Genomic DNA, 72089 nt, shown 5'->3' with positions numbered 1-72089 from the left:
GTCCCAGTCGTTAAAGGCGGCGACCCGGTTGAAATGGTCCAACCAGTCTTCAACGTCCTCAAAGGCGTCGCCATGGAACGGGTTAGGCGTGCGAGGCGCGTTGAGAATGCATGGTACGACAGCATTTGGGATCCCCTCGGTTTGGCTTGCGGTAGTTGTTGACATCTTCCCCACGGAGCTTGCCAGGGGGCTGTATTGCGGTGGAAGACCTTGGAGGCGACGGCTGCTTCGATAGATTTCTGCCGTCCCCGAGGTGCTCGCGTCGGTAGCTTCTGGTTGAGGACCCGTAGGCATACGATGGATGCGTACCCCGCACCTCCACCAGTTTGTCACGAGAAGAAAAGCCAGTCAGTCAGTTCAAAGCGAACGGCCGTTTACAGTTCATTCTTGCAGCAGCTGCCCCGCACACTTCTTCTTCCTCGACTTCTAGCGTAACTAGCGCGTGCCAATATTGATGCCTCAGAGACAACCAGTAGGATTGTGTGGTATTCTACACCACCATTCTGTACGTGTTCGTTTAGGGAACAGAAATCTTCCAAAAGATATTCGTTTTATCGAGCAGACTGACTAAGAGTTGTGATTCGAGCAATACATTCCACCATGGCAACGTGGCGCTGGGTATTTCCCTCCCACTCTTTCGCGCCTGCTGCATCGAATTCCACCACGACGACATACGTGGCGGCCAGCCCTCGAAGGAATGAGAACCTCGGCGTCGCGCACATGCTTCTCAATCGATGCACGCGTCACCTATGATAGAGCTATGGTGAAGCGGAAGCAACCGTGAATTTGTTTGTCGCTGCGACCAACAGTGTGAAAGCGCGAGTGCCTTCCCAGTATTTCTGTTCGGAACGGCGCAGATGCCTCCGCTTTCCCGCGCCCGTCACACGAATTGGGGAGAAGCGGCTGCCAACATAGTGCAGGATAACTCGGGAGTGTTTCGCGCGAACCGAGAGGGCTTTGTGTTCCCCACCGTCGCCCGCGTCTTTTCCGGAACTCTGCCTGTCAGGTCGTTGTGGCGTATGTGCCTTTCTCCTTGCGGAAGCAACTCGCATCAAAGACAAAGAGGAAGGACCGAACCGAAGTTTGCTTCCATACGATTCATTCCAGAGATAAATGAGCGGGAACTCGAGTTTGGGCCCTCGACGAGAGGCACGTTGTGATGAATGGCTGCACCGGAGCGAGATGACTGGCGGAGAAGAGTGCGTCGCTATGTTTAATAGTCACTCTTGTTTCTCACTGTTGTGCCGGTGTTCGTATCCCTGGAGATAAAATGCTGCAAAAGTAAGCGATACAGTGAGGCCCCGTGTACACGAGCATCAAAATGGAGTCTTTTTGCAGGCTTTATTTTTTCTTTATTTTCTATTTTTGCCGTTGTCTTTCTAATAACCCTGATTAAATGAGTGTGTAACCGCGGTACGTAATTCTTTGGTGTGAAACTAGGTCCCAGCGGCGATTGTAATTTTTATCTGAAAACTGGGGTCATCTGGGAAAGTGCAGCCGGCAGCGGCCTTTCTGTGTTTATTGATTTTTTTTCTGCGTCTCTTCTCGAGTGTATATTCCTTTAATTTTCAGCTAGCAATTTTATATTTTGACTCTAAGCGCACTATCCCGCGCTATGGTTCCCGTGAAAACCTGTAAGCAAGGCACAAAAAGAAGCGCAAACATGGTGGCAACTTCAGAACGCCGCATGTGAAGAAACGATGAAAAATAGTCAACACAACAAAAGAGAAGAAGCCTATCAGAGCAACCCACACTCTAGCAGGGGAGTGATGCGGTTTTTATATTGTTTTTACTATTTTACTAGTCGGGTTTTTACTAATATTAGTAGTACAATTCGGTTTTTACTATTTGAGGGCACACATCGCAGTATGTATTGTAGTCTGTGAGTCTGCAGTAACACTTTCATTGAAACTGCGCTGTTTTTCCGGTTCCTTCTTTAAGAAAGCGCCATCTCATGCATTCAAGAAAAAAAGCAAGTGGACAGCCAACGTACGTTGCCGCCCACTGTCGGACTGAATATCTCAAAATTGGTGTAATCCTGTGAATTTGTTCCAAGTGGATCAGTTTTGCGGACTCACTAGGTACTTTTTCTTAAATTATCAGGTTTGTCGTAAGCTACTAGTTATAAACCTAATTAGTTTAACATTATTGAGTAGGCGATTATGCCTTTCGGTTTCTCACGCAAGTAATGTCCGCCTCGACGAGTATCCCACTCAAGGGCTAGAAATGTGCTATCTGCCCCAAGCGACGTTTAAAAATTTGGCGCAGATACTGCATAGTCGGAAGGTAGCCGGTTCGACTTTGTCTCGCAATTTTTCAGTGTGCAGAGCTGTAGTTCAAATGGCGGTATGTGTAGGTGGGCTAGCAGGGCGAAGTGGGATGGGTCTCGTGCAGTATGTTGCATTCCGATTCAACTTCGTCCTCGCCATTAGCATTCCCAGAAAGTGTTGTGACGGGCTTCTGAGCCGTTGTCCCTCAAGGGTAGCAGAATATAGCGGGTCTTCCCCGCCACATGGGCTTTCCACCTAACACTACAGCCGATGGTAGATCACAATCGGTAAGTACAATTGTTCGAAGGTCTTGCTAGGGTAGGTCCACCTGCAGTTAGCAATGCCCCTCCCTAGTATATTGTAGTATATCAATGACTATAAAATGAAAGTTGCCTTGTGTATACTTGACACGAACAGACTTTCTTGTGTTGTTTAGTTTAACCACTAGTCTGCAATTTCCATTCCCAATGTAATGTTTTGCCGGCTCCACGCTGGCAATCACCTAGGAGTTTTACAGCTGCGGCAGTGAAAAGTGACACCGTGAAGGGTATCAAACATAAATCAAGGAAAGTTGTATGTGAAAACATATAGTTGAAATGTACATGTAAAAAGAACAAATTTGTGAAGTGTCTTCGACATAGTTAATGTTACTCTTTTAGATTGCCCCAGTTTATCTCATGACCCCTCTTCTAAGCATTCTCTGCGAGGGCATTTGTCACTGTGTGTCATTTGGCGGCACCATTATTGCACTCCTTGAGATGCCTGGACTAATTTCCGCTTTTGCGAATATGCACCGATTCACAATCGACGCGCGGAATGTTGTATACCACGCTAGCAAAACGTGCCCGAGGGAGAGGATGCCTCACGCTCATCAAGTCACCTTTAAGCTTGCGTTCTGTCACATGCGTGGTTTGTACACCGCGTTTCTTAAAACCACAAACCAGGTCTTCGCTCACACCTCGAATATACGAGACAGCAGCCCGCTTCTGTCTAGACGCTGAAGCGTCCATGGCTTGCCTGTAAGCCTGCTGATTACTCATCAAGAACTTCGTTATCCTCAGAAGAAAGTGCTTGGGGTATCCGTTCCTGGTTAGGTTCTCTTCAATGATCCCAAGCTCCTCTTGCAGGCTGCTTGCGTCAGAATAGGTGCGGAGGGCCCATTCAACCAACGAACAAACCACTGAGCGTTTGTAGGCTGTCGCATGAATGGAATCAAAACCGAGGTATCTACTCGAGTGCTTTGGCTTTCGGTAAACGCGGGAGCTGTGGTCTGGTGGGAGCATCTTTTACCAGTGCGTCCAGGAAGGGTAGACAACCGTCTTTCTCTTCTTCCACAGTAAACATAATGGAAGGCTCGAGGCCATTTGGTAGTCGAGGAAACGTCGCACATTCTTCATATCTGTGACGCAGAAGGAATCGTAAACGCATCTGAAGAATACTTCGGGTCTAGGCTCAAATGTCTCCAAGGCCTTGGCTTCAATTGCTTCCATTGTCAAGTTAGCAGGGGTGACTAAAATGGATGCTTGTATTGCGGTACCGAAAACTTGCCTGTAGAATGCACCACTGTACGAGAAGTACGTGTCGGACAAGCAAAACCGTAATAAGGTGCACAGCTCAGTGGAGCCTCATTATTAAATAATTTGACTGGACTGTACAAGTTTGAAATACCTTCAAAGAGGCCTTCACATACAGCAATCCGTTAAGTTTCCGTAGCCACTTCGGTGGTTCAATCATGTGCTTGAGGTCATCACACCTGTATGCAAGACATTCAGTTAAGTTTTGGCTCGCGGACCTTGCATCTAAGTGGTGTAGGGGTTGGGGGACGGACTTCGGGATGAAAACCAAACTTGGGAGGGATTTATTTTACATTATATACAGAGAGGTGAGAGTCGATTAGCAGTTGTACAGTCATTACGGGCCGGCAGCAACTCGGACGCTGCGGACCGCGGCAAGAAGTTCGAGAGAGGTCAATCAAAGGAATCAGGGAATGCTCTGGTCTCTCTGGAATCCTTCTTTTAAACCCTTCGAGGACTGGAAGTCGCGTCATGTTTGGCCAATGGGAGAGTCCGCTCAGATGACGCCATTTTCAGCCAATGGTAGGCGCCCGTGCGATGGTGTTATACCCGGCGAAGAGAGTCGGCGCTTGGTCCTCGTCTCTTGATCACTTGATCCCCCTGCGATCTTGCCTGGCAGACTGGCAATGCGCTTCTCCCAAGGAGGAGAAGGGGAGGGGGGTGCTCATGCTCCATTGTCCTAGGACCCACCTGCTCCCGGTGCTACGGCCGCGCAGCGGTAGCAAATGTCTTCTGCAAAGGCGAAGGGGAATGATTGGGCTCCATTGTCCGAGGCCCCCTTCTAATCCCGGCGGCGTACGAACTGTGTCCTGCCTCAGGAATGTGGCACCCCTGCTACTGCATTCCTCAATTAGCTGTGCTGCGATTCGAAGTGGTTTGGGGAACTCGAAGTAGCCTCAGGAAACGGCGCCATATCTAACAGTGGGCATTCCTGGCATCGATGCGTGTTTTTCAGGCACTGCTCATACACAAGAGCATTATCATGTTACCCGCTACGCGTTTTTTATAGTGTGTTCCAGAATGTCCCACAAGAACACTTGCCTCTTCAGGCGGAATTGAAGCTTCTTAAGAATTTCCCGTGGGCTAGAAACGTTTCGTAGCTGCTTCGTTGCAAGTTATGACTACAAGTAAACTTTCAGGACTGATTGGTGAAGTAATACGCTAAAATAAGATCATAGTAAAAGAAATAATCAAGAATGAATAATTAAAAAGTGCACTATAAAAATCAAAATATGCAAATTCAAAGGGGCACTCGGCTGACTTCCGTAAGAAATTGCTATACTGCGATGGAAAGATCCCTGTGACAAGCAGGTGATGCTTCCTCGAGTATAATCTTCGCTGGCCCACCACGCTCGGCGGCCAACATTGGTCACCGCACCAAATAAACACCGGCGAGCTCAGCTGGTCGTAGTCAGTCTTCATTCACCGCCGCCACGCTGTGGAGCGTCACTCTAATGCAGGGTGCCTCGAGCCCCCCTCCTTCGTTCACGAAACCGGGCGAATCGTGACAATCCCTATGGTCGAATTCTAGAGTAGAGGCCCCAAACAACCCCCGCACAACGCTAAACCTTGTTATCGCGGTCCGCGCTTCGGCATTCGAGCAAAACAGCCACTTTTCTTGTTTTTACATATTTTGCTCGAGCAGGCTTTTGACTCTGACACCTTGTCACCTTGTCGTACTAAACGAAGGTATACTTCATGATTTTCCAATACCGTGAAATAAATACATGATACATTCCAGGGTCTTACCTCCCGGAACCACGCTACGATGAAGCATTCCGTAGTGGGGGACTTCGGACTACTTTTGACAGCCTACCGTTATTTACCGTGCACACGAGCTTTCTTCCATTTCGCCTCCATCGAAATGGAGCCGCCTCCTCCGCGGCCGGAATCTGCCACGTGTAAGATAGCTACCATTTTATAAATGTTCGATATCCGCCATCATACCCTTCACTTGCGCTGGCTAAAACTTCGAGTGCTATATTAGAACTCCGCATACATAAATGCAAAAGTGGTGGAGGTGGTGGCTTCGGCTTGCAACAGCGGCGTAGTTCCGTCTCGCACTCTAATCCTCATTCCGCTTCTTTATTTGTATGGATTGTATCGCAAATTAACTTTCGACTATTATTAAGACCTGACACGCGCACACACATGCACACGCACGCACGCACGCACACGCACACACGCACACACACACACACGCATATATATATATATATATATATATATATATATATATATATATATATATATATATATATATATATATATATATATATATATATATATAATGTGCGTGCGTGTGTATGCTAAAAGCAATGCTTAAGTCAGTAGTGGAGCTTTAACTTCAGGATACTCGAGTTTGGCAAATAGGTATTTAATGGATAAGCGATGCTAATGAACACATTCTTTTCGAAAGAAAGTGCGAAACTTAAGCAGAAATACTCAAACAGAGGCATAGTCAAGGAAGAACCCCATTGGGTCCTCGCAAAATTCCAGCTGACATTGACATTTTCTCTGTTCTCCAAGGCCAAGGGTACGTCGCCTGCACTCTATATATGCCGCCCATCTAAGCCTCCTATGCTGCGAGTGCAGCAGATTAAACAGCACACACACAGAAAACACGCTCACCGCGAGAAAACTGCGCTCAAAGAAAAGTAATGATCGTGGCAGGGATGCTGCTGCCGACACTCTCTTTATGGTGCTTTCCGGCAGACGTTGAAAATTCCCTTCTTTGAGGCGGGCGCTTATTGCCTCCATTGAAGGAAATATACGACCCTTCCCTACGATGTTCCCGCATTAAATCCCTCGAGTAGAGGGGGCTCACTTAATGAGCTCGCATTTCCCTGTGCGCGTGTTGTCCCTTCAAAGAAGGAAGAACCGCAGGAAGCTTCACAGAGGTTCCTCAATTTCGATTAGCGAAGCATGTCTCCGTGTTCCTGACAATTATAACTTTGTGATGGATTAATTCCTCCGATATTAAATTATAATCGTCCAACGAAGAATCATAGTTACGTTTTGGTAGGCCGGTGATCGACTGTAAGGATCGCCAATGAGACGCGCATATGTTCTAATCTAGACTAGAATAAGACCAAGGAGAGGGGCTGGTAAGATGACGGAATGCTCAAAGCCAACCGGCAAGTTCATCTTTTTGAACTGTATTTGAAGTTAGGCGACCTTCAGTTATTTTATTAGCGCTAGCAAGATTATGGCTTTCATATCGCAATTGAATGATTTTTATATGTTAGAACAGTTAACTGCTGGGCTAGTTGGTGATCTTGCATACTGAAAATGAAAAAAAAAATGAAAAATGAAAAATGAAAAAAAAAAAGATGAAAATAATATTGCATCAGATTTTACGGTCAAATGATTGACTCCAAGCAGCCCGTGCTGCGGTCGCACACCCTCATCACCAGTGCCGCTATTACTGCCATTTATACGACAAGATGTAAACATAAACTAAACCACACATTACATCACTATAGGCTGGCGCAAGACATTTATGGGAAAACAGTGCCACTGCCGTACGACGAATCCACGATCAATATAACTCGGTTAATCTGTACTGCTGATGCATAATTACGGTTTCCTCTGATATCCTCCGGGAAACACACTTGCGGAATTGTTCAAACGTCATTATTGTGTGAGGTAGCAGTTCTGCAGAAGCCCGCAAGGTGCAAATAAGTCATTAATAAACGGAAAATCAGACATCCACCCGTTCGTAGCAATTGCTACAAAGCTACGACTTCGCCCTGCCATCTGCTAGCCGCCTGGTTAGCTCAGGTGGTAGAGCGGCTGCCCCGGAAAGGCGGTGGTCCCGGCTTCGACTCCTGGAACAAGACGAATTTTTCTTCAACTGCGAGGCTTTTCTTTCGAGGAACTCGTATGGGTTTTATTCGTAGCAATTGCTACGAACGGGTGGATGTCTGATTTTCCATTTATTAGTCATTAGGGCGTATAACTGCGAGCATTATGGCTGCTTGGAGGCTGGATATCAGCGCTTTGCACGAGAGATATATGCGGCCATTTATTGCCATCCGGCAACCATCCGTCACGAAGAAAAGCTGCTGAGATGGAATCGTCAAAGCAAGTCCATTCGGTCAGGCAGCCATGCGGAGGATTGCGCTGTGCAGATGACGTTCGAGTCCAGCCAATAGAGACACAATCGTACCGGCCCCTGGGCTTCGTGCGAAATGGGTTGATAGGCGATGACCCTTGCACAGATAAACGTCACTGCGATCTCGAGGGAAACATTTATTCTTCGTGCGTGGTGGTTGTCTCTATAATGTTCTAGACGCAATCGAGGCACTATAGTCGCTATAGGCAATGACGAAAATAAAAATTCGTCAGAGAAGCTTAAGACTGCCTACGAGCGGAAATGCGAAATCATTAGAGTCCCTCTGGTAAAGTGTCTTTTTCCGGCCGTTGCTTGTCCGTGCCAGCTCTCGCCTGCGTTCTAACTGCGCCTCTGTAAGGCCAAATCAAAACGCGTCGGGTGCTTCAACGCGCTGGCTTGCCCGCAATGAGTTCACAACTCCAATGAACGCTCAGTGACGTTCAATTCGACATTAATGCTTTTTATTTTATACACTCATTAACGACACTCAATGCGGGGCGCCACCTCCTCCCCATTGGCTGCAACGCCACTTGCCCGATGACACGTGCACAATGCGACACCTTCCGACGTGACGTGTGCGATGACGCACGCACTAGGCACATGTTTAGTCAACCAAACTAGTGGAGCTGCCATGGGGTCATTTTTTTTAAAATCTCTTGTTTAAAAGAAAAAAAAAAGCCGCCGTGTAGTACGGGAAGCGTGCTTATCTCGCACCTCGAAGGTCCAAATTTGTTTCTCACCAGGCCAAAATCGAGGAAATTTTCGTTTCAAGGCCATTGATTAAGTTTGTTTAGAGAAAGCCCCCCAAAGAAATTTGACGTCGATCCGAGCATTTTTGACGTGTTTTTGCTCTCTGCGCCGTCGCCCAGTGTTGTTACCATGGCTCGGTGGCGACCCCGGCGATGCCGGATTATCGCCCATGCGATGGGGTGTATAATGCTTTCGCATTGAAAAAATAAGAGTGAAAAAAAAAGCCGGAAGTCTAAATTTATTGCATGCAGCTGCTATAGAAGCGATGCTTTAAATGTACATCATAATTTTTACAGTGACGCTTTCTTTTTAAAAACCTCAGGATAACACGGGCGAAAAGAAAAAATTATCGATCCTCATTTAGTCAACATAGGCACGAAATAGCTCAAATAATTTACGTTGCGCATCGTTCACGTGAAACCTCCACTTGCGACAAAACATAATGCGTATTCTTAGGGGCTCATAGCTGAAGCATCCATGTGCTAAAGTCCCCGTATAATACCACATGTAGGGCTACCAGCCTGCCTTATAACAATCCTTTGCGCTCGCTGATTTGGCTTAGTGACTGCAACGACGACGGCAATCAGCGGCAGCCGTATTGCAGCTCTAGGAGGCTGCGGGAGAATGCCAACATAGCTCCTGTAGTTTGGTATAGACTAAGGCGCAGCACAGTCCAAGGACATCCTTTCCCCAACTACGGTGCGGCTTTCGTACGAATAGGACGACAGAAGAAAGAAGACTGAAAACTGAAAGACCATTGAAAAGGCAAGGCCACGAGCTACCGCTACAGTCACCAAGAGCGAGCCTACAGGCAAGGAGCACAAAAATGAAGTAACTTGAATTAAAGAAAGCAAAAAAAGAAGGTTGCACGGAGTGGTTGAAATGTCGCAAAGGATAAGAAAGAAGGCAGCTAAACGTGGAATTCCCGTGGAAGAACGCAGAATATAAAGAATAAACACGCTTCGGTTCCATCATCTCGTGCAGGATAGACCCCCTTCTCATGCCGATCCTTCGCAGGCCCCTGGAGACTGGCGTTAGAGAAAATTGGAAACGGAAGAATGCGCTAGACCTCCAACAAAGCTCTGCTCCCGCGCCACCCGTCTACGCTCCGAGGCTTATCCGTAACGGGTGGCGGACCAGATGACGCGCTGTGGCCGCTGAGGGATGAAACGGGGTAGACGGGTTCCTCTAATAGCATTACATTACGGGCCGGGCGATTGATCCGGAGCAGGCACTTCGAAGTTGACATGGCTGTATTAGGTGTTCTTTTGGATGCCAGTACATCACGCGTATAAGGTAAGCACCATGCATCTTGCCTTAGAGAGTTAGGCTCACAGATTTCCCGTCGAAAAGCAATGTTGTTGGCGTGCGCGTGTTATGCATGACGTCATGCCACATCAATAACATCAGCAGAACCCTCTTATTTTGTTGTCGTACGCCTGAAAATCAGGCCGACGGATAGCTCGCAGAAGGCAGGTCTAGATCTATCCAACTATCATCCAGGAAGCAAGTAATGATAATGATAATGGTGCGCGTAGCTTAAACAAGAAGAAAGGACTGCAAGGTGGCAGAAATTGAAGTGTAGTGTCAGCCTGGAGGTGACAGAAATGGTGGCAGAAATTGAAAAGAAGTGTAGTGTCAGCCTGGAGTCAATGTTTAGTCGTGCAACACGTGGAGGTTATGCCTTACGCAGTTACCAGTTTCACCACCCGAGTACCTGTATTTGGTGATAGGCGTGTATCGAATAATTTTCAGGGCGTACGGCTCCGAGAATGCCAACAGGCAGTTATCAAAGAAGGCAGGGCCCCACCCGTTGAACCTAACGCCTTCTGCGTGGGCTCACCGTGTAAGCAGGTGCATTGTATCAGAACTTGCTAAGCGTCCGATTCATATTGAGAACGACGCTAGAATGCCTCGCCAAAGGAGAACGCACTGCATCACTCGAATGGAGGCGGCGCAGCAGAAACCGGTTCCTGGTATGTACAGCCGTTCACTGAAGTACAGCGGACTATTCAGATCGAGTTCACTAATGCTTGCGAGCGCTCAACTTAGAGGTAGTGCTTGCCGTACCCCCCCCCCCCCCCCCCGTTTTCACAAGAGGGTCTAGATTACAAGCTGTTACAATAGCGATTATATTATTGTTAGTGTGATCATCTATACACGGGGTTTCTTCATTTCTTTTTTTTTTGCTGCACCAATTTTTTTAAATATTGTCTACGGCAGATAGCACAACTATAACCCTTGATTTGAATTACTGAATGAGATGGCGTTTACTTGTACGACAACTCAAAATTTTATTTGAATAATTAACAGAATTGCGCTAATTACCGTTTTAATTAATTATCTTACGCCACATATTTCAATCTACGAATTATAGCCGCTGAGTTCGCACGGCGTATCGACTTGGAACGAGCTCTCTGGACAGTACCTATCCCCAGATATTAATTTTCAATGTGTTCGCCGAAATGCATTGGTGTTTCGGTAACTTTTCCGCTTCAATGCATGAAACAGCGGTTTCTTAAGAAAGTAACTGGAACGCAAATTGTTCTGTCTGCCATAGGCAATTTGTGGCCGTCGCCACACGCGATGGTGTCCTACACCACGCCTGCAGCGTCACTACCCCCACTGCTGAGATGGCTGAAGAAGTGGCCATCCCCCTGGCCACTCTAGATCCCACCTGTCACACCATCGTGTGTGACTCTCGCTCAGCCGTCACTAACTTCAGCAAAGGCCGTATTTCTCCCCAAGCTCTTCGCATCCTCTGCCAGGCACCACACTCTAAAGACAGCATAATCTCCGTAACATGGATCCCAAACCATGCGGGCCCTATCCACCCACACCTCCCCAATCTCAACGATGTCACCCACTCCATTGCGCGAGGCCTAGCCAACCGCACCAGAGTCGCTGGAGATGAGTTGGACACCAGGGACAGTCTGACAACTTATAACGATCTCGTTAAGGCCTTTTACCTGAGTCGCCGAATCTTCCCCCCGCCTCACCCAAAGTTCAGCCGGGCGCAGGCTACCACCCTGCGTCTACTACAAACAAACACCTACCCTTCACCCGCCCGCCTCCACATTATATTTCCGGACGTCTACACTACCCCCCACTGCCGGTGCTGTGGAATTCACCCGGCTACGCTTCCGCATATGCTATGGGAGTGCCCAGCACAGTACACGCAGACTAACACCGCGACTCTATCGTCGAGGTTGCATGAGACTCTGCGGAGCTCCGCCCTCGACGACCAAACCTGGGCGACCCAGCACGCCCGCGAGGCGGCGGCGAGGCAAGCCCTCGACGTGCCTTCGTGGCAGGCGTAGGCCCGGCCATCATAAAGTCCTAGTTCTACAATAAATGTTTATTCCTCCTCCTCCTCAAGAAAAACAGCCTGTATAACCAATAATATCGGAATAATAATAACAATAATAATAACAATGAGCCTTAATTAGTAATATTTTCTATTACTAATATTATTGTTAGTAGTAGCAGTGGTGGCAGCAGTAGTGGTAACAATTTCAATTCAGGTGGCGACAAATCGTCACCAAGCCAGTGTGATCGACTTGCACGTTTTCATTTCATGATGCAGCACCTTGCATTTCTCTATTTTATCTGGTAAGGTTACCTGTGACTGAGACGATCTACTCATCTTGGAAGTATCTCGGCTGCTATGTAGTTCACATACTCATTGAATTTGACTTCAGCGCTTGCAAAAGCTGGACGTTCTTTATGGTTCTTACTGGGTGAATATATTGGCTTGCCATTATAATGCCCGGAGTCTGCTCCGAAATTTTTGCTTCAGCGGACACATGCCCCGTTTGGCAGCGAACAATTGCTCCTCTATCTTTAATTTTTTCTGAAGCAGCCAGCTTTGGCCTCACAAAAGCGACTTATCGCCCTTTGCGTTATAGTACGACCTTTCAATCCTCATTTCTCGCTTGCCGTATTTGTAAAACTACATGGGTATATTTGTTTGCACTCTTTGCATACAATTCACCGGTAACTGTGAGCTGTTTTTTACCCTTTCATTCAACCTGTACTTGAGCTCTTCCTCCATTTCTTGTCCACACTTTTGAGGTACGTATGTTTGTGAATTTTTTGTCACCCCTTTCGCTTCATCTGAGTTGTATAGCCTTTCTTCAAAGCTAATTTTATTCTGCGTTTCTCTGACTTCCAAGTCCAACGCATGTTACCTTGCATTGCCTAATTCGTGGCTTTGCTGCGGGAGCGCAATGCCCATCCGTACCTTGAATTCATTTCCAACCTGGCAATGATCTGTCGTTTTCATCTGTGAACGGTGTTATTGAGGATGACCTCAGAAACTCTGACGCTTACCGACTCTCAGGCATAGGGTGGCGTAAGCATAGGGAGGCGTAACTAAAGTACCTTTGCACACGTTAGTGCTGGCATTATTGCTTCTTCTTCTATGAAGTTGTATTCATTGTAGCCCCATAATGCTCCGTTTATTAGGTCCACGTCCGGTCCCACTCCATCTTAAGCTTTTCTTGAAGGGTGTTGGAGTAAGTCTTTACTTCGTTTATCTAAACGGCCAGCTATTTATATTGTTTATCGAGTTGAGCACAGCGCCACCCCTTGAGAGAGAGTCACCGAACTTTAGTGAATCCCTTCTGTGATCCTTGCGACGAGGAGCTACTCGATAAACACATCTTCCCTGCAGCACATCCGAGCAGATGCCAAGAGCCCCTGGACTGAGTATTCTATTTGGCTAACAGCTAGGATGTGTCAAAAGACTCCGTGACTGTTCCAGTCAATGGGCAGCACTGCCATAAACTTTTGAGTAAGCAGTCATGATGCAGTGCTGGTAGGTTCTCTAATTTTGATTGAAACAACATAGCGTTTCGAGTGCAAGGGCATACTAGAATACAAGGGTAAGGGAACAAAAAAGAGGCTTCGCAATAAAGATAGTATAGTTTGTTCAGCGATGTTCGTTGATACCGATGCAGTGTATTTTTCATAGGAAGGTAGGGAAAGAGTTAGGACAGGGGATGCTTAAAATCTTGAAACTCCACAGTGGGCTATCCGAGACGCCACCGTGGGGTCTCCGAGTTGATTTCAACCACCTGAGATTCTTTTCATGAATGGTAGACGAGCTCTTTTGCTGCTTTAAATTCTGATCAGAACAAGATCAACGTAGCCAGATATCCTGTGCTCATCACGAAAACGCCATAACCACAGCGCCACAACGCGGAACTGCTGCAGTGGTGACAGGTGATGTCATATCAAGGAGAAACTTAGAGATGAGTTCAATTTCCCGATCAGTGTTCACGAATGTGTGCAGAGGTATATTGACCTTAAACGAATGTTGTATTTGACCATCATAATGTGATTGAAGAGGGGAGTTGGGAACTTACGGAAAGTTTCAGTAGGGCATCAGTGACGAACGTTTACATCGTATATGTCCCTCACTATAATTGGGAGGATCCTAAAAAATGCTTTAGTTAGCAGGGTGTGAACGGGTGTCTAAAGGCCAAGCAAAAGTAGATTTGCAATGGTGCACAGCAACGGAGCTCCGCAGCGCAGTCTTCGAGGAAGTGCATTATCAGGAGTGATCGACAATCTCTCGCATTAGCGAGGATACAACGCTAGAGCGCTGGCGACCCCTACGGTTGGTGCTATGTAGTAGGTTCGGGCTCCAGTTCTCCTGAATGTTCCTGTGACATTTTTCGTTATAACAAAAGACCAGCTATGGTTGCCTGATCAGTAATTCTTCGTTATCGCCAGCTACGTGGTTCCACATATTTCAAAAAATGGTGACGTATGTCAACTCCTCAAAGATGCATGAAGTCATGGGTTAGGCGTTTGTGTGACGCCGCTATCCACTGCGTTTCGGTAATTCAGTCCCTGTGACAGCACACGCTTCGAAAAGCTATCTAAGCATGGAAAGCTGCCGTAAGGCTGGGGGAAGCCATGTTCTTGGTGGCAACTACCGGTCAGAATAATTGACATAACACTTCAAATTATAAATACTAGAGAATACAGTAGCGAGAGGCTAGGGTAATTACGGCAGAACACTTCTCTGTCATTTATTGTAAGAGAAAGGAAGGAATACACATTTCTTTCTCTATTTTCCGGGGTTACGTATAGTGTACTAAAATTGAACCAAAATATACATTTTTTGGGGTGAGCTGAAACAACATTTTTCTCACTCAGGGGAGAAACCTAAAATAAAAAGTAACTCTCTTCATTTCATGTGGGCCACCTTTGCTGAACCTTTTAAGCGATGCATTGCCTGGAGTTCCACCTGAACTATGCCGCCTCCTTTGTAAACGCACATGAGTGTCCCATAATTTTAGAAATAGCAACACCGCTGTATGCCTTTAAGTATGCAGCATTGGCTGGCAGGTGCACGAGTGAGATATCAATGAACACTTGAAATTGGCGATCGTCGAATAGTTAGTTATCCGGGATTAAGAGATTCCTAGCTGGGTGGTCCGTATTGGCCACACGAGCACGTAAACGCTTAGTAGAAATGGCGTATTGTTCTGAGGTGTGCTTCCGCAACGTGATATTTATAGAAAAGCTTTCTTTGCCTGCTACATTGTGTTATTGAACATGTTGATAGTGTAAGGACGGTGGCCTCATGGCTGCGCCGCTGTGCCACCATCACCACTAGCTGGGCCTGATTCATGCGACCATGCCACGCGCAGCTTGTCTGGGGCCGGAGCGCGACGAGCAGCCACCAGGAAATAGTCCAGTCCGTCTGAGGCTTCGCGCAGGAAAGGTTGTTCCTTGAATGGCTCTTGACCCTGTGTCATCTCTGAGAGCCTAAGCTGGCCACTGGCTCTTAAGCCATGGTCTTGAGTCCACATTTGTCGCCCGTAACGTGGGGCCAGCTAGTGGTTCTCAGAAGCTGGACGTCAGGCCTTCTCGTTCGATAGCTGGGGTTTTTGGCATTATGACGTTAACGGCTGTCGTGCCTTTCGTAGTCGGGTTACTGCTGCTTGTGCGGCGCTACGTGTGTACCCATATGTTTTACGTATTATTTTTGTGGTTTGCTTTCTGTTTTTCCCTTACAGAGGCGCCCTTCGGCACGCAAGGCAGTTTCGGAAGCCCATCAACTACAATCTGGAGTCTCCAATGTGGCAGAGGCTGGAGCCGGTGAGCAAAAAGTTCCGATGGCCCCGTCGCCTTTGGGACACATCGCCGTGTTGTGCCAGGCTTTAACGGCTCGGCTCGGGGACTTCGCCTCCCCCTGCGTGCAGGGGCCACGAGGGCGTGCAGCCAGTGGCAATGAAGAAGCTGACGTTGGACGCTCCAACGTTTAGCGACTGCGATGCTGGGAAATCAGCCACTGATTTTGTAGTTGATTTGGCCCGTTGCAAGATGGTTCCAGGTGTCTCAAAATTTGACCTACTCGAACGAGATCTGCCCGTTGTACTTCGAGGTACCGCGGCGTAGTGGCTGGGCCTGCAGTCTCCATTCCTATCCTAAGACCAATTCGCCGGGACATTCTGAGCAGAGTTCCTGCCAGTAGTCTACACCTACCACCTCCGGCGCGAGCTGGCCACCCGAATGCACCACCCAGATGAGAGACTACGAGAATATGCTCGGAACATGCAGGAACTCTTTCGACGCGCTGATACCAGTGACACCCGGTCCACTAAGGATTCACATGCTTTGCGAAGGTGTCACTTTCGCTTGCTGCCATATCAGTTTGGCCATTTATTTTGCTTTGTTGAGGAACTAATTGCACGCTTTGCCAAGCAAATCCTGGAGACTCTCTTGGAACTAACACTACGCTCCGCCACCCTATGCCGGCGTTGCCGTCGAACCAGCCTGTGCCTGGAGGGAGACAAATACTGGGACAGTACCATCGTACTGTCTGCGGCCACAAATTTCCGTGGAGGAACCGGAGGGAGAACGTGGTTCTCTTTGGCTCATTAGCGGAAACTCTCCGCGGTTGCAGGGGCCTTGCACGACTAGGGATGCCCACGATGACTTCCCGCCAACACCAACCCGGTCCGCTCCCTCAAACCAGCAACGAAATCCTCTGAACATTGGAGGTCCCTCTGGTGCCACTTATGGGCCTCAGGCACAAAAAATGTACAGAGAAGATGCATACCAAGCTGGCTTATCCTACAGCTGTGATTAGCATGGACGCTACCAGCATGAGTATCCGATGACGCCTTCGACTCGCCGTGTTTCCACCCAGGGAAACGGCTACGGCCCGGAGCGGTAATTAACTCCCCAACACCACCCAAAGCCGAAATTGCCGAGGGTAAGCAAATTGACCTTACTCTTTGCAGCAAAGAACACTTGAGCTCTGCTAGTTCTTGTCCTGTAATATGTATAAAGTTACATGTTTTAAGCATGTAGATATCCGCGCTTCTGGATACTGGTGGCAGCATTTCTCTCATGGAAGATGACATTTTTCATTTGTGCAAGACACGTAAAATGCAATTTGCACAATGTAATGCGCGATTGATAGCCGCTAACGAAGCAACAATAGCAGAACGAGCTGCGGTGGGTCTCCGGCTCTCTCTCATGAGCAAGACATGTCTACAGCGCTTTATTTATTGCCCGGGGTTCGCAGTATCTATGGCATGGCCGGGACTTTATCACCCTGGAAAACATGCAGTTGGCCTTGGAAAATGGCGGCTGCCGAGTTACTTGCACTGGTGATTTGCGTCAGTTACTCCGGCTTCTCTTTCTGTACCTAGCACTCATGACTCAGGGGCGTTCCTCTTTAACTCTGCTTTGCCACCTGACATAGTGAAAACTTTCGAGAAATGTCTTTTTGAGTATGCACAGAAACGAGAGCCCATGCTTGCGCTTCAACCGTTCGCAGCCATGTTGACGGAAAAGCCCGGCTGCACTCTTGTACTGCTTCACCACACAGATACAGGAAACACACAACCTAATGCTGCGACCCAAGGCCAGTGAGCCTGGATGTTGCCCTGTCGGAGATGATTGACACCAGTGGGGTGAGACCATCCCAGACCCCTTGGGCTACTCCTGTCGTTCTAGTACCCAAAAAATGTCGCACACCTAGCTTATGCGTAGATTATCGGCGCTCAAACGATGCCACCATTTGGGATGCCTATCCCTTTCCCTCAATTGACTGAATGCTATCAAGCTTGGGTAGTGCAAGGGTGTTTACTACACTCCATTGCTCTCGGGGATTTCTGCAATTTGAAGTGGAACTCGCTGTCATCCCCGAAGCAGCATTTGCTTTCTATAAAGGGCTCTTCGTACTTATCCGCATGCTATTTGACTTGACGAACTCGCCTAGTTCTTTCCGATGCCTAATGGATATTTTTATCGATGAAGTGGGGTACAAATTCGCAATGGCATATATGAATAATTTGATCTCTTCGCGTGATCTTTAGGAACACCTAGAAGACCTTGCCATCGTTCTTCAGAAAACGCAGAGAGCAGGGCTTACCGTGAACCGCCACAAAATTCCAAATAGCGTGCTGAAGAGAAGACTTGCTGGATTTTATTGTGGACGACGGTCAGCTTCCTCCTAAAGACGTGGAGATTCACGCCATTGCAGAATACCCTTGCCCACACGACGTCAGGAGCTTGCAGCGTTTTCTGGAAATGATTGCACGCTACCGTTCTTTGATACAACGCTGCGCAGAGCTTACAGTTCAGCCTAATCACCGATTGCACAAAAACGTAAAATGGAGTTGAGATGAATCTCAACACAACGCATTTAGAACATTGACCAGCGCAATTGCCGAGGCCACAGCTCTAAAGCGCATAGGCTTACACAAGCCGTTTGTGCTACAAACAAACGCTAGCAACTACGGTCTAGGAGCTGTTTTACTACAGGAATCCAAAGGTGTGTTGCGGCCAGTTGCGTTCGCAAGTCACTCTAACACCCACAGATAGATATTACGCTAACTGAGCGCGAATGTCTTGCCATTTTATTAGCGCTTGGAAAACTTGACATCTACTTGTACTTTTACACTGTCCAAACAGACCATATGGCGCCTGCTTGGCTGCAGCGTTTGCAGAATCCAACCGGCCGCCTTGTCCGATGGATATTAACATTGCAAGAATAAAATTCGCACTGGTGCACATAACAAAGTTGCTGATGCACTCTCACGTGCGCCTTTACCCGAGCTTTCTTCCTCCGAGGAGCCACCTCCTCTCGTTGCTTCTGTCGTCACATACCCACGAGGAAGTATCTTGGTCAGCAGGAAGCGCCTCCTCGAGGTGCTTCGTGCTGCCGCAAAGCCGGCCTGTGCCGCCCTGTCCTCGCACAGCTAGGTAGCTCTAGTGCGCAAGCGTCTACCATCATGGAGTTCCATTCTTCTGTGCTCGCTGACGATGGCCTTCTGCTTTGCTACATTGCATAAGCTGATGACGATGACGGTAGCACCCCCTTTCGTGTACTGATCCCGAAAAGTCTCAAAACAGCATTCATTAGTCATTCCCACGACTCTGCTTTGGCTGGCCATAGCTCCGCCAGCAAGGCTTATGATAAGTTATGTGAGACTGCAACATGGCCAGGCATGCGGCAGGTCGTTTTACGATATGCATGAAACAGTTCGATCTGGAAACCCACGGGGTGGTTTTCCTCGTTTCCGAGCTACATCAAGCCCAGTCTGCGACCAGACTTGATGTAGCCAGTTCTTAGTGAAAGCCACTGACAAATCGCCACGTGTGACGTAATGGGCCCTTTCCTCCATACACCGCGGGACAACCACTACTTATTGGTGGTTGCCAACCAATTTATCAAGTGGGTTGACCTATACCCATTGCGTGCACTTGACGGAACATTTGCACCGCCTCCTCGATGTCTTCTCGCGTATTGGTTTCCCACCACAACTGGTAACCGAGAACACTACTTCACGAATCGCACATTCCCGAAAACATGTCCTGCCTTCGGCATCACACCCAACAAGACACCTCCATACCATACACAGGCTAACAAACCAAACGAGTCAACAGAAACCCGAGGTCGATGCTTAAGGCACATACCACCGATATTATATATATTGTAAGCATTTACGGGGACTTCATCTTCATCTGTACAAAGTCATCATCAATCATCGGCTCGTGTTCGTTTTGCGTCGGCGCCATTTTTCCTTCTTGGAATAAAGCGTCGTCTCAACCGTGGTATTTCAAGTGGTGGAGGTGCGGGGTCGCTGGCACTGGAACCGAGATGGTGGATGCTACGGTCTGGTCTTGCGACATGGCGGCCTCTTGGCGTAAGCAGCGTCCCGAACGTAGCTCCAGGAGAGATCTTGAAGTGCATTGAGGGCGAAGGGATCTTAACGCGCCTCGACCACTTGAAATACCACGGTTGAGACGACGCTCCAAGTGCTCCAAGTCCTCCTGAACGTCCTTCGAACATGTTATTGGTGTCTGTGGAGGGTGTGCCTTTGTTAGCTCTGATTGACACGGGAGCTACTATATCTGTTATGCGTGCGGACCTGTGCTCTCGTCTGCGGAAAGTGAAGACGCCTAATATTGGATCATCCCTGATTGGGGCTAATGGAGCAATCATTCGACCATCAGCCGAATGTACAGCACGCGTCTTCATTGATGGTATCTGTCATCACATTAAGTTCGCGATTTTATTCCCGTGCGCTCATGAACTAATTTTAGGTTGGGACTTTCTCTCGTCAGCGTCCGCTTTAATCTCTTGCCGTCAACGTGTAGTATATATGAGCGAGACAGTTCATTGCAGCGGGAGTACCGATGAGCCACGACTGCGTTTTATCACTGCTGCCGATTCTGTACTGCCTCCCGGCCACGAGCAAGTCATAAGTCTCTCTTCTACGGACATCACCAATGGCGACGTGTTCATCACTCCTTACGGTCGCTGTCTTGCCTGTGGGATTGTCTTCGCTTCCTGCCTGGTGCGGTTCAAAGAAAACTCTGCGTTAATCATCGCTTTAAATGCGACCACTGAGATAATCCTCCTACCTCAAGGCTCCGCAGTGACCTGTTATGTGGATACCCAACCAGTCTCCCTGCTTCCTCTTGCTGCCTCGCAAGCTCTTCCTCAACCAGAAAAATCTGCTTCATCTGCCCTTACTTCCGTGATAAGCCCTGACCTTACTGCTGCTCAACATGAAGCGTTGCTAAAATTGCTTACGAAGCACCAGGCCTCCTTCGATATGGATACTTCGTTACTCGGGCAGACTTCCGTTGCCTTCCATCGTATCGACACCGATGGCCAGACTATTGTACGCCGTCGTCTCTACCGAGTCTCTTTGGCCGAACGCAAAATCATCGAGGAGAACGTCGCCGATATGCTGAAAAGAAACGTCATACGTCCCTCCGCCAGTGCTTGGTCATCACCCGTCGTTTTGGTGCAAAAGAAGGATGCATCGGTACGATTTTGTGTTGACTACCGTGCGCTAAACAAGATCACCCGTAAGGATGTATATCCGATGCCCCGTATCGATGACGCCCTTGACTCGTTGCAAGGCGCGCAATATTTCTCCAGCCTTGATCTTCGCTCCGGATATTGGCAAATCCCAATGCATGAAGCGGCCAAAGACCGCCTTTTCTACTCCGGATGGTCTTTATGAGTTTAATGTAATGCTTTTCGGTCTCTGCAATGCTCCCGCAACATTTGAAAGAATGATAGACACGGTTCTTCGCGGCCTCAAGTGGAAAACTTGTCTTTGTTACCTCGACGACATCGTCGTGTTTTCCTCGACTTTCACTGACCATCTGCAACGCTTGGATGAGGTGCTCACATGCCTTTCTAATGCCGGACTTCAACTAAACACGAGGAAGTGCCGTTTCGCTAGCACAATGATTAAAGTCCTGGGTCATGTCGTTAGCAAAGACGGCATCCAGCCCGATCCGGATAAAATGTCCGCGGTGCTCAACTTTCCCTGTCCAATTCGTGCAAAAGAACTGCGCAGCTTCGTTGGACTCGCCTCATACTTTCGACGTTTTATCCGGAACTTTGCCAGCATTGCCTCGCCCCTCCACAAGCTCCTTACTAGTTCCAGTTCCTTCGATTGGAATGATCAGTGTGAAGCCGCGTTCCAAGAACTCAAGCGCGCACTAACATCCCCACCTGTTCTTTGTCATTTTGATGACAAGGCGCCCACATTAGTGCATACTGACGCCAGCGGTCACGGAATTGGTGCCGTACTGCTGCATCGCGACCACCAATTTTGCGAAAAGGTTGTTGCATATGCAAGCCGCACTCTCACTTCCGCGGAAAAGAAGTACTCGATAACCGAACAAGAGTGTTTGGCTGTTGTCTGGTCCATTCAGAAATTTCGTCCATACCTCCACGGTCGACATTTTACGGTTGTGACCGACCACCATGCCCTATGCTGGTTGTCGACGATCAAAAACTTGTCCGGGCGCCTTGGCCGCTGGATACTCCGATTACAAGCATATGATTTCAATGTCATATATAAGTCCGGACGGAAGCACCAAGATGCCGATGCTCTTTCCCGATGCCCATTACCACCATCATCGGAGCACATCACATCACCTTGTCAAATTGGCCGCACGGAGGACGCTTCGTCTCTTACACCAATTTCTTCCTTGGCTTCATCAAACCGCCTTTCAGTGCTTTCCACTCACCAGCGCGCCGATTCCTAATGCCAAAGTATAATCAATCGCCTTAGCGGTATTTCATCTCCACCCAATGCCAGGCTACGGAAGCAACTCAAACTGTTCAAGTTTGAAGACGACGTGCTCTACCGGTACATTTTTCACCCGGAAGGCCATCGATGGTTTCCAATTCTACCGCGCTCTCTTCGCGCTGCAGTTCTGCAGGCCTCGCACGATGACCCTACGTCAGGCCACTTGGGTTACAACAAAACACACGAGCGCATACGCAGCCGATTCTATTGGCCAGGCCTTTCCACGAGCATAGCTAGATATGTTGCCTCGTGCACGCTTTGCCAACACCGTAAGCGACCAACTACTGCTCCGGTCGGGACCCTACAACCACTTCCTTGTCCAGCACAACCCTTCTCTGTCGTCCGCATTGACCTTTTCGGGCCACTCCCACCTACTCCAGATGGCAACCGATGGATCGTCACTGCTGTTGACCATTTGACCCGGTACGCTGAAACAGCCTCAATACGCTCAGGAGCTGCCTCAGAAGTAGCGGCCTTCTTCTTGCAGTCTGTCTACTTGCGTCATGGGGCGCCTCACGTTCTTTTGAGCGACCGAGGCAAGACATTTCTTTCAAGCACTCTTAATCAAGTTCTGCAAGCGTCCAACACCGTGCACAAGACAACGTCTAGCTACAACCCTCAAACCAACGGCCTAACAGAGCGATTTCATCGCACGCTGTGTGACATGCTATCCATGTATATTCAACCTGATCATCGTAACTGGGATGCGATTCTCCCATTTGTAACATTTGCGTACAACACGTCTGTTCAACGGACCACCGGATACTCTCCGTTTTTCTTAGTATACGGCCGCCACCCGACCTCATCACTCGACGTTTCTTTCTTCTCTGGCCCCGTCAACGCTTCACCATTCATTTGCGACCAGTTTGTGTCTCGTCTTGCCCAATGTCGTCGTCGCGCCCATATGAACACTGCAGCCAGCCAAGACGATCGCAAACATCGGTACGATGCCTCTCATCGCGTCGTTTCCTACCGCCCTGGTGACGATGTGCTCCTATGGACCCCTGCGCGAACACCCGGTCTATGTGAGAAGCTTGAGTCTCGATATCTTAGCCCCTACAAAGTCATCGAGCAGACCTCGCCAGTGAACTATCGCGTTACACCTGTTGAGACCCCAACCGACCGACGCTGCCGCGGAACAGAGATCGTGCACGTTTGTCGCCTGAAGCCCTTTCATCTCCGTACCACTGTCTAATGTGCGGCCAGGCTGGCCGCTTCCGTCCGCGGGGGAAATTAGTGTAAGCATTTATGCGGACTTCATCTTCATCTGTACAAAGTCATCATCAATCATCGGCTCGTGTTCGTTTTGCGTCGGCGCCATTTTTCCTTCTTGGAATAAAGCGTCGTCTCAACCGTGGTGTTTCAATACATATATGTTTATATGTTTTTGTGTGTGTGTGTTTGTGTTTGTGTGTGTGTATGAGAACTCAGCAAAAGTTATGGCTTGAAACAGTGCAATATATAAATATGTATATTGAGACGTGTACTTGTCTTTATCGGGCGACACGTTTCACCGCCTAGTAAATGTTATCGCACAGCTCAGGACGCGCTTGCATGTGGGGGAAGCTTCTGGAGTGTTATCGATGGTTCCACCACTCTCTGTGACCGAAACTTGTGTAGATTGCATGTGTGCGCGCCGCGAATAATGTAGAACCTTGTGGAAGGCGCGTGGGTCCTAGCGATTAGTCTGGAACATTCGAAGATTGATGTATAAAAGCCGATGTGCTTGACCCGTTGATCAGATTTTGGACGATCACCGACTGTGTTTGCCGCTCTCGTTGTGCTTTAAGTGTAGCCTGTTTTGTGGGCACAGGTTCGCCCAATAAAAGCTAGTTTTGCCTTTCAGAGTATTGCTACTGTGTTTTTTGACGTCACGACCACGTGACAATATCACACTGTTTCTAGCCAGTTACATAACAACTGCCGAGTTCTCACGGCGCTATTTAGACAACATGTCCTCTGGTGAGCTACGTAATTCTTCGACAATGAAGCTCAGTGATCTGAAAATAGCGAGAAGTAACGTGCGATGAAATCGGCTTCCTGATTTCTAAACGATGTAGTGTAGTATGGGCAACCCGCTTCACGTATAGCGTGTGCGACCAAACGTATACGCCAGACTTCTCGCAGCCTACATATTTTGATGAATGTCTAGCTGCTGCATGCGTGAGGCCTGATGACAAAATGCAGTGTATTCTGAAGAAGCAAAGGCAAAAGGCGCATCCATTCGTTCCAATGCTACTGCGATGGGCGACTAGGCTGCTTCCGATTCCCCAGAGAGTACGGTTGGGTTCCCGTCAGAAAACTAAGGGGTAGACGCCAACAAGCCGGGAGCCTGGAGAGCTCGGGGTGGATCTGATGTGAATGGAGAACGAGGAGCTCGGCATGTGAAGGGGCTGAAAATACTTCGCTCTGTATGTATACTTAGTCCGGTTGCGCAAGTTGCTTTTTCAGTTGATCCTTTCAATCCGCTACTCGTTATCTTGAGACTATATGACTGTTCAGTTGATTGGAAAAACAGCCTAGTCGAGTTTTCAAATATCTTCCGCAGTAGTTCACTCTATATCCGGGGAAATCTTACTACGAAAATTATTCAGCGTATACGTCGGCTAGCCGAATAGAGCAGAGTTATAAAAATCAGAATACCCTAATATATACTACCACATAGCGTTTCTCACGCATTCACATAAACACACACAAACACATACACATGCACACACGCTCACGCACACACATGAAGTTGTTCATCACAAATATACCGGTGACGTAATGACCGACGAGATACTGTCCAATCCTTCAGCAGGAGCCACGCCAAACTCCGGTGGGTAAGTGGGGAAAGCATTAAAAAAAACGGAACGATTGTAAAGGCGCTTAACTCCTTTTAAACAGCAACCTCTCTGCTCCGAATTTCATATTACTGGGCACAACCTTCGGGCAAATATTGGGTAGAATCTTTTTGTCATTTTGTTTCAAAAGGTTGTGTTTGCGAACTATACCATAAATTTGGCAGATCCCTCATTAGAATAACGACTGGTGATTGATCCTGTTAGGCGGAGTAATCAGTGCCCCGCCTTAATTTAGTTAGCATGACCAGCTGTATCATTCAGCAAGAGACTTTTAACATTTTATAGCAAGAAACGTATAGCGCGTATAAGCTGAGTCCATTCTTTAAACATAGTTCATACGCTATACGCTGGCAAGGTATAGCGAGCTTACTGACACATTTCCAGCACCTCCACACGTCGTTTTCTTCGTCTCTCCTCTCTTTCTCTGTACCTAGCAGCCCGGGGTGAATAGCTCTCGTTCCCCTCTCGGTCAAGACGCGTTCCATTTGCCCGCTGGGCACAGATTTCTGCATTTTATTAGATTGACTTCGGTGGCCCTATGCACGAGCAACGTGGAGGCAATGTCCCCACACCACCCTCTCTCTTCAACGCTGTCTTCATCCCCTGCCTGCTGACCAAGTCAGCAACCCCTCCGTTTGCGTCAAGCTTCCAGAAGGGGTGTCACTGCAACCTTTAATCAGGATTTGGAGTGATCTCGGCTCAGACCGCCATTGTTTGTTCGGGAGGCAGACCGGACCGAGACGCGTTATCTGGAAATCCTCTTAGCGGGAACGCTGGTCGGGATGGATATGGGACAGGAGAGAATGCACGGGGCAGGGAGCGTGGGCGAATGGGACGCCGTGACAAAAGGTGTGTGTGTCGGACCTCGGGAGATGGCGACGCGACGAAGCCAGGTCTTGCGCGCAGACACCTTGCGCACTTGCGCGGGAAGCCTAAGGAAGCAAATTCGCTGGAAGAGAGACAAGAATCGCATATGTTACTTTCAATCAATTTGGTTGTCTTCTTTTATTGCCTCAAGCAGCAGCTCGCGAGGAAAAGGTCTCGGCTGCAGCTAATGTGCAGGGATTGTAACGGTTGCTGGGAAAGCTGCCTTTTCTGTTATACTGAGTACAGTTTCGCTACGCCAAGAACGTAGCAATGACTTCTTGTTCAATTATAGGCAGCGCATTCTGCATTTAGCATTGAGAAGACAAACTATAGCAATTTCAAGGACGCTTTATCGCAGTAGCGAATGTGTACCTACACTGGAAAGTAGGAATTACTTTTTCGTCATGCACTAATTCAACGTTAACGAGCTTCTTTGCTTTAGCAAAAATGACTTTTCCGAGCAGATTTTTCATTTAAGCAATCCAATCTTTACGACATTTCTTTTAAAAATTTGGGATTAGCAATGAAGGATCATAAAATTTACTACTTCATAACTCAATAAATGCGTTGTCACAATCTCTAAATTGCAACCATCGGGACATCTAAAGCTGAAAAAATATACACGTACATTGCTTTCATATATACTACCAAACTGCGAACATAAATTCGCAAAAAAATACGCTAAGCGCTGTAGCCCTTTTATATAGGCGGTAAATTGAGGCACAGTATTTTTCGGCTTTAGGAGATTTAATGCATAAAGTTAACATAATTGTAATGTCTCTTCTCGGCAGATGGTCATGCAATTGAAAACATCGTCTTCTTGCATGCTTTAATTTACCCGTTTTCGCCGAGTATAAAAATAATCAGAGGCTTTAAATTAAAGTTGAGTTGAGTGGTTGTAGGTTACTGGTGGGATTAGCCTTGCAGTTGCTGCCGGCAATTGCTCCACTGTAGATACACTTAAAATAAATGAATTGCATAAATCAGACACAGACCTCACAATTACAAATAGTAACTCCTACGGTTACTATGTGGAGACCTAATCCGTGTTCTGCAGGGAACTTAAAAGGCGACAAACATCCTTCCTACGCAGATGGTTCCCGCGCGGGAAAACAATGTCCTTAAGAGAACTGTGAGGAACTCCTATCTTCTTGAGGGACCCGAATAACACACTTCTTTCCGCGCTATACAGAGTACAGCACCTAAGGTAATGTTCTATGTCACCGCACACACCACACGTTGAACATAATGGAGACAACGCCAGGCCAGTCTTATACATCCACGCAGGGGTACTAGCAGAGCCCGTGCGAATGCGGAGCAGTAAAGTGGCTTGGTTTATTTTGAGGCCCTTGGTCACACATGGTTCGTGAGGTGACCTCCACAAAGAACTGAAGTGGCACAACACCGCTTCTCTGAAGACTCTCTTGTCCGCTTGAAGCACTTTTCTCAATATATTCCCAGACAGCGGTCTATCGGTGAGGCTGTCCGCCATCTCGTTGACTTTGATACCTATGTGTGATGGCACCCATTGGAATCGTATGGAGGAGCCTTTGATATGGAGATTGTGCACCGAGCGTAGGGAGCTAAGACATAAGGCATCAGTAGGGAACCCGTGCTTTAACCTTTGAAGGGCAGAGTTTGAATCTGTAAGAATGACAACAGGTTAAGGCGTACAAAACCGTAGCTTCTTTAGAGCTGCCTCGAAGGCAACGCTTTCAGCCGTTGTGGAGGACACGGCTGCAGTGAAGCGAACAGACCAATCATACTTCAGAGAGGGAATGTGAAAAGCAGCTGCACTAGATCCTCTGACCTTATCCACAGAGCCATCAGCAAAAATTTGAAGATTACGTGCATATTCAGTCTCAAGATTTTTCAGTACGAGCGAACGCGTTGCCGCCAAAGGAGAACTCCGCTCAGCCCGAACGTGAGGAATTGTCAACGAACAATCGAGGCTCGCGAATCACCAAAGTGGTTTCAACCTCTGAGTTCGACCTTTAGGGTCAAGACCAAGGTAACCAAGAGTAATAAGGGCCAAGTAGGTTTGGGACTCAGATCTCTTTCGAAGGCACTGTAGAAGGGCTCACATGGCTACTGTATGTTTGAGGTGGCCTATATACATCTATAAGCTTTGTAAAGCGACTAGCCTAAGAAGTACTCATAATGTACTGCATTGGTAGGAGCAATTTGCAGAACGCCAAGAGCCCTTCTTAGGCTCTTTCTGTGCAAAACCTCAAGTCGTTCCAGCTGTGATGGCGAGGGGGAAATTAAAAGGGGCTGGTACATTATTCGACTCGTCACCAGTGCATCGCGCAGCCTGATCGTTGAAGAAGGGCGATTTCCCCATTGCTCACTTGCAACTCTACGGATCACATTAAGACGCGAAGATAGTGATGTAACAATCGAGTCCACAGCTCGTCGCCACTGTAGGCGGTAGTCAATAATGATGCCCAAAAAGCGATTGTGCTCCAATTGGCGAAGGCAAGATTGATCGACGTCTATCTTCAGCTGCGCATACCGTCTTCCTCTACCTGGAAACATGATAAAGCCAGATTTTTCCACCGAGAGAGTCAACCCAAGACCTTGAAAGTAATATTGAACTGCAAGTATTGCCTGTCGATCTATTAGAGCTAAACGCTTCTGTTGATATCCGGTTAACCCGAGACAAATGTCGTCCGCATATGTCGACATAGGAACATGCCTGCAATGTTTTTGCACTTCAGCGGGAAGACCAGCCATTACAACATTCTCTCATTTATCAGTGATCGTAAAATTCAAGTACGGCTAGGAAGTACCCTAAGTACTGAAAGGGCGGCATCGCAAGGTGCACCTCAGGGAAGTGTTCTTTCCCCCAACGTTCTTTTCTAAATTAAAGGCATCTGCAATATCTTTGTAGAGAATTCAACGCTTTGATGGCGAAGCATTCCTTGACTAATTACCCGGGTTTGGCGTGCAAGCCTGGCTGTTGGGTGGGCCGCTATATCCCTGGATGTATTTACCCTACATTATACGTACTTTGTTATAAACTGCACACGAAGTAGCCTCACACATATGTCAGAAGCAACTAGTCAGGAAGTGTAAGGTGCCTTTTTTGTTGCCCTACAAACTCAGCTATTTTTATATGCGATTACTAATTTTGTTTACTTATGTTAAAGATGTGGTAGCCCTATGGAAAGCGATATTGCAGGCTTATGGACTGGCATTAAGAATGATAGAATAAAAATATAACCCAGAACATTCACATATCAGCAAAGAGCTACTAGCATTGAAAATATTTATGCAAATTGAGGGCTCATCGCTGACGAAAAAAAAAACATATGTAAATGACCTGAGCATTGATCCCGGCTACAAAATTGTAACATAACGGTACACTGTTGCAAAAGGAACAAACCGTAACTGTAAATGTCTGTACTAGGGTACCATGACACAAGAGCAAGGTATAAGAGCTACGTGAATAGAAAACATTTTTTCTTAAGGTTAGGCACTTGATAATTGGAAGAACAGGTGTTTATTGTGTGCCAATACTTTGATTCCTTATCGTCATGTGCCGAGAGTTCTCATCACGTAAAGCTTAAAGAAGACAGAGCAGAAGGCACTGAAAAATTACGATCATAGCTACGAAAGGTGAAACGAACGGCAGTTCATCTGTAACACAAGTTGGAGCATCACCCAGTTTCTCGGTGCATCAAACAGTCCCAGCATAGTTAAGTAGGAGAGGAGATTTAAGTCAAGCACTTTGGACATCGTAAACTTTGTTACTTTAATGACATTAACCAAACGGTGGTACTTGTGCCCAAGTCCCTGAAGCAGCCTGAAGAGTTGCGTATGCTAAAGGAGGCCTCAAAATATCGCCGCATCTCTTCTGTGTCGATGACAAAGACAACTATAGGAGCTTTAGCTGGCTTCGTCTCGTGCAAAAGCCTAGCGGAGATAAGAAGACGAAGTCATCCCTAGGCTCTAGTACTAAAACAAGCTGTTTTTGTTAAATACGTGTAACAACGTGTAACAACGATCCTATCAAGACCCACACGTGTAAAGCCGGCGACCCCAGCACCGTCATCACTGCATCGCATGCAGCGCCGCCTACAGAGGGATCCTGCCTTATAAGCGACTGCCCTGGAACGGCGATCATCACTTAGGCAGCAGTGGTTGCGGCTTGCGAACCACTTCTAACCATTCTCTGCATATTTGTGCAGGTTAGTGTTTCTGAAATTTTCCTCGTAGCCCATAAGTTTCCGCCGCCACCACTGCTGCTGCTCTTTGCTTTTTGTGTTTATCTGCGTAATTCTACGAGATGCCCACTAATTCCGAGTTAGCGAAAGAACTTGAGATTCTCCGTTCTGAAGTCGCAGAAATGCGTCAAAGTCTCAGTGTGTTTAATGAATTGTACGAATCTGTGAAGGCAAGAAATGACAACCTTCTCCAAGAAAACAAATCCTTGAGAGACGATAACAAGTCTTTGATTGATAGTAACAAAAGCCTTTCACAACGAGTAGCTGACCTTGAGCAGTATTCCAGGCAAAATAACGTAGAAATTAAAGGTATTCCAAAGACTGAAGGAGAAAGCTGCCTAACAATTATCCAGGCTTTGGGTGACAAGATTGGGTGCCCTGTCACTGCTGGTGACATTGACATTGTTCACCGCGTGCCTGCCAAACAAGGAACCAACATTATCGCGCGGTTCTGCTCACGAACAAAGAAGGCTGACTTTGCTTCCAAAGCGCGTAAAGCAAGACTCACAACAGCTACAGTAGGGCTATCACATAAACCACCCACTTCCATTTTTGTTAATGATCACCTCACACCCGATAATAAGCGGCTTTTTGCGCAGGCGCTAGAGCTCAAGAAGTCTAAAGGATGGAAATTTCTATGGACCGATAACTGTGCCATTAAGGCAAGAAAGTCGGAGGACAGCCGTGTTCATCGCATATGTAGTGTAAATAATCTGTCAATCTTCAAATAAGTTCTTCCTTGCTTACACTAACGTCTAATTCATCATGGCTGACTCAGTTTTTACTCTTGACGAAGCGAAAGCTCTAATTGAGGAAAAACAACCCACTTTATCCTTAATACATTGGAACATCCGCAGTATTCGTAGGCATCACGATGATCTCATCGCTCTTCTTTGCAGTCTTGATCATGCATTCTCTTTCGTATGCTTATCTGAAACGTGGTTATCATCTCATGACGGGAATCTATACGGTCTTTCAGGCTACACTCCTGAATATTGTCATCGTGAAGGTTATCGTAGTGGCGGTTCGGCCATTTTAGTAAAATCTTCATTGTCATATAAACGTCGCCATGATCTTTTTTTTTCGTCATTGCCTCTGTGAATCAGTATGGCTAGAAGTAGAGAGTAATAACCTGCAGCTGCCTACCAAACGTAACATCATAATTGCATGCATTTATCGCTCACTTTCTTCCTCTTACATCGAATTTTGTAAAGAATTTGAGCAGTTACTAAACACAGTCACTGATGAAAACAAGGATATTGTGATATGTGGCGACATTAACATCAACATTATCAGCCCTGACAGTCATTGTTGCTCTGAGTACTTACGTACTTATCTTAGCTGCGGTCTCTCCTCACAAATTACAGCTCCAACGAGGTGTGAAATAGGCGGACCTAATACTTTAATTGACCATGTACTGTCTAGCATACCTACTGATCTTAGCACAGCTGGAATAGTGGAATATGCCGTAACAGACCATTACCCTATATTTTTTTGCATAGGTTCCGTAACGCCTTCTCAACCAGCAAAATATGTCAGGACTTTATTTGATTCTAATAAATTCACTGGTATGATTCGTGCAATTGACTGGGCTGACGTGCTTGAAGAGCAATGTGGCGAAAGGGCTTTTGAATCTTTTTTCGCAAAAATATCTGAATGCTCTAACTTATGCACAAGTAACACTACGGTGACGCGTTGGTTTAGCTCACCAAGAAAGCCTTGGATTAGTGATTCTTTATTGCGGTCCATTAAAAAAAGAGATAATCTTCGTAAGAAACTTAAAGTCCAGCCATTCAATAATGCGTTGCGATTGCGCTTCCACACATATTCAAATGTTCTAACAGCCACTTTAAAAAATGTCAAGCGTAATTACTAAGAAAATAAAATTAGAAAAAATGGAAGTGATACCAGACGAAACTGGCAGGTTATTAAAGAATTCTTAAACATCAGTACAACTAAAAATCGCATATCGTGTATGAACCACAATTCTGCTAATATTACTGACCCTCAAGACATAGCTAATGTTTTCAGTGACCATTTTAGTATTGCAGACGGTAGTCAGCCTGATTCAACGTTGCTTAGTTTTCCGCGCTGTTCTCATTCATTTTACCTGTTCCCCACAACATCTCTGGAAGTATGTAACACTATTAATTCTCTTAAAACAACCGGTCCGGGCCTCGACTTGATACGTCCCTCTAGCATTAAGCTTGTGTCTAACGAAATCTCGCCTGCGTTAGCACATATAGTAAATAGACTATTTATAGATGGCATCTTTCCTAACCGCCTCAAGACAGGTAAAATAATCCCAGTATTTAAAAAAGGTGACCATAAATGCACAAGTAATTATCGTCCTATCTGCATTTTGTCTTTCTTTAGTAAGGTCATCGAAAAACTTATACATAATCGCTTAACTAAATACTTATCCAAATTTAATCTTTTAACTCCTGATCAATTTGGTTTTCGTGGCAATTTTTCAACTGAATTAGCGCTTATTACATTTACTGAGAGGGTCAAATTAGCCATCGATCAAGGCCTCTTAGTTGGTGCTCTCTTTATTGATTTCACGAAGGCGTTTGATACAATTAACCATCGTATTCTTTTAAGTAAACTTGAATCATATGGCATTTCTGGACTGCCTTTACAAATAATTCGCAACTACCTAATTAACCGACAATATATAGTCGAATTTAATGGTGTCTTGTCCTCTTCAAAAACTGTAAATACAGGTGTCCCCCAGGGATCAATACTTGGGCCACTTTTATTTCTCATATTCATTAATGACTTGCCAGACATATTAACACATGCGCACTGCCTTCTTTACGCTGATGACACCACCATTTTCGCATCTGATAAAAATTTATTTGCATTGCAGGATAAACTTAACGCTGACCTAACGAATGTTCATTCATGGTGTGTAACAAACAAGCTAACCATTAACCCATCTAAGACAACATTTATGGTATTCCATTCTTCAAAATCTTTGCACATTGATTCTATTGTAGTGTCTCTAAATAGTAATGTATTTGCAAGATCCACGTCTACTAAATTTCTTGGTGTAGTACTAGATGAAAACCTAAAGTTCCAGTGTCATATTCAATCACTTATTCAAAAAATCTCATTTGGTATTCACATAATAATAAAAACTCGCTCTTTTTTCCAGCAAACCATTCTCATGTCTTTATATTACGCGTATATACACAGTCATCTCTCATACTGCCTGTCATCTTGGGGTAATACATATACCACACATCTTCATCAGTTAGAAGTTTTGCAAAAGCAGGCATTACGATTAATTGCATTCCAATCGCATACATCTCCCTCTGCTCCAATATTCCGTTCCCTAAATGTTTTACCTTTACGCATGTTATTCAATCATAAGCTGTCGCTACTTATGTTTCGTCTTATAAATACCCAGTTTAATATTCCAGGTTTTAGTCGCTCTAGCCTCATCAATTATAACAACACAAGATTTTCAGCTCAACTCAATCTTCTTCCAAAAGCAAAAACTAACTATGGGAAATTTACCGTCGCGTTTTCAGGCGTTTCTGTTTGGAATTCTATACCATCTGACATGAAAACATCTACATTATTATCATTCAAACGTAGAACGAAGGAGCATTTCATGAACACTTTATCTGACGCGTAGCATAATTTAACAAACATAGAATTAATTAGTATGTTGTTCACTTTACCATTACGCAATGTACTTTTCAATTACCGAGTTACTAAATTTTTGCCTTAATTGATACTTCCCCTCGTTGTTAGTTTTACGTGCCATTTATCCTCGTTTTAATTGTTGCATGTTATTTTTAAGATTTCTTCAATTATTTTTTCTTTTTAACTCTGTGAATATACCTGTGATATTGTTAACAGATTTTTTTTCTATCTTATCGTTTATTTCCGATGTAGAAACTAATAATAATAATATTTGGGGTTTTACGTGCCAAAACCACTTTCTGATTATGAGGCACGCCGTAGTGGAGGACTCCGGAAATTTTGACCACCTGGGGTTCTTTAACGTGCACCTAAATCTAAGCACACGGGTGTTTTCGCATTTCGCCCCCATCGAAATGCGGCCGCCGTGGCCGGGATTCGATCCCGCGACCTCGTGCTCAGCAGCCCAACACCATAGCCACTGAGCAACCACGGCGGGTTCGATGTAGAAACTGTATAATATATGACATGACTCACTGTTTGCCACGATCCTACTATCCCCTTTTCATGTTTTGTTAGGAGGTCCCCCCGACAGTTGTTACTTCGGGACCTCCGAATGTGTACTTATACCCATCTTGTATTTCTTTTGTCAAAAATAAATATTGATTGATTGATTGAAAAAAAAAACAAAAAAAAGTCATCCCTAGGCTCGAGTACTAAAACAAGCTGTTGTTGTTAAATACGTGTCCTCGTGTCCTATATTCATTGCATCGAGACAATATGTACTCACTGCGACCTCTGGAACCGTGTTCCTAACACTGGACCAAAATTGCTATCGCACCTCTCTAAACGGGACACTGTAAAAAAAAGTTTACACTCTAAAGGGTGTTTTCTTGTCGCACTAGTAACACCCTTAACGTTAGGGGCTTATAAAAAGTTACAGAGGACGACAACGGAGCTCTAAGTAGAAGTTCCACGACAAAAGACGTATTTAAACACTATGTAATCACCCTGGCAACCTTGGACGCACAGAAATATCTGACTGGAGTCTTTCGTATCTCTCCCTGTGAAATTCCCTTGTCGGATATTTCCGGTCTGCCAAGGCCGTCGGAATGATTACACAGTTTTCAACTACGTCTTTCGTAATCACACCTCTACTTGGAGCTCTGTTGTCATCCACTCTAACTTTTTGTAAGGCCCTAACGGTAACGGTGTTACCAGTGCGACGCCCTTAAGGGTGTAAACGTTTTTACAGTGATATCTGTTAGAACAGTTAAAGCGGAGAAATGCAGCACATAGATTAAAAGCAACGTGAGTTTCTCACGCTGCTTACAAGAGTTTGCAAATAGTCCTGCTTTGGTATATATCATTGTAACGTGGTATATCCATGAATTTTTGCCGCTTTATCTGTTTCAGTAGGTGACGTTAACAGTACTATAATTTTTCTTTCTATGGTGGAGTTAAAAAGTTATAAACTTGGTGCTTCAGTTCTTATATTTTTTAACTTCTGCCATTTTTCAAAGCAATATTGAAAGGAACTATTGACGCAAATAAAATATTTGTTCCGTAGAGCCGGTAGGTTATAACACTGAAAAATAACAAACCTAATTAGGATGGGTCTAGTTGATGCCAAGTGAAACTGCTTTTCACTTCCCATATGATTTGACAGGAGCTCTCGATGCACAGCTTTCTTTTTTTCTTCAAGGAGAAAAATAATTTTACCTGTATTAGAACGTTACGCTCCTAAATCCACTAATGAGAAATGGGCAGTGGGAGATATGGCTTGCCGAGAAGGGCCGGGAGAGCATATTGGCTCCTCTGGACCAAGGCCAGTGAGCCGCTATGCCAGTGGGGCCCTGGAATAGCGGCACCAACCATCGTGCCTTCTTTTATTTCTTTCCAATATAGCTTTTACTCATTCCTGTAAGGCAAAATATAAATAAAGGGTATTGTGGGGAAAATGCGCCTGCTAGACGAGAAAAGAAGCAAGAAGAAATAGAAGGGTGGTGAAGCCTCTTTCAAGTTTCCACACCAGGACGCCATGACGTTATGGGTTCTGACGGCGGCTGCTCGGGCCGAGCTATTTTTTTACAGTGTTTTGGCTAGGTGTTATGGATCTAGTCTCCATGGATATAGACCAACTGTTTTTCATACGCGGGCCGATCCTAAAGATATTGCAATACCAGGCTGACCCCCGGTGGAGGCAAATCAGGAGTTAAGCACTCGCCATGGATACGTGGGCCGGTCCCCAAGATAGTGCAAAACTGGCCCGACCCGCGCCGGGGGTTCACTTCGTCAGTAAGGGCCCACATTCACAGATTCGCTCGTCATCCTTCTTCACAGAGTGGAAGGGCACTGACTTTTTTATCGCTTATCAAAAACCACATTCCGAATTGACCAAACGAAACATAGAACTTTGCAAGTTTCAAGAATTGCTACTAGGCCAGAACTTCCCCATTAGAGAATAATATCGTGAAATCTGCGAGCCTGACACTGGTACACTTGAACTGGTGGTTCAGCGTGGCATTCTCTCATGATAAAAACGTGTCGCCGCCAATTTATCAAAAATAGAGTTTCGAACGTGTACCTTATCAGTCCAACTAATCTAACTTGATTATTTGGCTTATTTATTTGTTTAATATTTTTAATAATTTATGAACACTAATATCTGGCTAATACTTTCGTAAGATAATACTTTATCTAATTTATGCTACATGAAAGTTAGGACTGAGGAAGCGCATCTCTGACACGTGCGCCGAGTTCATTTGTTGACTACCTTGCGTTCTCACGTCTCCTTCCTTGTATTAACGTACGCACGTTGAACGTTGCATGTACGTACAACGTAACTGTTGAAATATGAGTTGCGTCTTTGACACGAGAGTTATAAAGCCACCTTCTTATATACAACGCCACCAGAAGCCTTAATCAGCGCCTGGCATTAATCAGGCAAGAAGGCCGTCACATGCCCCAAGGATCGCTGGAACTCGCAATAAAGCGGTGTGCTCAACGCCTTGTCCTCGTTGTTTTTGTCCCACCGATAACAGGTATACGTACGCGCGCAATTACTTGCACAACTTCACATCTCTGAGGCAATTGTTCTTTCTTCGAGTTTGTTGCTTGTGTCTTTTTTATATAGAGCAACAGCGAATCTTTCGCACTGTGATGAAACGAAAGACGGTGTCGGTGGAGTACTCCATTATGTAGCCTGTGGGGCAATGTGTGCCAACTGTTCCCTCCAGTTTTTAATGACGACAGTTGGGCAGGCAGGACCACACAAACTCACCGCTGTGGCCTCATTCCACCACCGGGGGCAATCTACGTGGTCGCTGCATTTTCATGGACGGTATACGTAAATGCGGGCGGGTGAGAACTTCGGTCCGTATTGCCACACGTGTGGCGAGATTGTGCCACTTTCTCGAGTGTTATCTTTTGTTTGTGTTCAACGCTTTTTTTCTTCCTCATTGCTTGCGTGGCTGCGCATGAGGTGGGCACAAGCCGATGACTGAACGCTTGCGTGGTCACACCGCTTCAGTGGAACTAAATATTCGCGGATATAAAGGCCACCCTTTGTGATTGTTGATTGGCACGTAACGCGGTGCGGTCGGCCGTATTCAAGAACAAGGTTGACACGGAAGCTCGAATGCGGCTCTTTCAGCAGATACGGAAGGAAGAGAGCGTGTGAAAGCTGGTTTTTTATCCGCAAGGCAGATAATGAGCCGTATATTGCGAATGCATCCTCCATATCGCCCTCGTATACTTGAATAGTGGAGATATTATACAGTAGAAATCTCGTTAGCTGGAACATTAACGGAGTGGAAAAGTATCTTCTGAATAACAAAAATACAGGTGTGCAGATGCGACGCATTATATGACATACAAAATGTAAACACTCATAATAAGGTCAGCATAAAGAATCGAGTGTTGCAACTAGTTCCTCCCGTGGTATGTGTTCAGTTGACGGCGGCAGGGTAGACTGCACTTCGCTACTTTCAAGTTCGGAAAGGCCCCGGCGACGTTTCAAAACAAGAACGTAGCTCGTATCTGCTACATTCGGTGACAGAACAACACTCGGTCGTGCAGAGATAGTGCGAAAAAATCGAATGGTGCACTGTAAGGCATCCGATATTTTGGTAGTCGTTGTCGTGGTCTATTGCAAGAGTGGCGGGGCCCCAAAGTGTCGATACTTGTACACGCTGCCCAATAAGTATCTACAGAACTTTTGCTCTGCTCTTGCCTTTGCCGCCGCTTATTAAGTATGGCTTGCTGAATGGATGAAAAGTGTCACAGAATATATACTTCAGAACCGGCCCCTTTCTACAGAAACGCGTTAGAACTTCGTTTCCTTGTTCTGTTCAATAAGAGTGCCAAGAATTTTGGCCCCGATTAACAAAAGTCTTTTTTTTTACATTACCAAAATAGAAAACCAAGCAATTTAGTGGTTGGTGTTCTCTTAAGGCGAGATCCGTTTACCGATATTTTTCTGCACTTTGCTTTAAGTTCCTTATGTGTGGCACTCGCGCTGTTTTTTTTTCTTATTCGCACCTGTAAGTCTTTTTTTGCCGAAGCTATCCCGAAACAAATTATATGACAACAAGACGACTCTAACATTACGCAGATTTTCACGTACTTTTCGTAATTACGTAGTTCACAGTGAAATTGAAATATATTCAAATACCCGTCTGCCATGCGGCGGTACTTGCACACGTCACTAAAGAATAATACATCCCTCCACAGTCAAAATATGTATTTGTTGTCTTTGTCCTTGAATAATAATAATAATAATAATAATAATAATAATAATAATAATAATAATAATAATAATAATAATAATAATAATAATATGCAAATGTGTTTAATAACGTGCCCAGGAACAACCTCGAAGGTCTCGGAGCTGGCGCACTCGGCAGAAAATTCCACAGGAAGAACAATGCTAGCACGCACGCACGCACGCACGCACGCACACACACACACACACACACACACACACACACACACACAAGCGTGCACGCGCGCACAAGCAGACACACACACACGCACGCACACACACGCACACGCACAAGCATACACGCACACACACACGCACACACACGCACGCAAGCACGCTGGAATACAGATTTTAACGGAGCATAAAATGTGTGCATGAAGAGAATGCAAAGCAAAAGTGGAGAAATAGAAGAAAGGATTACAGAATGAAGGAACCTACAACAGATATGAGAGTTATTGTTCAGTTATTGAAATACCTCTGAAAATCCTTTAAGGAAAATATTAAAATTAGGCATGAACATATCCAAGCACTCTGAGAAGGCTTTATATGTCGCCAATACTCTAAATACTAAATAGAGCGTCACAAAAATTTGAAGGCTGAAAGGCGCGCTGAATTTCCGCGTGCCTTTCTGCGGAATGTAAAAGCGCACATTAGGAAGCAAGTGCGTGCAGCAGATTTTTTCAGGTAATAATTTGTGAAGAAAAAGAACATGCGATTGGCTGCGTTTACAGGTGACGGTAGGCAACCTGAGTGTCTGTGTTAGCTCTATGGAAATAGAACGCTTTTGACGGAATCGATGTTTAAATATATATGTAATTTTGTTTTGCACATCTTCGAGAAGTTCACAATTTGAGCTACAAGTGCTGTGCCCAACCATGAAGGCGTGCTCAAGAACTGGAAGGCATTCGTTCTTACATAAAGCTACAAATGGCCCGGGTTGTTTGAACTCTTTCATCCCTCGACATACTGCGCCGAGCGTTTGAAGTGCACGCTGCTTCGTCTGTTCAGCGTGGGGCGAGAAACTGAGAGAGCTACCGAAGTAAACTCCAAGGTCCTTCGTTCCCTGAGCTCTTGCCAGGAGAACATCTTCATCCTTCTGGGGAAATAAAGACCGGTTATTCTTCCGCGTAAAGCGAACAACTTTCGTTTTTGATGCATTTATGAGCAGCTTCTTTTCAACGCACTTTGACGCAGGATTCGCGATGTCCTACTGAAGAGCGGCGCCATCACTAACGTTTTTCCCCGATTTGAAAAGTTTCGCATCGTCAGCATATAACAACATCGAGGAGTTTTGAATGACTGTTGAAACATCATTAATAAACAGCGAGAAAAGAAGAGGGCCCAATACAGACCATTGAGGAACTGCACTTGTAAACGCATAAAATTTGGATGACTAAGCATATACGCTGACGTAGCAGCACCGGTCGCGTGCGCAGCTTCTTATGAGCGCTGTGAAAGAGTGATGCAGATCACGTAGTGTCAGCTTTTGAAGTGCTATTTTGTGGCATACGACATCAAACAACTTACTTTGGTCAAAATAAATGACATCCAGCTGACCTTTCTTATACACACTGCTTGGAAGGCATGTATCATGAGGCTAACGAGGTTGGTAGTTGTGTAACGTCCCGATATGAATCCATGCTGCTGAGGAATGATATTATTTTGAATAGAGTATGAAATTATTGAGTGCAAAGCTGTCTGAAATAATTTAGATGCTGCCCATAGGAGACAAATGCGCCTGTAGTCACTCGCAGAAGTTCTTACCCGTGACTTAAAGACGGGAACGACCCGCGGTATTTTACAAGCATTTGGGAATTTGTTTGTCTTTAAAGCAGAATTAGATAGACAGGTAAGCACTGGAACAAGCAAGTACCCGTACGTCTTAATCAAAGCAGGTAGAATGTCATCAGGACTACATAAAAAAGGCGGTTTTAGGCGTCTGATGTCCTTAAAGGCAAGTTCCGAGACCGATAAACTGGAATCCTGGGAAGGGTGATTGGAAAGCTGACTAACACCATCACTGTAGCCTTCACCGTGCACAGACCCGAAATGTGTATAATAATAATAACAATAATAATATTATATATATATATATATATATATATATATATATATATATATATATATAGACCCGAAATGTGTATAATAATAATAACAATAATAATATTATATATATATAAATATATATATATATATATATATATATATAAAATGGAAGGGCTGGTGAATTTTTTTGAAATAGCAATTAAGAAACCATAACGAATATGAAGGGAAAGTGGCGGAAAGAGCAACTGGCCATAGTTGGTATATGATCCCTTCTTTATCGTTTTGCGCTTGAGATGGTCTCACCAATCGAGTAACCACGGCGCCATTTTCCCATCCACTTTCTTGGTTATTTATGTGTCCTAGTAGACACAGGGTTTGAGGGTTCCTGGGTTCTACTAGGAGTCATAAATACGCAAGAAAGTGGGTGGCAAAACGGCGCCTCGGTAGCTCAATTGGTAGAGCATCGCACGCGATATGCGAAGGTTGTGGGTTCGGTTCCCACCTGCAGCAAGTTGTTTTTTCATCCACTTTAATTTCCATTAATTTATCGTTTCTATATTTCATTTATTAAGCACGAATAATTTCCGCTATGTTGTCCTTGGTGTCAGTGTTTGTTGGCTTCTTACGATATGACTAATAAAACTCGGGCCCCCTCGGTTAACCCCTTCCTTCTCATATATATATATATATATATATATATATATATATATATATATATATATATATATATGGTATTACACACCTAATAACCGCGGTAGCTCACTTTGCAAGATCATTGCACGCGCAATGCGAAGACATGGTTTCGTACTCCACCTGCAGCCAGGTGTTTTGCTTTTTCGCCGACTTTCATTTCCTATTTTCCATCACACACACGAAACAAAAAACGAAACATGAAAGCCTGGCACGAAGTGAAAATACCAATGTGAACAGTGCGCATTCTACCAACAAAGCAGTTGAGCGGCATTCTCTGCTTCTGAATTTGAGGATCTTTATACGTGATATCTGTATAATTTTTTTACACAAACATTTAGAAATTATGTATAAGAGTCCTTACAGATTTAAATTCGCGCGCACATATTCAAGAATAAGTCAATGAATAAGTAAACGCAAGTGGTAATTAACGGGCAGGCTGCCTCAAGTTAGATTACCGCCACTTTGAAACGTGTCTGGTGGGGGAAAAATATTTACTTTTCGTTGAGCTGTGACAGGATGGGTGATTTGCATCCAGCCTGGAGATGTGCGTATGTCGTCTGTTTTCTATACGCCTTTTGTGAGAGGGGGCCGAGAAAGCGAAACGGCTTGAGGATTACGGCTTCTGACGCCTGTTGATAGGGAGAGCAGCTTTGCGGAATGCAATGAGTTCTTCAAAATTGGAAGCCCTCGAAGCGAGAACCAGAACGAAGAGAACGCTGTAGAATCGCAGTGGTGCCCCAAGAGAAAAGCACTGCACGTAGCAGCTTGGACGCGTGCTGAGTAACTTTGCGGCATTGCTATGCTTGCACAAAAAGTAATAAACTCAAATTTAAGAAATCCTTTTCGTTGAAAGGCAACGCCTGTTAATTATACATTTTTAAATATCAATTTTTGTGAAAGTAGCTAGATATCGAAACAATGGAAAACCTTCTAATCACATATCAGGAGTAATTACACGATACAAATGTCAACCAAAACTTTACACAATGGACATATTATGGCAATTTATTGGGGAGTGACATGGGGAAAATGTAACAAGCTTAGATTGGAAGCATGTTCTTGAACGGTGCTTGGATTACTGCAACAACGTTTTTCCCTGTGTGCATATTAGACGGGATAAGCTGATTCAAAGTTTAAGAAGGTTTGCGCTTGGTCCAGCAAACGTTAAAGCATGCACAATTATTGTAAGGGATAGCGTTACGCTTTTTACTTTGTTTTCTTTTCTGAATAGGTCGACTTCAAAAATAAATTGCTATGGATAGTAAAAGTTAAATAAATACATTTGCAGAACCGTGGCATTCGTTCTTGTCGTTGAAAGTATTGTGCTCACATAGCTGGTGTTTTGGATGTAAGTGCGCTTTCAAACTTGTTGATAGCTTCTGGTGACATAAGAACATAAGAAAAATTATCTCAAATGGTAAAACAAATGCTGTTTTGCAACGTTGTCGAGGGGGCTGTATACTAGCCACAAAAGGGGCTCCTGTTTGACGCATTGTAGGTAAGAGTACCTTTCAATTTGTTTCCCATAATATAACTAGCCACAGAACGAAAGAAGAGCGTTATGTCGTCTTCTCGCCTTAACCTAATTATTAACCTATGTTTTGCTAGTTGAATTCAAATGATTCACAAAAGCATATTGATATGCGTTACGAGTACTTTTTCGTGCATTGAATATAACCAAGTATTTTGCCTCGGTTGCCTGAGTGCTGGCTATACTGGCGAGTGTTTCAGCAAGAAGGCTGTGACAGTGCTTTATTCGAGACGGGGATCCGTCCTACACAAGAAATATAAATCCGGTTTTCACCTAAGGCTGGGAAGCCTCAATACAAACGGTAAGCAGGAAGTTTGCGCGAAAAACTCTGAAAGTGTTTCAGCCGTCGTACCTCTGCACAGCTATAACCTTAACTCTGTACAACTTTCTACGTCTTAGTAGCTTGGACGACCGGTGCTCTTTGAAGTAGAGACCCCGCGACTTTGGCCGAAAAAGTCTAGTACGCACATGACCACGAAAGCGCTCGGGCGCTTAAGGACACCACGATACTACAGTACGCGAGTGAAGATTCATCTGTGCATGTGCGTGTACCGACTCTCTTTCCCTTCTTATTTTGTCCTTTCCTATTTGTCATTTCCAAGCTGCTGCCTTACCGATTCGCTACTGTCCAGTCTTTCGTTCTATTCTTCTTGCAAAATCTCTCTAACATGTATTTGAAAATTGAGGAAGAAAAGTGAAGTACTTGGCGACATTATTAATAGTGTCGTAGTTTATTATTACGTTTGAAATTGGGCAATTGAATGACATCAGTTTTTAATACAAAATGATTTCAATGACTTAAATAAACGATGTGATGATGCACACATAGTTACGCCATCCGTCCATCGCATATGCACCCAATGCTGGGAAGTATCGAGGATACATGTTTCTTAGATACCACCTTAGATACTATTTGGCTATCTTGTATGTACATCGTTATACGTCGGGCAAGACGTTTATCGGTATCTGTATTTCCTATACTTGAAAGAATGTATAGTATATCTCTAGATACAAAATTCTGGCTATCGCAACATCACCGTGCGCAACTGTAAACATTGGCTGAAATCTACTTCTGCAGCTCTTGCTGCTGCCACTAAGCGACCTAAATAACACTAAAGGCAGCGCCATTGTTTTCTCTTTCCTCCAGAGCCCTCCAGCGAGGGCAGGCGAGGTGGTCTGCGCGTCCCTATTCGTGGAGCTGAGTCACATGGTGCCGCTCACGCCGCCTCTACGAAAAGAAGTGTGCGAACTTTTTCGCGATGCCGACCTTTTATTATCATGATTTTTTTTTGCGTTTAGTTGCATTGGTGCCATGACACTTGCTCATAGCCACCGTACTGTGCTGCGGACGCCAATGCGTGCGGCGTCCTCCGCGCGAATTCTGACTCCGCTACGGTGTCATTATCGAAGTTTCTCTTGCGTGGTGCTTTATTACGAAGTCCGATGAATGCAAGAATGGGGTCGCCTTGCGTCTAGTGGCATTCACACATCAGCGATTTGAAGGACATCGTGGATGTAGGTTTTACTGTTGTGTAACAAAGCGTGGATCGCGCTGTTTCCGGGAGACTTGTGCATGAGGCTGCTATTTTATGTACGTTATTATCGCTGGCAAGCACCAAAAGCAATCTTTTGGACTATGTTACATGCGTAAACGGTAAAACGTTCAGGTACAAGGTAACACAGCGGTATTTGCGCCATAGTGCAGAGGCTTCATATAAGAGTTGTTGTAGTTAGATGGCGACCCGCGGGCTGGTCGGCAAGCAGAGAAGCCTCTCCCATCAAATACAAAAGCAACAAGCGAGAACTGCTGACAGCGTAGCGTACAAATAACCCTCACGGTGATCAGCTGAAGCAACCCCAATAAAGTGATGCGGAATGCAAATATTCGATCAGGAAAGATAAAATTTTGGGATACTAACAGACATTTCGTTCAAATGAAGCACGGTTGGTCGGAGTTAAGAAATTTCCAAGGAAACATTTTTGTGCATACGTGCTTGCAGCTACTTTATATAGCTCTACAATATGAAATTTGAAATCGTATCAATGTATATTAAGAAACAAATGGACAGTATCTTATCGGATACAGTAATCGCAGTAGTATCTCGTATCTGTATCGTAAGTACTTGTTGCCCGAGTATCTTGCATCGTATCATCATACTAATGCAAAGTATCTTTGTCCAGCCTTGTACACTAGTGACATTTTCATCGTACGAAAACATAGACGCTCTTTGTGTCATATTATTTCTGGGCAAAATTAACGGCTATAACTCCAAAAAAGCAATAATAATATTTGGGGTTTTACGTGCCAAAACCACTTTCTGATTTTGACCACCTGGGGTTCTTTAACGTGCACCTAAATCTAAGCACACGGGTGTTTTCGCATTTCGCCCCCATCGAAATGCGGCCGCCGTGGCCGGGATTCGTTCCCGCGACCTCGTGCCCAGCAGCCCAACACCATAACCACTGAGCAACCACGGCGGGTAAAAAAAAAAGCACTAGCTTGTGTGTCGGTGTATGTGTGTGTTTTGCTTCTGCTTAGTTTTGAGTTATGGTCGAGCTGCTGATGAATTCCTTTGTTTCTCACGCGAAACAGAGTAGCCGGTAACCCACGTCTTGGTGCGAAATTGTAGATATTTGAATGAGTGAATGAATGAACGAATCGTGTGTACTGTACGCCCATTATTCTCATCATGGCCGAGCCATTGGAGGTCCAACTGTAAAGCGCCGTTACGCAATATCGTCCTCCACGCTTGCGCTCGACGATGCCTTCAACCCCACGCAACGTAGCTTCCGCCAGAGAAAGTTCCCGCGCCGAGTCGGTACGTGCCTCGGTTTTCGTGGTGACCGCACGGCTTGTATGTCTTGTTCCGGTTGTGTATCCCTTCCGGCAAGCTCGCGTGCGGCGCCCACTACGACCTCACACGCGCCGCAAACTCGAGGAAACGATTTACCGTGGTGGCCTGATAAAAAGCGGTGGCGCACTCCGAGCGAGAAAAGCGCGAGAGAGAATGCCCGTGAAGGGAACGGAGAGAAATAAACAGTCAAGAAGAGAAAACGGTTGCCGTCGCTGTGGAAGGAACCGGGTCATGGATGTCAAGGCGTTATAATATCAGGCCTGTTACCAACCTGCCCACAATTAATAAGTGTTATCAATGAATGATTCCTTACCGTGATGATACGACGTGTTTATGAGTAAAAGATGCAGTCTGTTGCTAATTGATCACGTAAGATTGTGAACGTGAATACTAAGCATGACTGCTTCGTTTGATTATAACGCGCAAGTAATTTTCGCCTTGCGCTTTGTACTTTTCTTTTTCGCTTTATTTATTCGCTTGAACACGAAAACGCGTCTTCATCGATGTTTTTTTACATGGGTGGTTGATATTACATGAGTAATACTGTGCTCCAGCTTTATGTTGTACCTTCATGTTTCGTTGGCGATTCAGCCACTCTCAAGCAACCTATCTGCAACTACTCGTATTTGACCGTTTCCTGTCAGTATTGAGCTAAAAAAGAAAAAAAAAGAAAAAAAGAGAGGGAATGCAACTGCATATGAGCAATGCCCTTAAATCCTGCTGGTAAACGCATCTGGACGTGCGGAATATTTGATTTTCATAGCCCTATTTTATGTTGGCTTTTGTAAAACTTATAGTTCCCCTCCCCCTTTCATAGTAGCTCTTTTGTGGCGCGGTTGTACCTTACATTCAAATAAAATTCCTTGCGCGGATATGTTTTAACCCGTCTATTTGTCGTACAGACATGTGTAGTGCGGGGCATTTCTAGAGTCTGTTACGTTTAGAGGGGCGTAAACCTAGTCGAACTGATTTATGCTGCCTTAACAAATATTGCTTATGTGGACAGGGACACCGAAATTAATAGGGCGGCGATAATTGTCCTTATTTTCTGTTGCCCTTCCATTCCCGATGTTTTTCTTAGAGACTTAGATGTGCTCTCCAATCTCCAACGTAACACACACAGTTTAATTCTCCGACATGTCTGCTCTCCGCAAATTGGCCTACAAAGATTGATCTTACCTTGTGATATTCTGGGTAGGCATGGACACTTTTTAATATTTAGTTCGCAATTTTGATCAAATACGTGACATTCCACTTACAAGCGGGCTACCTCAAGTTGCGTACACGGATGTCCACGTCGCCCTTGTTTTCAAGTTTACCTTAGAAGCTAGCAAATGTGTGCGCATTCCGAAAATGACCACATGACTGCGCTCCCATCCGCATCGGAAAGCAGCGCCCTCCAACGAGCCCCTTCTGAGTGAATAAAGAAAAAAAAAAGACCGCTCAAGCCCTCCGTACAGATGGTTAACCAGCGAAGGTGAAACGTTCGGCCCCCGTTAATCTTGACGGTTCATTAAACGACGGCTTGGTAGGTTGCTGTATCCTCGGTAGGCAGGTACTGCTTGCGCTCGGCTGCCCAAACTTGTTCTTGTGCCCAGGATGCAGCATCAGCACAGCGTAGACAAGCTCATTACCTGTTCTCGCGGCGTTGCTGATCGAAAGCTGTCTGCTCCTCGTGAGTACATAATCATTTCGGAGTTGGAGAGAAATTGCAGCGCACCAGCTGGGCTGCGACAGAGAGCAACGACGTCACCACTGGCGCAGCCAATCGTGCGCCTCTCTTTCGCTTTGTTTTTTCGTTTTCGTGCATTCGCATGGGGTTGCGCCGGAGGAGTTTTCGGAGTACAGGCGACAGATGGACGGATGGACGAATCGGCTAGCTATGTACAGCTTCGCTGTCAAACATTGCCATTGAGCTAGTGCCTTGTCTGCCACGCCTGGAAACAAGCTGTCATAGCTGTTGTCGTAGCGTAGAAAAAGTGCACGGCTGGTTATTTTTTTTTGTCACGAAACCTATCACCACGTATGTCTGCTGACAACGTGAATGAAAATGTTTAAAGGTGCGTTTTGTTTCGTCCTGGTCGCCAAGTCTTTCTCTAATGAGCAGAAGGTAAAAACGATCCTTTCATTAGGAGCTGAATGACAAGAAGGCGGAAAATATGTATCAACAATGGAAGTGTAGGGGTAGAGAGAATGCGTCCACTAACATCAGAAATGATGAAAACCTGAGACCAATCGGCAGCTTCAAGGAACATTGGCGTAGGACCCCACCTTTAAGTCTAAGACTACGCACGTACGTTCTAGCATTTATGGGCTGAAACACTCATGCTAGCGTGCATACGTGGCCGCCCACGTACCACTTTCCATGTCATCAGTTTGGACGATTCTAAACCACGGCCTTTCACCCGTACCACCTAAACCAGAACCAATGCTTGGAATATAGGAACCTGTACAACGGCCTAGATTTCCCGAATTCACAAAAGCCGATGAGTTAGCGGACTTTTTGAGCAACATCACGTGCACATACTAAGACATTTTTTACAAGCACGCCCAGGTAAATTTGCGTAGCGCACGCCATTGTAGTGACTACGATGCACAGTGGGCAAAGCGCAATTGGCACTAGTACCACCGTCATCATCATCATCATCATCATCATCATCATCATCAGCTGGGTTACGCCCACTGCAGGGCAAAGGCCTTTCCCATACTTCTCCAACAATCCCGGTCATGTACTAATTGTGGCCATGTTGTCCCTGCAAACTTCTTAATCTCATCCGCCCACCTAACTTTCTGCCACCCCCTGCTACGGTTCCCTTCCCTTGGAATCCAGTCCGTAACCCTTAATGACCATCGGTTATCTTCCCTCCTCATCACATGTCCTGCCCTTGCCCATTTCTTTTTCTTCATTTCAACTAAGATGTCATTGCCTCACGTTTTTTTCCCTCACCCAATCTGCTCTTTTCTTATCCCTTGACGTTACACCAATCATTCTTCTTTCCATAGCTCATTGCGTCGTCCTCAATTTAAGTAGAACCCTTTTCATAAGCCTCCAGTTTTCTGCCCCGCAGGTGAGTACTGGTAAGGCACAGCTATTATACACTTTTCTCTTGAGGGATAATGGCGACCTGCTGTTCATGATCTGAGAATGCCTGCCAAACGCACCCCAGCCCATTCTTATTCTTCTGAATTATTTGCGTCTCATTTTCCGGATCCGCCGTCACTACCTGCCCTAAGTAGATGTATTACTTTACCACTTCCAGTGCCTCGCTACCTATCCTAAACTGCTGTTTTCTTCCGAGACTGGTAAACATTACTTTAGTTTTCTGCAGATTAATTTTTAGACCCACTGCTCTGCTTTGCCTCTCCAGGTCAGTGAGCATGCATTGCGATTGGTCCCCTGAGTTACTAAGCCAGGCAATATCATCAGTGAACCGCAAGATACTAAGGTATTCTCCATTAACTTTTATCCCCAGTTATTCCCAATCCTGGCCTCTGAATACCTCCTGTAAACACGCTGTCAATAGTATTGGAGAGATCGTATCTCCCTGCCTCACGCCTTTCTTTATTGGGGTTTTGGTTGCTCTCTTTAAGGAGGACTACAGTGGCTGTGGAGCCGCTATAGATATCTTTCAGTATTTTTACATACTGCTCGTCTACACCCTGATTCCGTAATGCCTTCATGACTGCTGAGGTTTCGACAGAATCAAACGCTTTCTCGTAATCAATGAAAGCTATATATAGGGGTTGGTTATATTCTGCACATTTCTCTATAACCTGATTGATAGTGTGAATATGGTCTATTGTTGAGTAGCCTTTACGGAATCCTGCCTGGTCCTTTGGTTGACGGAAGTCTAAGGTGTCCCTGATTCTATTTGCAATTACCTTAGTAAATACTTTGTACACAACTGACAGTAACCTGATCGGTCTATAATTTTTCAAGTCTTTGGCGTCCCCTTTCTTATGGATTAGGATTATGTTAGCGGTTTTCCAAGATTCCGGTACGCTCGAGGTCATGAGGCATTGCGTATACAAAGTAGCCAGTCTCTCTAGAACAATGTGCCCACTATACTTCAACAAATCTGTTGTTACCTGATTCTCCCCAGCTGCCTTACCCATTTGCATAGCTCCCAAGGCTTTCTTTAGTTCTTCCGGCGTTACCTGTGGGATTTCGAAATCATCTAGACTATTCTCTCTACCATTATCGCTGTGGGTGCCACTGGCACTCTATAAATCTCTATAGAACTCCTCAGCCACTTGCGCTATCTCATCCATATTAGTAATGATACGGCCGGCTTTGCCTCTTAACGCATACATCTGATTCTTGGCAATTCCTAGTTTCTTCTTCACTGCTTTTAGGCTTCCTCCGTTCATTAGAGCATGTTCAATTCTATCAATGTTATACTTCCTTATGTCAGCTGTCTTACGCTTGTTGATTACCTTCGAAAGTTCTGCCACTTCAAATCTAGCTGTAGGGTTAGAGGCTTTCATACATTGGCGTTTTTTGATCAGATCTTTCGTCTCCTGCGATAGCTTACTGGTATCCTGTCTAACGGAGTTACCACCGACTCCTATTGCGCACTCCTTAATGATGCCCACAAGGACTGTCGTTCATTGCTTCAACACTAAGGTGCTCTTCCCGAGTTAAAGGCGAATATTTGTGCTATAGCTTGGTCTGGAATTCCCCTATTTTCCCTCTCACAGCTAACTCATTGATCGGCTTCTTATGTACCAGTTTCTTGCGTTCCCTCCTCAGGTCTAGTCTAATTCGAGTTCTTCCCATCCTATGGTCACTGCAGCGCACCTTGCTGAGCACGTCCACATCTTGTATGATGCCAGGGTTAGCGCAGAGTATGAAGTCTATTTCATTTCTAGGCTCGCCGTTCGGGCTCCTCCACGTCCAGTTTCGTCTATCCCGCTTGCGGAACAGGGTATTCATTATCAGCATATTATTCTGTTCCGCAAGCTCTACTAATAACTCTCCCCTCTTATTCCTAGTGCCTATGCCATATTCCCCCACTGCCTTGTCTCCGGCCTGCTTCTTGGCTGCCTTGGCATTGAAGTCGCCCATCAGTATGGTGTATTTTGTTTTCACTCTACCCATCGCCGATTCCACGTTTTCATAGAAGCTTTCGACTTTCTGGTCATCATGACTGGATGTAGGGGCGTAGACCTGTACAACCTTCATTTTGTACCTCTTATTAAGTTTCACAACAAGTTCTGCCACACTCTCCTTAATGCTATAGAGTTCCTGTATGCTACCAGCTATATTCTTATTAATCAGGAATCTGACTACTAGCTCTCGTCTCTCCACTAAGCCCCGGTAGCACAGGAGGTGCCCACGTTTTAGCACTGTATATGCTTCTTTTGGCCTCCTAACACTAGTACCACTAGTGCCACATTTAGCACTAGTACCAGTTGTCTTTCAATGTGGGGCGCGTAATCTACACCGGTGCTATAATCAGTATCATCTTCTTCGATCACACACCGACTGGACCGCGTTACGTGGACGAAATCCTTGAAGTAGTGGATGAGTTTCTCAACAAAGCCCTGATGTCACATCTTCCACTTTTGTGGTATGAGCAAAATGAAGCACAAGCACACAGCAGCAGCATAGCACGAAACTGGCTAGATGCGACTTGTCATGCGTAATAGATTGGAAGGCACGGGCCTGTAAATTCGCCGCCTAGGTCACCTGACCACTTACACTCGATTTCTTTCTGTGGGGTTATGTGAAAGGTCATGTTTGCATGATCGAGGTGGACATCATATTAGCCCAAGACAAAGATAACGGATGTCTGCCGTGGAATTTGAGCGTGATTCATCATGAAAGCCTCTGAAGATGTAATAAATAGGACTCAGTACTGCATAGCCGCTGAAGGCGACCTATTCGAACAGGTCCTCTAGGCAACAGCTGACTTTCAACGGCGCTTACGAATTCACGCATAATAAGGGCACACGATCTATATCTTTTTGTTTGCTTTTAGGGCAGGCATCCCGATTGCCGATTCGGCTCACTTAAAAGTGGTTGTTTACTTTCTTGAACGCATCACTTTTGCCTTTTCTCAACACGTGTTTCACTTTCCGGTTCCCGGTCACTGCGCGGTGAGAAACACCAGCGCTACTCACCAGTGACAGCCATTTATTGAAGAAAAACCGCACATAGGCCGGGTGTGTCATGCATAAGTAGACCCAACTTTAAAAACAGGGAGACATAACATAGATGTATGGGATCAGCAAGATATTGTTTGTAGTCATCTTGAGGTACGGAAACAATCTTTGAAGGACGATTATTTCACCAGTTATTTACATTTGAACATTCAAGATTTTTAATGTTAGTGTTTGGGCTTAAGTTCTTTCGGGAAAGTTGTAGAGCGTGCTAAGAAGCAGTTAGAGGAGAACTTTCATAACGATAATTTTTTGGATGTTTTCGTTTTTTTTCTGGCTATGAAGAAAGTCAGTGAACTATGTAAAGCAATTACGTCGATGCATGCTGGCGCGTCTGGATTGTTTCACTTTAAAGTCAGTTTCCAATGAGGGAAGCTCGCATGCCTGTCTGAAGCCGATGAGTGCGTTTGCAGTCGTGTTCGTTGGTGTCCTGTCGCTTATCATTTAGGACAATGGCGGATTCAGATCTTCCAAAGGAAGGTGGAGAATTGTGCTACGTGGCTGATTAGCACGCTGAAAAGTTATGCAGATCCGCCGCAATCGCTTATATTAAGTGTAAAGCGAACCTTCTGTGAACCGGATAAGTAAGTGTTATAAATCTGTTCAGCTTCGGCACCGCGTTTTTCAGCATGGCGATTACGTGACTCCTAGAGGAGAAGACGCGGGGACACCTGCAACGCGATATCACGGGACCATCGGTATCGAAGATTGCCTTGCCTCAGTGACCAGCCTACATTCATTACGCAATCTCTGGGAAAGCCGGTTTCGCCCAAGCAGTCTCATGAATCGCGGCCCAATTTACGTTCTTATAATACAATACGTGGATGTTTTTGCAAGGAGTAGTTGAGTACTAGTGACAGGATTTAACTGAGGATTGCCTTTGTCATCGGGCAAGTGCTTGAATGCCCCAGGGGAGTCTCTAATCACGTCCGGCATTAACCTCAATTTCTCTATTATTAAGGCTCTGTTCGCGAGAATATTGACGCCTTAGAGATTCTCGAGCACTAATTTATCGCTTCAGCTTGACTTAGTATTTCCCTTTAGTGCCCCTTTAGTGGACTGTGCTAGGCTGTAGCTGAGACGATCTTTGTGCACTTGAGTGTATGTATCGTGGTCTTGATATTTACTTTGTCTCTTGCTTTCTTATTTTTCTTGAATAAGCAATTCAGGATTTTCGAATAGGCTGCTCACACGTATTCCACCTTTCCAAGCTGCTACAACTCAATAAAAAATGACGGTCACCTAAGTATCCTTACGTGTTTTGAATGCGAAAGCATTATGACTTCTATAAAAAATTGATTATGTTCATGATACGTAATGTCATACATAGATTAAGGTCATACATTGTCACGTGTCCTTCGTAATTTTACCTAAATCCCCCTTACTGCACCTTGCTCTAATTTGTACCAATCTTAATCTACCGTCATCCGCTTTAATTCAGTTTAATTCACCTTCGTCGACTTTATACCATCATTATTTCGTTTTACTCCACCTTAAGTCCCCTTACTCTAACCTGTTCTAACTTGCAAGAGGCTGATGATGAATTTTGTTAGCTCTCATTGCGGACAACTGCCGCTTTCTGCGTCATGGGACATATAGTGCCTTCGCATTAAAGAAAATAGCAGAACTGTCGACATATTAATGTGTATAAATGAGACCAGTACGTTGTCAGAGTGCCTCATCTAAATGCGTAAATGCAAGTACATGGCAGCGCTTTAAAGTCAACTACCGTGCGTTGACATATCCCAATGTGCAGACTGCCCATTCACTCCCGCTTCCTCTGAGCAGTGCATTACGTTTACCATTGTGAAAGCAGTTATGCGGATACACGAGGTGCATTACGGCCGTGTTGTCCCTGCACCGATGGCGCATGCATGGCCCGCCAGTAGAGGGCTATACTCGGGAACAACTCTCCGTGGCTATGACGAGAGAGATACAGAAGCACATCGCGCTGAAGTGAGAGCGCTTCCGAAAAAGAGTCCCGCGACATAAGTTTAGGCCGGGGAAGCCAAAACATGAACTCTTTATCAGCAACAGTTTCATAAGACCGAACGAACCACTGAGTGTAAAGGTTCTGTTATTTTTCGGCTGTTCCCTTCCACGTCCCGGCAAAACGCGAGACCGGCGCACGTGGAAGCTGCGACGATTACCAGCGTGTGTTCCGAGCAACTAAAATCACTCTTAAACGCTGCCGGACTATTTGGCGCGGTGACACGAATCCAGCAGCCACATGGTCGTATAGCTTTCCTTTCATAGCGCTCAGAAAGTGGTCCGCGAGTATACGTGCCTGTTAAGAACTGTACGTTTGGCTACAAAAACGACGGAGCTAAGAGGATGCACCCATTGGATGCACCGTCACGCTGCGCACTATTCGTTTTTCAGCGGAGTCGGTACGGTGTTCTACCAATTCTGCTGCGGGCGGAAGCGTTGTAAAGGCGTGCACTAGCGCTACGGCAGGGCAGCTGTGCGCATACCACACCATACGGGAAGGAAAAAAAAGAAGCAAAAAGAAACTACGAAGGAGCGTTTCTCGACGATGTCGAAATCAAAAAAATTGTGAATAAAGGCATTGTCTTCAATGGGGCTGGTTGGTTCATCATCAGAATAAAAACGGGAACAGAGCAACAGAGGACGACCCAGGACGCAACACCGTCCTGTGCTCTTTACTTGCTCGTCCTGTGTTCCGCTGTTCCTGTTTTTATTCTATGAATAAAAGCGCTCGTCACGTTATAGACAAGCAGTATATTATAGTCGCCTCGCTTTCGTTGCGTACTCTAAGGTGATTTCATCGCGCCTCTTAGGTGGAAAGGTGTCGGGATGAAATTTAGCTTAGAAAAAAAAAATCACCGCAGTTCGGGATACGCTGCGACTGCTTTAAAGAACCCCCTGGAGTGCCTAGAAAAATCAGACTACACTCGATCACGATCGCCTCGAGTTCCACGTGGACCTCGACGCGATAGGGCTGGCGATTCCAATAACGGCGGCTGTGAGCGCAAGTGACACCTGAGAAATCCTATGGGGATGTGCCAGGCAACTCCTGCGGCATCTTCAAAGATCAGAGGGAACAAGCGGCTTTCGGTCTTCCGCGTTTCGGTCTGCTCGCCTCACCGTGGAGACGAATCTCTTCGTTCCGGTTTAATTCCGCGCCGCCTGTTTACGGGACCCTTAAGGCAAATATATGGGCAGTCACCGCGCTCGCGATACCTTCAGCCAGCGGGCGGGAATTTCACGAGCCATCGCGACACCTGGCGCGCTATTCGGGCCTGCCTAATCCTTTGAGCGCCACTTCCGCACACCGGATGTTGTCCGAGGCAACGGCGCGTTGCGTTGCCGCCGCTGCCGGTTCGCGATAGCGCGGACAGTGGTGGACCGGCCGGCCCCGTGGACATCTCAAACACGCACGCGAGCGGGCGCAGCGCGAGTAGCCAAAATCGCTGGCCCGAATCAGGCGGCGGGGATCAACAGAGTCGCCCACGGCGGGCGCCCCGCGTGAAAGGGGCCCCGCGACTGGGGCGTGTCCCACTGGCACGAACTGCGCGCTGTCTTACTTACGCGCGGACCCCTTCCTCGGTCACGCCAAGGCTCTGGGGCCACCCGCTGGCGTCGTTGATTTACGCCGCTTCACGGGAGTACTTGCATGCAGTGGAGTTCAACTTGCCTGAAAGTAAAGCTCGCGATAAACGCGAAGGGTAGGCGGTTTTAAAGAGCAAGCGTACACGCACTTTAAACGGGGCAAAGTTTGTAATGATGCAGGCGGCAGGTGCGGGGAGGACAGATGGTTCACGTTCACTCACTGAAGCTATGGTAGCACCTATACATCTAAAAATTGACAAAAGAGAAACTAGGTTCAAATTTCTTAAACTACCTTAAGGACACCGTTGTGTAGGGTTCCAAATTGTGTTCGACCTGGTGGGGTTTCTCAAAGTACGCCGAAATGTGAGTACGCGAGGGTTTTAAGCGGTACACTACCATCTAAACATGGCTTCTGTGGTCGGTGATCCAACACGCAACCTCGTGATCAACTACCGCATGTCATAGCCACGAGCCACCTAATGCCACCAATTTTTTGTTCGGGTATATTTTGCTCGGTGTCAAGAAGCAAGGCTTAGCCACTCTTGGGCGTATCCAGCATTGCCTGCTACTGCATACGCTCGAATAAAGCAGGAATTCCTCTAGGAGTTCCTTTTCCTCTAAACGTGTCCATACTGCACGGAATTATGTGGAATTAAGCAAGGGTGCACGTAATTCCTCTTTTTATTGCGCAGTAGCCACATTGATTACCCTCTTTCTCAACAGCCGGTAAGGCGCCTCTGTTCGATTCCCTTTCCCAAATCTCCGCCCCTTGTTAATCCTTTCTGCGAACGCGCACAGAGACTGGCGAGAGGCGGTGGTCGAGATGTATATAAGAAACCGTGAGCAGCACTTGAATCCACAGTTCACCACTGCCTCCAATTGCAAAGGAACTAACGCAAGGAAGATGATGAAGAGTACGGTAAGGATCCAAACTAGCATTCCTTTGTATCACCTTCTGTTTCAGTATTCTGCCATTTTTCCCGCCTAAATATAATTATCACTTTAGGAAAGATGCATAACACGTTACGAAATAGTAAACGTAGCTATTCAAGTAAGTGGGAAAGACAAAGCTCTCTAGGCAGGATTTTCTCGTTTGGCTGATGCTTGTAGCGTTTCTGCTTAGACGAGGGCAATTCTTCAATGTAATTATTGGGGCTTTCGCTTTGAACCACTAATTTAGAAAGGCAAGCGAATGGAACCTGGGTTGAATTCAATATTCGGTGTGGCGAGTTTCAGTAGCGAGTCCTTGCTTAATTAACCAACTGGTATAGCTGTTAATGAAGACAGACATACTAAGTGAAGAACAACAACACTGTTTTCTTCGTGAGTTATAAATGTGCATCCAGTTTGCTCCAAAGAACGAGCGTGTACACTGATAGATTTTCACCCACGAAAATTGCACGTAGGCCGCGAGGCTAGCCAGATTGGAGTTCGGGGAGTGTAGCCCGTACTGGAATGTGGCTGGAAATCCAGCCCCGCCGACCACATCCGGCTCAGTAACAGAACTTCATACCTCACAATAATTATTTAAAACTTTTATCGACACTTTTAACTGAAGCCGACAATCTCGCGGTTGGCAGGCCGTTGACTAATGGCTCAACACTTTCTTTATCCAACAGTGTGTATATAATTTTAGCCAACAACCCTTTCGGATGGTTATGTACCGCAATATAAGGATATGTTTGAAATTCTAAACTTGGATCTTGCCTGTAGATATTTAAAAAGGTTTGAAGTAAAAGTCTGAGAGAGATATTTTCAACTTGGGGCAAACAAACGTTCTTAACGCTGCCTAAATCAATTTCTGGTTTGGATAAACGCCTCACTGCCGGGGCAGGCCGCAGGTGTTGTTTGGTGATGAAAACGGGATGTGTTGTTGGGACACTGGATGCTGCTGTCGGCATGTATCAGTGATGAAGGCGGTGAACAACAGCACGGCCGCCTGCTAAGCTCACTCACCTTTCAAATGTATCCGAGTGCAAAATATACCCCTGCAATGCGGAAGCAGTTTGCGGATTAACTTCGCGAACCAGTAGTTAAAACATGTATCTGCTTTGGCTTGACACTCGTGGCTTCAATCCTGCCAAGCACCATTTCAATATCTTCCGCCCGCAGCTTGCCACGCTTCTCTTGGTCCTTCTGGCTGCTTCGGCGGTGAACGCTGGTATTCACTACGGAGGCTACGGCGGAGGTGGCTACGGAGGTGGCTACGGAGGTGGCTATGGAGGCGGCTACGGTGGCGGCCACGGAGGAGGCTACGGCAAGGTGATCGTCCTTCACGGAGGCTATGGAGGCGGCGGCGGATACGGCGGTGGTTATGGCGGTGGCTACGGGGGCCACGGCTGGTGGTGATCACTTCTCGGCGAAAGATGAGGCATGCAGGCCGCCATCACTGCATCCACATCGACGGCAACACACGTGCGCGCTACTTGAATGGAAACCCACAATTTGTAAATAAACTTACCATCTCGAACTTCGGGTGCTGCACTCCTCCAAAAACAACAAACAATAATGGCGTTTTTTGAGACCGCCGCAAAACAGAGCTCCGCGTGAGCTTCTCTTTACATGCTCATTCTACAGTAAGAAAAGGCCCTTGTTGCCTCTAACTAACGTTTAACAAGTGCTTTTCTGATTATCCAGATCTGAAGCATTATTTTCCCCAAGTAACTGACAGCTTTGAGAAAAGCTCTCGTCTGTGACTCCTGATTAATTCTGTCGTCCAGGAGTTTCTTAATGCACACATAAGTATAAGTAAGTGATCGTGCATGTAGTGCGGGGTCTCGACTAGGCATAAAACACGAGACTTCGTTGCACAGCGGCAGAAAGCCATTGCCACTGAGCAACAACTGTAAATGCCGTTGCCTGCCCAACGCCCAATAGGCGATGATATCTCAAGCTGTTCATTGTGCCATTCAAACTGCAATATTTTTAGCAGCAGCCGATTAGTGAACAGGACAAAGAAAGGAGGGATTAAGTCCCGAGGCACTTATGACAATTTAGCAGCCTTCTATAAGTTGGTTCAAAAAGAACGCCAGGAATAGTTTGCATGCTGTGCTGCAAATATTTAGTTCTTGTGTATACGCTGAACCACATTCTCAAACATTAGTTTGGCTTAGTGCTAGAACCAGCGGCTAGATGCAGCGGTAAAGGCGTATTGTGGTGAATACCAAGGTTTTGGTATAATCGGAGGCTTCAAGTGTTGGAGAACTGCGTTTTAAAAAATCTAGAAGGTTAAGAAAATGTAATAGAAAACACAGAAAGCCTATTTGGCGGTATTAGAACAACAGAAAAGGAGTGAGTTAATTTATTTTTTTGTTTATATTTAGCCAAGAAAAACGAGAAGGTAGGCTGTAGCAGAGAAAGCTATCCGAATACAGCATAAAAAAATTTAGGCTACCCTTTCTTTAAACAAGCACGCACATCAGACACATACACATACGGAGAAACATACTAAGTGTACAAAGAAAATGAAAATATCAACAACATGAAAGTAAGCTAATCAGAAGAAGCTTTCATGTAGTAGGCAAATTCCTTTTTCTTTCTTCCGGAAAATTCAATTACCATATCTGTACTCGTGAATATTACAATACGTTCATTTATACCTTACGTCATGTAGAAAAATGGTTCTGTGCATGGATTGTGTCGCTAATAGCTGGTTCAATATGACCAGTCTGGGTGCTTTCATGGCACCCTCTGCCACATGTCCGGACCACTGGTGAGCGTTCTACGCAGCTTGATTTTTCGTCCTCGGTCATTAGCTGTCGCACACCTGCCGCATTTCCTGTGGTGTAATGTAATGTAATGTAATGTAATGTAATGCGTTGCTCACTTACATGTAAAATGGTGGGGCTCTGGGGTTAAAGCTGCCGTAATCACAGCTTCATAAAGCAACGGTTCACGCATAAAAGACAGAGTGGACGCAGAAGCTGTAAGAACAGCAGTACAAATAGGATATTCTTTAAGGGTTCACACAGAACCACAGAAAAAGAGGCAACAAAGCAATTAACAAACGATGGTTACACATGAGCAATGAATACCTTGCGATAAAAATACAAGTATTGAGAAATAGTTATGTAAGTAACGAATTCTGGAGGCAAGAGCTCTTGAGAAACTGAAAAACGTACACCACACACCTCTGAACAATAAATAGGGAACGCGGAAGGAAATTCCCAAATCCCTAGAAGTAGCTAGACAGACAAAAGAACAAAGAGGCGGTGGGTTGGGAAGTGGGGTATTGTTCTGTGATACCGCATTAGGGCGGCAATGGTGAGCTACGTCATTCGTGCGGGCTACAGAATAACCTTAGGTTGATTAATCGTCCTCGCCTCACTTTCGCCTGCCGATGTGTCTCCGCGATCATGGTTTTCTGCTACTGAGCAAAGATTCGTGTGTAACATTTTGGAACCTCAAGTGGTCACAATTATACAGGAGCACCCTCCTACGGCGTGTCTCAACAATTAGATGGTAGTTCTGGCACATTAAGCTCTATAATTTATTAATATAAAGTTGGCCATAAATAGTCAATGGGCCTCGACGTTTCTTGTAGCTCGCGTCTACTTCAGGTTCATGGTAAATTAAATTGGCACGCTCAGTCGACAGTTTAATTAGTGCAAATGATCGCTGGACATCAATTACGCCAAGCGGCGTTAGTTTTCCATTTCAGTAACGTTGCTTGCTGGGCGCTAGTTTTATACTTCAGTTTCAACTAGAGAATGCCGTGAGGCAGGCTATTCAATTTAAAAAAAAGACGTTCTTAATATAATGGGAATCTTTGTGTACTGGTTTTGCTAGTTTTATTTTTCTACTCTTGTTTTTCCCAAGACATATCATGATATATCCCATCCATACTGTTTACCACCCTTTCTGCAAAGGTAGTAGAGAAAAGGTGCAAGATTACTAAGAAAGCATCCAGCATTGCATAGATTTAAGCTTCCCATTCTACATAAATTTTCTGCGATGATGTGTTTTTTCACTCAACATTTGAAACGTAACATTTCATCATCAAGTGTAAAGTTTAAAGATCTTAGGGAAACTTTCGATAAGAGATCCCATTTATTCTTTTGGCACTATCACAAGTTTGAGGCAATGAAGGCGTCTGCGAGCGAAAAGGCATACAAAATTATGCTAATTTCCCGCACTAATGGCTAATCATCATCCTAATCTTCATCATCATCATCATCGTCGTCATCAGTTCCTCCGCAATTTCCGGAGGTCATAAAGTCTGCAAAAGAAAAATAGCCTGGATTGTTTCGCAATTCAATAGTGAAAGAAAAAGCGAAAACAAGAAACAGCCTAAGTAAAACCCAAATCATCAAAAGAAGGATGTTGAAGGGACTGTCAACCAATTTTCATGGTAGCCATTGCTCGTTTAGTGCAATGGAAAACTTACCGGTCAGGGTGTCCAATCATGAAGTGCTGACGCGGAAAACGCCTTGAAACAATTTTTTCAGGATTTTTTTATCTGCAGTGAGAATGTCGTCGTTCACTGGAAGCATGCTGAAAACAGTCAAAGATGAGCGCCATAGCGATTATACGCCGACATTAGTGGAAAGTGGACGACAAGTGTTGCTGTTTGTAACAAGGCATGATTTTATTTATCAAGTCGATGTTCCTGCGATTCATGTTTTCCTAATTGTTAAATTATTTCTGGATAATTCCTACGTGTTTTCGTGGTTTCCTGTGGTATTTACCCAGTCAAGACGAAACCAATCGGATCGAAAACGAAACAACGTTTTTACACGTGGTACCGAATATTGCGAGAGTGTCTAATGATGTGCCAACTGCAATTTCAAGCAATTGTTATGCTGTACTTAATAACAGTTGACTTACGTACAGTAATTTCGTAGAATACATCCGAAGTAACGATATTTTACCGCCAGATCTCACCACTTACTGATTTTTCAGACTTTCTTTGCACATTTAAAATTATAATTGCTACTTAAATCGCGTCACAGCGTGCTGGGTTCTATCACTATAAATTATCGTAAACTCAGTTCCATCAACGTCTGGCAGCACATTCTGGCCAGTTGTCAGTCCCTTTAAACGCATCTGTATTACGTGTAGGTGCAACGCATGGAGGTCAACATCGATTTGTCAAATGCAACTTTGTTAAATGTCAAATTTAGTCAAATGTAACTTTCATCGTGTGAGTGCCGATAGGACAAACTTTACGTATAGCTTCATAACACCACCACAAGGTATCATCTGGGCTAGCAATTCCAGTGATAAGCGTTCGACATGCAACGAACATAAGAAATTGCGAATATATCAATTTAGAAGACAAAGCGCTGCTATCTTTCGGACAGATTACAATTTAAACCCGTCAAGTTCCCAATGAGGCGACCAGACAACTTTTACAAAGTCAAGACGTATAGGCAGAGCAGCGCGAAATAACACGGATAAAAGAGAGACACCGCCGAAGGACGTAAACAAGAAGTCTTACGAAGGATTCATGGGCTCCGAAATCTTATTCCTTTGTAACGCTGTTTTCTAAGGGGGAGGAGTTCATTGTTAAGTTGCTTAATTCATTTAAAGCACTGAATACATTAAATTGTACAGTTTTAATCTATTCATGATGTGAAAAAGCGTTATATAAGCACTTGAACATATATGCATGGTCTATAGTTCCGCATTTCGCTAGACTATACTTGGTGTTGCCTTTTATTTTCAGTGCCATTTCTATCTTTTCCAACAAATCATTTGCATTTTCCATGTGTGCATTCGCAGAAGAAAAAAAATGCAACATTCAGTTAACCATTTGTTTTTGTGCCAGTAGAGTGAAAAACACTATGATCGACACCGAGCCCCAGCTCTACTGTAGTACTGTAAGTAAGGTTTCTTATGTGACCATTATCAATGATGAATGAAAGCGTCCAAGTCACACAGCCTTCGGTAAAAACAAAAACAAAAAACCATTGGCTGGAGAGAACGCTTGGTGACTGAAACTAAATTGTGACTGAAGATAAACTTATTTCCAGATCCAACCCATGAGCTGTTTTCCATAATTGCCACATAAAACAATCTTCAGCTGTGATAGAAGGGTACTATGACATTGTCTTGATGAAGAAACCTGGATTGATAAGTTGGTGATGGAAAATACATTGAGCCAAGATCAAGACAGTTTGCCAAACTTTCCGTAGTGAGAGAAATATAATTACGCTGAACAAGCTGTTCGAACATAAGGGAACAACGTGCCCACCGAGAGACCCATACAAACATAACCAAAACGACTGGAAAATGCAGCGATGCCAAGGAGCGCTACTGTCAATCGATACGTCGCAGAAATCCGCGGTGGGACCGCGAGTCCATCCCCGGGGGCGCGGCTCCAAGGATTCACTTTCTTCGTGGACGAACGACGCGGGAGACAGGAAAAGCCTTTGGGCGAGGAGGGAAGATGGTGTCTGGTAGGAAGGATTGCCAGACGGCGTGGCTCCCAGATCCAGACGCACAGAAGCGTGCTCACAGGAACGTCTGGCAAGAACGGCGAGCGCCCTCGCTCCGACTAAATCCATTCAACGACTTCAGAGCGAGAGCTGGCTTTAACCTTAATCTGCAGTTACAATTGCGTGCTCCCAGAAATGGCACTGATCAGACGGACAGCCCCTTGAGCTAATTCATCAAACCAGACGGTAAGATCACGCTCATTGCGTACACTCGAGACAAGGTGTTACGCGTTAAAAGCACTGCGATTCGATTCAGTGTTCGTTCAATTGGGATAAGCGTCAGCGTTCACAACGCTGCACTCTTTTAGTGACGGAGAGCAGAAGGCCAGCACCAGACGATCTTTGCTTAAGTGAAGGTCCGTTCGATTTGCGAATCGTGAGGTTCGTGCGTCAGGACGAGCAGATGAATGCGTAAGGAAGAGAGAAAATGACATTGAAACAAAAAGATTTCACGCGTGCGAACGCGAATAAGAGTATACCATCGAATGGCCAACGTAGACGTCAGCAGTAAGGCGTGACGTTAAAACAGAAAAAGCCGGAAGAAATGGACTTAAGAGTTTTTGAACAGGGGCTCCGAAGAGAGTGTACTGACGTTCAAACGAGGCGACGAAGTAAACAAACCAAGCGAAAAATTACATAGCAAAATTTCGAAGGCATGGGAACTACAGGATAAAGAACACAGCCTAATATTCGAGAAAATAAAGAAATCCGACAATAAACGTCAGTTAAAACTACGATATTGTACACAACAGACATCTTTTTGGCTCACCTTCGGGTTCAAGGTACTTCAATTTCGTTCCGGTCGAACTTCAGTTCGAAGTAATAAAATATATGAACCTCAAGCGACACAGTTCGAAACATCAAGCTTGTGCGTGAACTGGTTGAGCAAAGTTCACTTGTCCCATTGGCGACAAGTGCTACGTTACCGTGCGCACAGGCTATCAGCAAATGTTCCACGTATATTTATGGGGAACAATAGGACGTTGCGACACTAGACGTGGCAAATAAAAGTTGACACCTTAGACCAGCTCCAAGCACATAAATTAATACTGATATAGCCGCAGCGACGACATGTGCTTTCCCTAGTGGTAAGACAAAATGTCTGGTTTTAGGATGTACTTCAAGTGTTAAAGCGCACACGTCACCTGTCAAAGTGCACAAATAAGATGAAATAGTGGGAGGCACGATACAAAGCGTTTTATGGTGAGGCATACATTTCAGCGTGTTGTGCCAAGCGCAATAATGCTGCTCGGTCAGCTCATCAAGATAGTAAAGAGGAATCGGTGCCATTCTTTACTTTTTTTTTATTCAGCATTGATTTAGACACAGTGAAGGTCTTGGATGGCAAGGCTAAAGGCAGTACATTGTCAGCCTGACTAAGGCCCTGTCACCCATACATTGCTCAGCAGTGCGGAAGCATATAACATACAGATAGTATACACACATATCAATAGCATGGATTAGATGTACATAGCATACATTGCAAACATACGTGCATTAAATACAACAGTCACTATACAACTTTCTAAGTAGAAACAGTTTAGGATCAACAGAGTAATATGAACACGAAAAAAAACTTTATATATATATATATATATACAAGCGCAAAATGAAACGCACTTAAAATAATTGTACATAAAACACACAAAAAACCAATTACCACAATGTCAATCAGAAAGGGAAAGCAAATATTTTTTCATGGCACCTTTAAAGCAGTTTAATGATCTGAAGTTTTGCGCGATAGTGATCGTGTTAGGATGTGCATTTATGAAGGATGAGACTAAGTATGCTACTTGTTTTTTACCGTAGTTCGTCCTGCAAAATCGAACTCTAATATGTTCATGCCTGAAATTGTATTGGGTGTAACTTGAGAGGTGGTTTTGGTAAAAAATGAGTGAATTTTCCACGAGTTCACCTCGTATGTATATAGCAAGCTTAAGTTCGTACAGTTGATTAATTTTTAAAAGTGCATGCTTTATGAAAAAAGGTGCCGTGTGATCACGGGGTCCAAGGTTCTCAACACAGTGAACTGCTTGTTTTTGGAGACATATCAATCGATCCAAGTTTGATTGGAATGTAGTCCCCCATACCAACAGGCAATAACTAAGATGAGACTAAATTAAAGCATAATACAGACGGCGTTTCAACCAAGTAGGAACAACGTATCTAATTTTAAACAATATGCCTATTGGCCTACAAATGCTAGAATGAATCTACGTTACATGAGGTGTAAAACTCAGGTTCTCATCAAAAAGCACACCTAAAAATTTAAAAGATGAAGTCCGCTCGATTACACAACTATTGAACTTCACGCAAGAAGCACAGTCATCAGGCCTATTTCTAGGCTTAAAAACCACATATTTTGTTTTATTGACGTTTAACTGCAGGTGGTTTGCTGATAACCAAACTGAAAGTTGATCTAACCAATTATTAGCTGTAATTTCTAGCGCTCGTAGACTGTCACCTGAGAAAAACAAACTTGTGTCGTCAGCATACAAGACTATGTCTGGAGTAAGCGGTATGTTTGCAATATCGTTTACGTATAGAATAAAGAACAGGGGACCCAAAATTGACCCTTGATGGACACCGAGTGCAATTTCTTTCGTGTGTGAACAAAACCCATTATAACACGTGTATTGCTGTCTGGTAGCGAAGTAATCTTGAATCAGTTTCAGGGCCACTCCGCGAACTCCGCAGTATGTCAGTTTATTAAATAGGATGGTGTGTTCAATGGAGTCGAAAGCTTTTCTAATATCCAGGAAAAGACCAACCGTATATAGTTTGTTCTCGATGTTACTGAGGAGTTTTTCTTTGATCTTAACAAGTGCCATTTCAGTAGATCTGTGTTCACGGAAGCCAAACTGATGGTCCACAAGGGCGTGGTTTTTATCTAGGAATTTAGTTAGTCTGCACTTTACGAGTCGTTCCAACACTTTTGAGAAAGGAGGTAGTATGGATATCGGTCTATAATTGTTTAAATCAGCGACAGAGCCTCCCTTATGCAATACAATCACTTTGGCAATTTTCATAGAATCGGGGAAATGCCATTCACGAAAGCGCTGTTACAGATATGGCATAATGGAGCCGAGACAACATCAGCAACAGATATGATTGGTCCTGCTTTTATGTCATCAGTCGCTGCTGCAGTATCTTTTTTTAAAGCCTTAAGAACGGAATACACTTCCATTTCAGTGCAGGGTGATAGGAAGATAGAATTGGAAGTCTCGTGGTTTAGAAATCTTTCAGGTGGCAGTAATGAACCACTAGAGTAGGATGACCCACCACCAAGTAAAAAATGATCGCTGAATTTATTGGCCAAGGAAGTTTCACTGTATTCAGTGTCATCAAACGTTAGAGTATTCGGGTTTGTGTTATACTGGGTTCCTCTTAACCTGCGAACTGCATTCCATAATTTCTTTGGATTGTTTGATGCCGTAGAAAACATATGTTCGTAATAACTGTTTCTAGCTTTTTTGAGGTCTGAAGTCAACTTGTTTCTTATTTTCTTGTATTCATTTAGTATCGCAAGATCCCTGTACCCAATAAATGTATCAAATAATTTGTCACGTTTCCGCATTCCTTTATACATCTCTCGATTACCCACGGCTTCCTAGCTTTCTTGTAGGTCTTTATTTGTTGTAGTGGGAAAGCAGCATCATAACACGATTTTATTATCTGAATAAGCGTATCATACGAAATAGTCCAATCATTTTCGCCATACATTGTAGACCAGTCTGTATTCTCTATCATGGAGCGAAAGGAACTCATATTTTCATCGCTAAAGTGGCGACAGAAAGAAAGTTGACTTCGAAAACGCCTATTTTTGTTTTCATGTCGTGGAAAAAACAAAATACTGGCAAATGATCACTTAGATTAGAGGTGAGAATTCCCGAAAAAACATCATTTGGATTGTGGTTCGTTATACATATATCAATTAATGATTCAGAATCTGGCGTTATTCTGGTTGGCGAACAAATTGTGTTAGTGCAATTATAAGAATGTAGTACGTCAATGAATTGTGGAGTTTGAGCAGTAGGTAATAATAAGTTAATGTTCATATCGCCAACCAAAAGAACCGGGAGACTCAGATCAGAAGCACATTCCAATATTTTGGTAATGAATTCAATGAAATCATCAAGATCACCTGAAGGAGGACGGTACACTGATGCAATAAAATATTTGCAACATTTTACAGCAATACACTCATAGGAATCGGTAACGCACGAGAGTTCACACAGCAGCTCGTAGGACAGATGGTTTTTCAAATAAAGTGAAGTACCTCCACCACGGCGGTGTTTACGATAGACAGCTTCACATTTATAGCCATGAAATTGAATAATATCATCCGCGCTTGTGAACCAAGTCTCGGTAAAAGCTAGGACTTCGAATTTATGTTCAAATGATTCCAAATAAGTTTTCGTTTCCATATATTTATTTTTGAGGCTCCTAGCATTTAAACGAAAGATAGATAGCTTGTTACCTTTTAGAAAAAATGAAGCATTTACAGCAGAATTAAATAAAGAATTGTCATAGTAAGCTAATGCGCAACTGCAGCTTGTACTGCAGCTTGTACGGCTGCATACTGCAGCCGTACAAGGGCTATAGCAGGAATGAGTAAAACATAGTATTCGCAGAAAACGAACATGAACACGAATGTTACAAAAATGCTAGGTAACTGGTCATGATATAGTAGAATCTTGCACGTGGAGAGGTACCAACTTTAGCTGTTTGCAGAAAAATTGCTCGGCTCAAGTACCTTTGCCAGCTCTATCACAATAGATTCAATCTGAATTCCAGCTTGTACTTGCAGCTACCCGGTAGACGCTCATCACGTACTAACCATCCCTTTGCAGTTATGTCCTACGTACCAAGAGTTGACGTCTATAAATATTCGTTTCTGCCTAAAACAATTATACAATAGAATAACCTTGACCGATGTGTATTTATTAGCACTTGTTCACTAGAAACTTTTGAATAAAGTTGGAACTGTGACATATTGATTGAATGTACGCTTCTCAACCTGTAACAGTCCGGAAAGGCTAACAGTACTTTAAATAAACAAATCAACACATGTTACCTACAAAAAATTCTAAATGTCAATTTTTCTGGGGTAAAAACCGCACTTAAATGTATTAATGCCTGCGTAGAAAAGTTGAAGATTAAGTCTTTGGTAACTTCTGCTAGAAGCTTTCTTGGCGAGTATTAGCCAAGCTTTACCTCGGATGCTCCTATCTAAATACATGTAAAAGGAGAATTCGTTTTCCTCAGTAACGACTGCACCAAATTTGACAAGGTTTGTTGCATTTAAAAAAAATAGCTTGAAATATAGTGACTATTGGTTTCTAATTTTTGATTTAGGTCGTGAATGTTTTATAACTAAATGGCAAAAATCGCTAATTTTCAGAAATCAAAACTATCAAGTGTACAACTCTGTAACTCAGCAATGAGAGATGGTATAACAATGCTGTTAATTGTATTTAATAGCATATCTAAGGCGGACCAAAATTTATGTGTTACACATGAATCTCAAGAGTTTAGTATTATTCAAATAGAGCTCTCGCAGAACCCTTGTACAGAACATAATGAATTCACGTGAGACATAAATTGGCATAACGAATTTGTTCGCTTTGAATGATCTAATAGATGCCGTTCACAGAACTGCGATATCCGCTCTTGTTATAGAGTTACTAAATTGTAAACTTGGTGCTTCCATTAATTTTTTTGAACATCCGTATTTTAAAAATTCTTGTAACAAAATTAAAGCTCAACATCGGAATTGCGCTCCCAACAGTCGCGCAGTTGGGCCCCAGCTAAAGCTTCCTCTTAAGTGCACGCGGTTACATAAACTGGGGGAAAAATTGACGTTGTCAAGGCCAAATGCCGTTAGAAAACTTTCGAGTGTTAGCACGAATAATCATGTACTCCACGTGAAACGTGGCAACCTTTGAAAGCAACCCGCTGCACCGAGTGGACTCCTTCTCCACCTTGGCATTTCAGCTAGATTTTGCTCGCGCGACGTCGCTCTGCTTTGTTCGCGATGGCTTTGAGTGGTCCAGAGGAAGCATTCTGTTTCTCGCATCAAAACAGCCGACGACGTTACGCGTAATCACTGCGATCGCGAGGAGGCCCTTCAGCGCGATCTGCGAGACTGTCTTCCCTACAGTGCCCAGGGACGACCGGGTCGCAATCGCTCTACATCGCTTCGATCAAAAACCGTTGTCAGAGCGAGCCATTTTGAAAAGCCGACGTTTCATGGCATTGCAGCAGAGGGCGACGAAGCGACTGCTACAGTTTTTAAAGAGAACAGACCTGCACAAACAGCTGTAGCCGAAGTTCGTGTTCGGCTTTGTTCATTTTGGAAGAATATACTATTCAATGCTTTGAAAAAAGAAATTGTTTGCGGATAACATTTTTATTGAGTTTAGCAAAGCCATTGACAGTCTTTGCCATCAGATTCTCGTATATAAGGTCGTTCCATACGGTGTTCGAGAAAAACCGCTAGACTTAATTAAATCGTGCCTGCCTTGCCGAACGTAATATGTAATTATCCGTAACTGACACCCATCACTTTTGTCCATGACATGCGGTGTGCCGCAAGGAAGCGTACTCGGCCCGCTTTAGTTCACCACATATATCAGCGATATTGTAAATACAGACGCCAATGCTCAGTTTATTATACAGGATGTCCCATCTATCATACACATAGATTTAAAAATATGCAAATGCCACGTAGCTAGATCGTACCAAGGTATGTCGTTTGCGGCTGCTTGAAGATACTCAGAGTATTCGTTTTTGCATACCACTTTATTACATAATTAGTCTTAATTATTTGATCAGCTTCGCAAGTATAATTAGATTAAAATTGCGCATGAGAAAATTGTAGAGCAACATGAAAGACTCCGGATACAGCTTTGGGTTGCTCAATACTAGCTACATAGAAATGTTTTTCCGAGCGAGAAAGAAGCCCGCAAATACAGACTAAATTGTCGCACAACTGGCCGCTCGAGGAACCTTGCGTGCATTCACGGACCAGGCGTATCTAGGCGTGAATGGGCGGAAAGGCGTGGCCAGGCGTATCTGCTTGCGTATCTAGGCCAGACGTCGGCGAAAGTGCCGCGTCGAGCTCTTGAGTAGTGTGCGGCAGATCTATACTTAAATCCCGTGCGCCCAGAACGTAGTTAAAAGTAAATGAACTTGTGCCCATTTATTGGCATGCAATCATGGCAGAGAAATTTTCTGCTACATCGACGCCTTATCGATGTTGGAAGAGTGCTATGGTCTTTAATGGGAGGCGTTGTTCCGGAACCGACTATAGGCCACTCAGTTTTCCATATTTGACACAATGATTTACGGGGGCCACAGAAACCCACAATATTTTGTCCATCGCTCTAATTCCAGTTTATCTACGCGACGTGGTATCTTCTATTGAGTATGCCGTCTTGCCCTTAGATCGTGGTGCGTCGGCATCTTCGTTCGGCGCTACGATGAATCGTGCCAAGTCGCTGTAATTCCAGGTCGACTTAGCAGTATTTCGGTGAGCATATGAGCGTACGCAAGGAGTCAGCGCCACTTCGCTAATAGGTTCTTGCAGTGCAGAGGAGAGGCCTTTCTGACACGCGTCTTCCTGTAGGTTTTCAAACATAGTCAAATCTATTCTTCATAGTGTGTTAGGCGGGTCAGTGCTAGACATCCCGTGGACCATACGGTAAGTGGGGGTGCGACCTCTCCCATTAGTCTGAATGTCCAAAAACCGCTTAGCGCGCGGGGAAAAGCGACGTCATACAAAGGTCAAGTCCAGGCAGCTGCTGCGCACTCTACCCCGTAGAAATGTAGGATCAACGTCAATCAGCGGCAAAGAGTCATGACTAAGAAAAATGAAGAGTCCGGCTGCTTAAACTTTCGAGGTTTCCAAAATGGTCTCCTGGGCGTTAAAGTCCGCTGCCATAGTTCAAGGACCAGGATCTGCTTTTGTTATGTAGTCTAGTCTATTGATGTCAAATGGCCTTGATGGAGAAAGGTACGCAAGTACAAGTGTAAAGGCGAGCTTTCTATTTTTGACCTTTACGCAGGCATACTACATCTCGTCATGAGGTTACACAGGCTGGACGACGTATATAAGCTTAAGGTGAATGAACACAATGACCTTGCTACTTTCGTTGTTGCTTGAGGACGCAATTGACTCGTGGCCGCATAATTTGATTAAATAGGATAATTTTGGTTCGCAGATAGTGATGATTGGAAACCGGTTAAGAAGCACAAACCGGCGATAATCAGCAATGTGGAATCTCAGACCTCTGACGTTCCACTGAATAATCGATGCGTCTCTGACCTCCTTACGAAATACCTGGCGATTGTTGGCCATGGTTTCCTCGAGGGTTGCTAGGACTAGACTAATCGAGTAGAGCACATAATGCCAGGTCAATGTCGTAGACTACGTCGGCAGTACAGGCTCCTTCCATTTATGTAACTGGTCGCACTTTGACGTTCCCCGATTGTCTTATCTGCCGGAGCTTGTCTAGCGCATTCCCACAAGTCGTGTCGACAGCCAAGAAACTCTACCGCGTGTTTAGGCCTAGCACCTTAATTTCATTTTACGCTATTCCTTCAAGGAAAACGGAACAAGCTTTCCTCCTTAACCTTCGAAGGTTAATGGAAAAGTCCACAGGTATGAAGCGCAAGTGTGCGACCAGTCCTCATGTTTTGTCTGCAGAGTTGATGTACTCCCATGTAATGACATCTTGATGAGTCTCCTCTTGGTCGTTCGGCTCCTCACCTATGCAAAGCTGTCATCCGACGAGACATTGCCTGAGTCTGAGTAAGCCTCTGTGTCTTCGCTGGTGCTGGACTGTGTGCCTCGCTTCCTTGAATAACATCTCAAAGTAGGCCTCTGGCCTGCAGGGCTGGCAAGCTCCGCCTCCATGGCCACGAGAGCAGGAGCCTCAGTAGAGCCATCACTGCTGGTGGACCAGGTGACATGCATCAATCGCTGTAGTAGTCCTCTGGCCCTTGGTCCTGTGGGAGGCTCGGCGTCCATAGCTGCAAGGCAGGATGCTTAAGGCGTCCCAGAAACTACGGAAAATTGTAGGAAATATAGCTGGCCAAGACGGAGTGGTTCCAGAAAAG

General features: G+C 45.0%; 1 protein-coding gene across 1 annotated transcript; it reads left to right on the top strand.

The window, feature by feature from the left end:
* Positions 1–56365: 56365 nt before the first annotated feature.
* On the top strand, positions 56366–58046 carry LOC135916314 (uncharacterized). The gene is made up of 2 exons (XM_065449645.1): positions 56366–56446; positions 57640–58046. Exons 1-2 carry the CDS (start codon positions 56432–56434, stop codon positions 57874–57876), a joined length of 252 nt encoding a protein of 83 aa, XP_065305717.1. The 5' UTR covers positions 56366–56431; the 3' UTR covers positions 57877–58046.
* The last annotated feature ends 14043 nt before the right edge of the window (positions 58047–72089 follow it).

This window comes from Dermacentor albipictus, chromosome 8, assembly GCF_038994185.2.
Source record: "Dermacentor albipictus isolate Rhodes 1998 colony chromosome 8, USDA_Dalb.pri_finalv2, whole genome shotgun sequence".
Lineage (NCBI taxonomy): Eukaryota > Metazoa > Arthropoda > Arachnida > Ixodida > Ixodidae > Dermacentor > Dermacentor albipictus.
The sequence above is the reverse complement of the archived record's forward strand: the minus strand, read 5'-3'. Positions and strand labels throughout refer to the sequence as shown.